Consider the following 72089-nt stretch of genomic DNA (forward strand, 5'->3'; position numbering starts at 1 on the left):
CAAAATAACTGATAATGGTCGAAGTATTGATTTAAGTGTCAGGAAGTTGTTTCTGAAAGTATTTGTATGGAGTGTAGCCATGTATGGAAGTGAAATATTGACGATAAATAGTTTGGACAAAAAGAGAATAGAAGCTTTCGAAATGTGGTGCTACAGAAGAATGCTGAAGATTAGATGGGTAGATCACATAAATAATAAGGAGGTATTGAATAGAATTGGGTAGAAGGGAAGTTTGTGGCACAACTTGACAAGAAGAAGGGACCTGTTGGTAGGACATGTTATGAGGCATCAAAGGATCACAAATTTAGCATTGGAGGGCAGCGTGGAGGGTAAAAATCGTAGAGGGAGACCAAGAGATGAATACACTAAGCAGATTCAAAAGGATGTAGGTTTCAGTAAGTACTGGGAGATGTAGAAGCTTGCACAGGATAGGGTATCGTGGAGAGCTGCATCAAACCAGTCTCTGGACTGAAGACCACAACAACAACAATGATGAAGTATTTATAACAAACGACTCACTTTTTACATTAACAGATAAAATAGTCGAGTAACATTCCGACAGATGGTTATAATAATAATAATACCACCCACCCCCTTTCAATCACTGACACCTTTCTACAACTCGCACTGACTAAGCCCTCCACCTGCACATAGACATAAAGATAAAGCAAGTGATCAGACGAAGAAAGACAGAAGGAACTTTCTCACTGCAGTCAAAGGTTGCACACTGATGCACAGAACTCGCAGCACACCTGTAAGGAAAGAGCTAGAGGTTTTCGATTTAGAAAAAAAAAATTGAAAATTATAAAGTCAACTGGTGTAACCCTTTCTAAGGCCTGTAGCTAGATCACCATTAACTACTGTGTGGTTATATGTAAAGGCAGTAGCTCGCGGAGGTCCAGTGTGGGCTCTAATTACCATGTGGCTGCGAAACGTGGTACATATGTTACTGTGTTAATGTGGAACCTACTTACTCTGGAAAACGGTTAGTTTCAATGTTTACCACTCGGTCTAGATCAGGCGCTGTACAGCATCCATCCAAGTCGTGGTTGCTCATATCGAACAAACTGTGTAAGTGGCGGTTAATAATAAAATCAACATTATGCCTTTCTCACTTACTTGACCCTTTCTGCCCACGTCCTGTTTTAATGCTTTACATATGGATATTTCTGTACGTCTTTCTTGCATTCGCAGGGTCCGATTTTCACCCTGTGGCCGAAATTGGAACTTTTTTTTTTTTCCAATGTAAATTGGTTTTACATTAACACATTAGAATATTTACCAGGTTTCGCTGTCAAACGATAATTGCAGCCCATCTGGACATCTGTGAGTTGGTGCATTTCAGTTATAATCACCCAGTACAAACACACTGGACGCGAAGTCTCGGACGCCCGAGGACAAGATGGTTTCCACAACTGGATGTACAGCTTTGTCCACGAACTGAAGACAATGAAGACAACTGAGTGCCAGTTAGACCCAACGGAAGTGAATAAACTTTTGTTGTGGATGTTTCACAGCACAATTTACCACCTTATATGCATCTTTTCCATTCCAGTTTTTTTCCCCAGATGTGACTGCGCGTCCTGTGTAGATATGAACATCGTTAAACATACTAAGTTCTCTTCAGGATCTTTCGAGTTATCTGTAATGATCATCTAGTTCATTTGTGCAGTCCATGTTTATAAATGTGCTCATAGTAAAACGGATTAATGGAAGCTTAAAGTCCTGTAGTATTACGCGAGTGGAGCTATGGGGTTCATGTTCAAGGATCATGGCCCCAGTGCGTGTTGTTGGGTATCACACAATGCGTTTAGTACGAGGAAAAATGAAAAAGATTGACGCCCTCGGGTGTCCAGCGGCGTCCGGCGCAGCGACGAGTAATGCGTCACGGTTGGCATAAGGCCGAATCCACTCGTAAAGCGAGCGTGCCTTAACAAACATTAAACCCTTAACAACTCCGGGTGCAAATGGCCCCGTTATATTTTCCCCTCCCTCTCAAGCGGGCCAGAGCGTACGCACGCGCCGGCGAGCGAGCGAGCTCCCAGACTGAAAACTGATGAGGCTCTTAAACTGCGATTCCATTTGCTGAAATGCCGCTCGCGAACGTCGGGGGATAACGACTGCGGCGGCGGCACGGAAGTGGGTGGATGGAGAATGGGTGGGGGGAAGGACAGATGCGAACGGAGATAGAGAGGGAAACAAGTGGTGTACGGGGCACGGGGAGCTGGGCGCGGAGTACAGGGGGAAAAAAGAGAGAAGGCAGAGCGGGAAAAAATCGGCAGTCCTCCTTTACACGGTCTCCCTCTCATTGCGACAATAATCAAGTTAATGAAGCTGCGCGACATTTGTTTCGGCCGGTCGCTCCTGACAAATGAGCACCTGCTTCTGGGAGCAGCGGCGGTGCAGATTATGCTATCAGCGCGACGTGAGTCAGCTGAGTAATTGTGGGCCCGGCAATTTCTCAAGGCGTGACCGACGCGTCGCTTTAGCAAGTGCGAAGCCCACACACATACACGCTGGCAGGGGTGTGTAGTGGCAGCGGAGGCGGTGGGGGCGGCGGAAGAGGGTCCCCGCACCAGTGAGTCACGGCCATCCCGGAGGCCGCGGGCGGAAACAAAAACATCATCGCCTAATGGAATCCAGCACATTAATCACGTGAGACCAACTGCGCCTCGGTTATAAAACGGAAATTATGTCGCCCCCGGGGACGTCACAATAAGAGCGTACAGCGGTGAGGGAGGGAAAGGCGAGCGCAGGAGAGGGGACAGAAGAAGCAGATGTGGGAGGGGTGAAAGCGGTAGAGGGGGGGGAGGGAGAGGACTTAGTGGCAAGGCTGTCCCGCTAGTGTGCTGGGATCCTCGACTGTGTGTGTGTGAGTACGTGTGTGTGTGTGTGTGTGTGTGTGTGTGTGTGTGTGTGACCAACAGACGAAAAGAGAGATGCGGTATTAGAGTGAATGAGCTGAGGCAAGCTAGCGAGATAAATGAATATAAGGCCGCAGCACAACCCCTTACCGCCACGGACAGCTCGGATACGCCCCCGTGTTCATTAAGCATAGTCCCAGCGGGCGCATGAATAACCTCAATCGGGACACATGCGCTGGTGAAACAAAAAAAAAAGGAAAAAAATAGCAGACGGGCAGATGGAGGGAAAAAGAGGAGGAGAAAGAGAGAAGAGAGTCAGCGCGTTCTGAGGGCAGCTGTCCGCGACGAGGAAGACCGGCCTACTGCGATCTGATCTTGTGGTATCGGCTAGCGCCGTTAACTCCCGCAGAACTTCCATCAGGCCTAATTGCCCGAGCGTAGGCTCCTAGAGACTAGGGGAGAGCCCCCAGAAATTGTCACCTAATTAATACCGGGTGAAATACGCCGCTCCGATGCGGGACCGGAGCCGTACGTCTCTGCCGGATCCCGACTATATCCGGGTGATTTCTTCTTTCCACCTACGCTGGGGAGGGAAGGAACATTACCGGGGCCCTTCATCAAAACGACAGCTTCATTACCATTACGAGGCACTAATAAAATCTATAGGCCAACCCTTCCGCCGCCGCCTCCACCCCCGGCCGTGGAGGAGTTATATACGGGCTGGGCGCCGCTATCTATCACGGTAATTGGAAATAGAATTATCGCCGCCGTTATTCTTAGCTGGGCTCCACGCCTCCACCACTCTCGCTGGAACAGCGGGAGTTTGTCTTACTCCCGTCTTCCGTTGAGAGTCCCCCATTTCTTTTAAACAGTACCACAGTTCTTCTGCGAACGTCAATATACCCATAACAAAGAGATTAATCATATTCTAAGAATGAGCTGAGACCAGGCACGAGTGTCGTTGACCACACTGTGTCATCCCGTGGTTAATCTTCAACCTTGCACATACAATAACTGAGAACGCGCCACAGAGAATTTTCTTGGTGTAACAAATGTGGAATTTCTGATTTTCAGACTCGCAGTGAGCTATGTGTAGGACCATATCAAGCCGATATCATGGCGACTTACAACCCCGAAAGGTCGCTAGCACACACAGGCGCAAAACTAAACCAGAAAGAAAGAAGAATTAAGAATTAACTGGGGCAGGTAAGTGCATTGCCCCATTCCTCGTGGTCCTGTCTTCTGCCTACTAGAAAATGTCTGTCTCTAGTCCCGTGACTAGAAACGGACGCTGTTGTCACAGCACCATTTCGTATTATTTTATTTATGGTATGACAGTGCACATACAAAGATTACACAACTACTACATTTCACCATTTAAACACTGTTGTCCAGCATAAGAAACACAAACAACAACAGTTGTATCAGATATCAAGTTCTTTTGTGTATTTTACTACTCCACTCGTCACTGTCAGTAAATCTTTAAAAGGATCCTTGTGGGCGCGTGCGGGGTGTGTTGACACAACATGAGCAATTGTCTGTCTGCATCAGAGTCACCCGATGATTATGAAGATTTGCCCCATTTGTAGAGAGTGGCGTCTTCATATCTTCCATGGCCATTTCGGATGCGGTTCAGGGTAGTGGAAAGTGCTCGAGGCTGGAAGAATACAGGGGGTTTCTTCCGGGTACAGGTCGGTTTCTGGCATTGTGGAGGACAGTTTTGTTGAGAGTAACGTTTCCATTCGTATATGGTATTGAATTTAATTCCCGTGAGAGTCCTGGTTGTGGTGAGACTAGCATGTCCTGATATTAGTCTTTCTCGGTCCGCTGGGAATACATCGTTCAATACTGGAAGATAGGAATTAACACCAGTCTTCTGGTATTCGCGCAGTAGAGTGCTCTTCCGTCTCATATCATGAAGTGGAATGTAACTCGAAATAGGTTACAGGTGTATGGGAGTAGATCGTATTGACCCACTAACAATTCGCATGGCTTTGTTAAGTTCTACGTCTATATTTTTTACGAGTGCAGTATTAAACCCGACAGGCGCACAGTACTTTGAGTCATGATGCTCGAAGAGTGTCTGCCGACGATTGCCAATGAGTGTAGCAAAGATTAAGGAGAATGTTGTTTCTGATTTTTAGCTTAGCAGATGTTCGCCGTGTCAATTTTTCCTTATAAGACAGTTTTCTATCTAACGTGATCCCATGGTATTTTGTATGTATGTTATGATAAAGTTTGTCTCTCGCAAAATAGACACCAATGGCTCTGTGTGTCAATGTACTTGACAGAATAAAACATGTCACTTCTGTTTTATTTTAATTTGGTTGTAACACCCATTTACGGACATAGTGGCTTAAGATGTCTAGACCAGAAGTTAGGATTTCTTCAGTTGTTTCAAAGGTTGTGTGTTTGGTGCATATTGACCAGTCGTCGACATTGTCAAACGTTTTGGACTTGTTTCGTTTACGTACATCTGACATTCATCCAGGAGCGTTCATTTCTTATAAATATCATGATACAGAAAAGACAACTGCCGAAAAAACGTCTTTTCCTGGCGTCGTTCGCACAGCTGGCACTTAATACATTTCGCTCGTTCTCAGCAGTTGAGCCCTTGCTGCTACTTCGCAGTGATATTGTAGAACCTCAAAGGTTGGCGAGCGTGTGCCGAAGCCAGTATACTATTTGTCGGAAGGTTTCAGATTTTTGCCTATTTTTGCAGACTGAGGCTTCGGGCGAGAGCTGCAAAGTATTTGAAAGAATAATGAATACCGGTAACTTTTATGTTTTTCAAGAACATCACAGCCTCCTTCACCTATTTTACACATAAATCATTGATATCTCGCGAGTAATTTATTTTATTTCCCTATCTTCTATCTGCCCCACATAAGAAAGTAGGTTGTCGTGTTCGACCCACTGCCGGTGTTCTATGTTTTCTATCTTTATTGTTTCTCTGTCTACTTTGTTAAGCATATTTATTCTATTACAGGCTACTGCTTGTCTTTCGTGGACGTCACCTTCTATCAAACTTACAAACCGTCTCCAAGGTTCCTGGTGAGAATCTCTTACCACCTTTATAACAATGTTCCTCTTCTGTTTTTAAATCTGACGATTTTCTTCTTTCAGGTTGTTAAGATAGTCAAGATAAGCGTTATGTTTCAGCTTTTTGGTCACTTCAGCATCTCAAGATTTTGGGCGTGTTTATCGTCGTATCGTTTTATTCTTACCTAGTGCTTCCTCAGCAGCCTTCGTCACTGCTTTTCTTATGTTGTATCATTCTTGCGGAGCATCTTGCACTGTTTTCGTCTGTTGCCGATGCCTGTTGAGCCATTTTTATACAGATCTCTAGCATTTTCTTCTTTAAGCAATTAGTCTTTATAAACTTCACCGTTTGTTCGTTCTTTAAGTTGCTTCCTATTTTTCTTCCATTTTTTGAACATGCGTATTTTGGATATTACTATAAAATTATCTGATCCCACATCGTATCCTTTAAAGCCTCTGGTGTCTCTTGCTATTTCCTCTAGTTTATCGTCGATGTTACGGAATATGTGATTGACCTATATTCCCTTACATACTCTATAAAGTTGTGGAAATCCTTTTTCCTGAGAATATGTCTGCTATTTTTAACCTTTTAAACTAGAGAAATCTCTCAGCAACTTCCCGTTTTTGTTTAAAATCTTCTCTTGCATTATTCTCACAACTCGTAAGATGGAGTATCTCCCACTCTGGAAGTTAGGTCCCCAGAGGAATTATTTTGTTTATTCGGTGAACAGTCTCCAATCACTGCTATATTTCTTCTTACCTCTTACATAGCAAGCATTATGATTCTATCATTAAAAAAGTTATATTTTCTTATTTTCTCTTTTAGAGATGTAAATTTGCGACATTCGTATAGGCTCACTTTTCTGGAACTGGTCCGTTGAAGATGATACGGTAGTCACTTAGATATTTATCCCCTTGTAATTTCTTCTTTGTTTCAGCTACAGAAGAAATGTCGTTGCTTATCCTTTGCCATTTCATGTGATCATTGTGTTATTTCTTATATGTAATTTATGAATTATTAAATATTTATGAGGAACAAATTGAGTCTTTTCTTTATCATATACCACATTAAAAGCAAATACTGTTGCTACCATAAATTTAATAGGAACTCAAACAGGAGAAGGAAAACAGTAGAAGAGACGGGTAGCTTTGAGAGATGAAATAAGAGATGTGACAGCGTATCACGTAGACAGCAGAAATTTCTGGATAACACAGGAGATACTGAATTTAATTTACGAAAGGAGAAAATATAAACAGACAGCGAATGAAGCAGATAAAAGAAAATACAGACTGCTAAAACGAGACTGACATAAAGAGTAAAATGCTAAGCTGGAATGGCTAGAGGAGATATAGGAGGCTGTAGAACCCTGCTTAACTAGGGCGAAGATAGACGCAGCATATAGGAAAATTAAAGGGATCTTTCGAGAAAAGAGAAACATCTGTACGAATATAAAGATCTTGCATAGGACGCCAGTACTACACAAAGAAGGGAAACCTGAAAGATGGAAGAAATAATCTGAGGGTTTATGTAAGTGAAACAAAGTTGATGGTGATGTTATAGAAAGGAAAGAGGAATTAGATGGAGATCGAATGGGACACACATACTGCGGGAAGTGTATGACAGAGCACTCAAAGACCTAACAAGGGAACCTCCCCATCATACCCCCCTCACATTTAGTTATCAGTTGGCAGAGTGGGTAGGCCTGGAAAAACTGAACACAGATCAGTCGAGAAAACAGGAAGAAGTTGTGTGGAACTATGAAAAAAAGTAAGCAAAATATACAAACTGAGTAGTCCATGTGCAAGATAGGCAACATCAGGGATAATGTGAGTTCAGGAGCGTCGTGGTCCCGTGGTTAGCGTGAGCAGCTGCAGAACCAGAGATCCTTGGTTCAAGTTTTCCCTTGAGAGAAACGTTTAATTTTTTATTTTCAGACAATTATTTGTCCGTCCGTCCGACCGATGCGAGGTAACTGCACCGTAGTATGGGGACGCTACACCTAAATAAACATCGAAACAAAACATATGTTTTGACAGAGCACAGGGAAAACTGTGCGACTGTGAAACTGTTGCATTTGTTTGTTGCAGTTTATGTGACAAAATCTTATGTTTTCATCACTTTTTTGGGGGGTGATTATCACATCCTCAAGAAAACCTAAATCGAACAAGGTAGAAGAATCTCTTTACCCATTCGCCAAGTGTACAAGTTAGGTGGGTCGACAACATATTCTTGTCATGTGACGCACATGCCGTCACCAGTGTCGTATAGAATATATGAGACGTGTTTTCCTGTGGAGGAATCGGTTGACCTATGACCTTGCAATCAAATGTTTTCGGTTCCCATTGGAGAGGCACGTCCTTTCGTCTACTAATCGCACGGTTTAGCACTGCGGTCGCAAAACACAGACACTAAATTTATTTCAGTGAACAGGGAAGCCAATAGAACGAACGGACAGATCATAACTTCGCAAAAATAAAGAAGGTAAACTTTTCACTCGATGGAAGACTTCAACAAATGATCTACGTTCCGCAGCTGCTGACGCTAACCACGTGACCACGGCGCTCCTCAGCTCACAATATCCTTCATGTTGCCTATCTTGCGCATGAACTACTCAGTTTGTATATTTTACTTATTTTTTTCATAGTTAAACACAACTTCTTCCTGTTTTCTCGATTGATCTGTGTTCGGTTTTTCAAGGCCTATCCACTGTGCCAACTTATAACTAAATCTGAGGGGGGTGCGATGGGGAGGTTCCCTTGTAAGTGCAAAGAAGTCACCTGGAGTCGAGGACATTGCCTCAGAATTATCGAGATCCTCGTGAGTGCCACGCATGGCAAAACTATACATATTTGATGTGCAAGACGTATGAGATAGGCGAAATATCCTCAGCCTTCATGAAGATCGTAATAGCTCCACTTACAAGGAAGACAAATTCTGACAAGAGCGAATACTACCGATCCATAAATTTAATAATTCGTGGTTGCAAAATATTAACACGAATTATTAACAGAAGAATGGAAAACTGATAAAAGTCGACCTGCGGGAGGATCGTGTTGGGCTTATGGGAAACGTAGGAACACGAAAGACAATGTTGACACTACGATAGGTTGAAGAACGGCAAACCTGTTTTTAAAACGTTTCTTGTTTATAGGAAGCTCTTGACAATGTTGACCAGACCACATTCTTTGAAATTTTGAAAGTAGCTAGTGTAAAATACTAGGAGAGAAAGGTCTTCTATAGCTTGTACAGAAACCAGACTGCGGTTATAAGAATCGAAGGGCATGAAAGGGAAGCAGTGGCTGAGTAGGAAATGAGACAGGATTGTAGCCTACCTCCCAAGTTATGCAGCCTAGCATTGAGCGAGCAGTAAAGGAAACCATAAAAAAATTTGGGAAGAGGATTAAAGTTGAGGGGGAAGAAAGATTTTATTAGCATCTAATGTAAATTTGAGTGTTAAGAATTCTTTTCTGAAGGCATTTGTTTTCAGTGTAACTTGTATGGAAGTGAAAGATGTGCGATAAGCAGGTGAGACAATAAGAGAATAGAAGTCTTTGAAAAGTGGGGCTATGAAAGAATGATTAAGGTTAGGTGGATAGATCTATTAACAGATGATGACGTGCTGAACAGAACTGTGGAGAAAGGAAATTTATTGCAGAGCTTGACTAAAAGAAGGCATCGTTTGACAGCACACATTTAAAAGCATGAAAGAAATTGTCAGTTTGGTAAGGAAGGAAAGATGGGGGTGGGGGAGGGGGATAAAAGGTGGAGAGGGACATCAAGGGATGAATACAGTAAGCAGATTCAAATCTATGTAATTTGTGTAAGGTATGCTGAAATGATAAGGCTTGAACACAATACTCGAGTATAAAGAGATGGATGAAACTATTCTTCAGACTGAAGACCACATCAGCAACAACAACTACTACAACTACAACAAGTAAAATTTTAAATAATGCTCAATTTTTTATACTCACTTACAAATTTACAAGATTTGCTTCGTCTCCATGAAAAGAATTTCAGAAAAGTAATTTTATGGGGAATGTGGGAGGGTGTAGCAGCTTTGACAGTTCTGCTAGGCGTGGGACGGATCCAGCTGTGAACCTGATTGTTGAATCTACCTTAAAATTAACATGCTCTCGTACGAAAAGGATTAGCCATTAAGTTTTAAGTATCTCATTTAAAAAATAAGTTACATGATTAATTTATTTTGTTTTCGAATAAACGACTGCAGTCCTGATATTCATTTAAATCCCAGTGCCACAGTTTCAATAAGGATGCATTCTATATGTAACCTTAAAGTTTATCTTTCGCAATATTTTACATAAGCAGTACGGTCACCAGTGTTTTAGTGCAATAGGCTCAAAGCAACGGAACGCCTTTGGATGTTCCATCATTTTTGCCAACAGTGGACTCAGGATTTTGTTCCTGAAACGTGTAGTGTATTTAGTGCAGTCCTCTAGGAACTGGAGCAGGTAAGCAGTCGCATACAACATGTCGTTCATCGAAAAACCCGTACCTAAAGAGTGAAATGTTGCACAAGTCTCACCAATATCCAAGATACGAAACAAGAGTAATCTGATGAATCACACATCCATATCATTAACGTCGATTTGCAGTAGGGGTTTGAAACATTTACTGTGTTCGAACATTATGAATTAACACGAAGAAAACGATTTAATTACAAATAGATAGCACGGATTCTTTTGAAACACAACTAACTGTTTATTCTCTCGAAGTAATGAGGGCAATCAACATGGCAAGTCAAATTCATTCCCATTTTTTGTATTCCCAGAAGGCTTTTCCGAAGAAAAGAAATTTGTTAACATTGACTGTAGACTAGTGTTAAGACGACTTTACTGAAAGTATTTTTCTGAAGTGTAGACTTGTGTGGAAGTGAAACATCGACTATAAACAGTGTAGCCAAAGAAAGAATAGAAGCATTTGAAATGTAGGGCTACAAAAGAATGCAAGACTGGATGAGAAAATCACGTAACCAATGAGGAGGTACTGAACAGAATTGAGGAGACAAGAAATTTGTGGAACAACTTGAATAAAAGAAGGAATTGATTGACAGAACACAATCTGAGAAATAGGGGAATCACCAATCTAATATTGGAGGGAAGTGTGGAGGATAAATATCATAGAGGGAGACCAGGAGATGGCTACAATAAGAAGACGCAGAAGGATGTACGTTGCAGCAGTTATTCGGAGATGAAGAGGCTTGCACAGGACAGAGTAGCGTGGAGAGCTGCATGAATCCATCCTTTGGACTGAAGACTATAACAGCAACATGATCCTATCTGGCGTTTGAGGACATAATCCATAGCTGTTTTAGGACTCACCTCAAAACATTTGCGCAAGGGTATTTCGCAAAACGGTTGTCGCTCTCTTTCACTTACACAGAATGAAACATAGCTCGAATGACAACATCAGTTTGGGCGTGAACCATGTCTGTATGCTATGATACACCCTCAGTTGCTGCCTGCGCGTCCGCTATGATGCTCATGGTGCATGTGAGAAGAAAATTAAAACGACGTCACCTCGCCGTTGCCAATACAGGAACCAGTTTAAGAGATAAATTGCAGGACTTCAACTGCAAGACTGCAGAAAATGTTAAATATGATGTATCATCGAGCGATACGAAAATTAAAAGATAAATGGATATGAAGCTGAAGGAATCTGTAATGGTTCGTTAAACGCTGACTGTGAAAGAGTAACTCCCTGGGATAGGTGATTAACTCAGATGATTGACTGTTGAAATATCACGCTTTTTCCTGCAATTCAACGTCCCTTCTTGCCTAACTGCGGTAGGCATTTTATTTTGGATCTTACAAAAGCGAATATTTCTTGAAGATTTCGGTTCATTAAACGTAACAAGTAACAAAGTTCATACTTCCCAAAAAAAAAAGGAAAAGTGAAACTCTGATTCATATATGCACGAATACCCCGAAACCTAGTATACACTCCGTACCATTTGCCTATTTACACAACCTAATCTATATCTAATTTACGTGATTGCTACTTGATTTATATGAACAAATGCAGAATTTATTTTGGGACTTTATGTAATAGAAAGATTCGTGACGTATCCCTGTATTTTCACGAAGTTTCAAAAGGTGGCATTGCCTTCAAAATGGCACCTGCAACGTAGGTGCTCACCAAGCAGAGAATTGTTACCGAGTTACTTTTGACGGAAAACCAGAGTATCCCACATATTCATGGGCTCTTGCAGTATGACTACGGAGACTTGGCAGTAAACAAAAGCAACGTGAGTCGGTGGGCGAGGTGTCTGTCATCATGGCAGCTATGTGTCGCAGACCTGTCCAATATCCCGCGTGCTGGCCGGCATTACACAGCTGTGACAAATGCAATTCCAAGATGCTACTCCTGGCGGGTGTAAAAATTACTGTGCGCAACGGAAAATAAAGATTTGGCCCTGTCTGACTACCCACTGAAGCAGATCTTAGGATCTCTTAATGGTGGTATTATTTCCTCCTTCTTGCTCTTTAACATGTACATTAGAACATAAACATCAATGAATGATTAAGGGAAATAGTGACTACTAAATGATAAATGTTGTTCCTGCTTATACATTTACTGTAAATTAAAACCCCTTTATATATGAAAAATGTTTATATATCAATTTCCAATGGACATAAAGAGATCGAAATGAATTTCCTGACTAATAAGATTGATCAATTGCCCAAAACTACCCCTTTTTATGGCTACACGATCTAATATAAATAACGCGAAAAAGATGACCTACAGTGGTGTGCAAGCCCAGTGGAAACAAAATTTACGTGATCACAGCTGTTTAGCTTTATAGCCCTAATATGCCAAAGCAATTAGCAATATCACCATATGTACTGCGTCAGACGTGTCGGAGTGATGGTTCTCGTACACGTCTGTGACGATGGAAGAAATCCAGCCACAAAATAAAATTCTTTCGAACACTAGGACGGCCGAAGGCGGTCCTCTGACTAGTATAATCTAATACTGTCTTCCCCTCTTTGTGTTCTACAGACAAGAAACGTAAACTCCCAGCCACAAGGACGGAATTCATATAACGTCTCTACGTGAATATAGGCAGAAGAAGTGCTCTCAATCACTGAATACTCAACGACGACTCTCTACCCAGAGGCAAAGTCCAGAACCGTATAAGTTCGCAACAGTACAGTGCCTAACCGCTCTAACTATAAAATCTCCTGAGAGCAAAGATAGAAAATCCGTCTATAAAAATAAAAGATGATACTGATCGACCTTCAAACACGGGAGCTCAAAACGGAAGACCTCTTTCTCTCCACCGCTGGATTCCCAGCACAGCTCGACTCCCCTCCCTCGTAACTGCAGAAGGTCAATCATATTCTCTAAACCATTGAATATTCTCCCTCTCTACAGATTCTTCCGAACTCCGACCAACCGTATTTTAGTCTTTTGTCGTCCAGCGCGGAAACTTTGGGAGGAAATACCTATGCCAATTAACTAGGAATTCATACAATGGTACGCTTCTTAGAGTAAAAACCCTCGGAAATAACCCAACCTGGGAGATATCCGAGATAACGCTTCCTTGTTCCTCTCTGCTGCGTCCAAGACTTTGAGAGTTTTCAAAGTATTACCAAGTTAACCCTACGTCTTCACTATAATACTGGCAGGCCTCGGCTGTATTGTGCTTCAGCGCTCGGGAGCACAGACTGCCCGTCTCGAGCTACTCCCTACGTTAAACAAGACCAACACACCTATGTGGGCTTTTCCACCCAGGGTCTGAGTCACGCCTGCCGTTTCATTTCCACTGGCGTTCCAACCTCTGCTAGTATAGGCAATCATCCATTACACCGCTTCGATAATAAAAACAGTCCATCATCTTTCATGCAATAAACGTTAACAACTATTTGTAAGGTGTTCGTGACAATGACAGTCTTCTTTAAATATTCATGTATACAATGTACAACCTGTCAAATTATACCTAATTCCGGTTGTAAATCACGGCAAAGTATGTAGATGAGTGCTTGTAAGGCGCGAAATTATAGCCACTTTACACAATGTTGTAACGTGCGGACACTCTTATTCGTGGTGATTGATGAATCACCGTCAAACTGCTCGCTGCTCAACTGGATGTCTCTGCTGGTAGTGTAGACACTCTCGTCCAACAGTTGGGATATTCAAACATGTACGGCCAGGGTCTTGCACCTTCCGTCTTTTCATCTCTTGAGCCCAATGGAGGATTCGGCACTCCACGAGTCGCAGTGGGAGGATGAGAGGGAGGTTATTGGGGCAGAAAACGTCCAGAAAAAATATGTTGTGTTACTTACTGCATGCCCCTCGTATGAAGCTGGCAGCATAACAATTGTAGTGCAGTCTTGCATGAATGCAGGTGCTTTAAATTCATCCGAGGGTTTTCCCCGAGCAATACGTCATGTTCTTCCACACGTTTTGATTTGAGTTTCCCCAGCATCCCTGTTTTGCCTTGTATCGACTTGTTCCCATCCTTTCAGGATGTCCTTGCCACGCGTACGTGCTTATAAATCGTAACGCTAGATCGAAACTCTAGACTGAGTCGCTGCAGCATCTTGTGTGCGATTTCCTGTACAGATTCACTGTACTGTCTCATAAATCTTCTTACAGTTTCATGTCTTCCATTCGCCTTCTCTAAAACTGATTTTACTTCTTCGTCCTATTCGTACCGTTTCTTAGTACTACCACTAAATACTTACACGATATGACGTACTCAAGATCTTCACCACTAATCTTGTAATATCGGATAACGTCGGGTCTTTGTCTTTGCTATAAACATCATCTCAATGCGCGCCCGAATAGCAACTGGATTCTGCTTCACCACGAAACGGCAAGTACAACACCTTTTTTAGTGGGACCACGTTTTACACTAACCGTATGCTGGACTTGCCTCGCTCCATTGTTGCACGAGTCTGTTTTACGTAGCCGTAATTGCACCATAAAATTCTTGTGAAGCCTGCTGGATTGATTCATTTGACAGAATATAAGCTTTTCACGCTCATTCCGTATCTGTTGGTTAAAACATCAGATTTGCAGGCGGTTGCAGAATGCAGAAGTCGTCTATGCCATAAGACTTTATTTGCAACATCTAGTACTGAACTGTGATACATTTAACGCCCTTTCCGCAATAAAAGGCGTCAATCTCATCACCAATTACATATTCCCGTGGAGGGAAGATCTTAATGGGTTAGACTTCCTGGCTTACTAACTCAATAAATCTGAAACATACCTAGAGAAAAATGATTTTGGAAGTTGCATTTCCATGTAGTTTGTCATCTATTATACAATGAAATTAGGTGTCTTTGAGAAGGATGTCATGTAAAGAGAATGTGCAAAATAACACGTTCCGCACTAATTTCAAGTTTCGATAGTAAAATTGTGAAAAATGTGTGAGAGACTTTTTCATTGCGAACACTAGGCGTGAAAGTTATTCCCAATTCAAACCAACATTGTTGTTATTCACGATGTTGACTGGACAGTGATCACACTCTAAAAGAATCAGAGTTACGAGGTAATTTTTGAAAGGTCAATATTTAGGTGCTCCAGCTGTTACGGATATTCGTTAAAAAGTTGAAACAACTGTTTTCGGTGACAAATTTTGACACTCTAAAATGTACAATCCACTGGAAATCCCATGAATCACTTATCGGATAGTACTGATTCAACGGTAAATACGTTGAGTAACTTTTGAGTAAGCTAAGGTACAGCAGCTGTGCAATCATGTTAGAAGAAAATTTGAAATGGAGTACCTAAATTGATGGTAATAATGCTCACGGCATTTTAAATAAGAAAACCACAATTATGTGCAGTACTATGCTGCACAAGAATACCTCATCCCACACAAGCCTGTATATTCACATGTAAAGGGTGAATTTCCTGGACACACAACGTTATCAGATAGGCAAACGTGTAACTTGAGGCAAAGGGATGTTGCGTGCTAGCCGAAACTTTATATGTCAGACGTTATTATTAGTCATGTAACGTTAGTCACTTTGGAAAGTCTTTGAATATTATATTTTGTGAAATTTCACGACAGGTTAATACTCTGTGTTGGGTTTAGACTCACACTCAGGCACTAGCCTTTCACGGGAAATCATCCTCTCATCTGAGTTTTCCAGTCCAACTCAAAACCTGACCGACAGCTTTCATCTCTCATTACCTCTCTCCCATTTGCAAAGGCAATGGTTTGGGTTGAAATCCATCTACATCTTCACCTGTACTCCACAAGTGTCGTACGGTACTTTGTGTACCGTACCAGCATCACTTCTGCCCTTCCCCCTTCCAGTCGCAAGTGGTTCGCGGAGGACGATAGTGCTGGTAAGACTCGACTTCGGCTTAAATCTCTGATTTTATCTTCATCGTCTTATCGCGAGATATACGTAGGAGGAAGCAAAATATTGGCCTACTCTTCAAGGAACATACTCTCTCGGAAGTCTGACGGTAAACCACACCGCAATGTAGAAGGCCTCTTCTGCACCATCAGCCACTTGAGTTTGCTAATCATTTCCCATTACCCTTCCCTGCTTTTTAAATGTACCTGTAGTAAAAAATGTGGTTCTTCATCGAATCTTTTCTATTTCCTCTACCAATCCTACATGGTACGGATCCCAGACTGGCGAACAGTATTCAAGTACCGGTCGGAAAAGTGTTTCGCAAGCTACTTCGATTGTTGACGGACTACACTTCTTAAGGATTTATCCAATAAACCTCAGACTGGAATCAGCCTTACCCGCATTCATACTGCTAGATATTTCATGGAAGTCGTAAGATGGCAAGAACTATGCCCCGTACATGAAGTCGTTAAAGATCACCTAACTAACGTTGAGCGAACACTAGGGCTGAACAAAAATGACTAACTAGGCACAATGCATCTTGTTGAGAGTATAGTATGGACGTATTGGAATAATTAATGTCGGGTAATGGTTTTAAAGTAATTCGCATGACATGAAAACTTTGTGGAAACGCGTCGATCTATTGGAAGCTAGTTTATCCCAGGGAAGTATTCGAGTGACTGTGGCCGGCTGGGAGCGGCGAAGGGAAGCGACAGTAAGCAGCTTCTAGCGGCTCAAGCTCCGAGAAAGCGGTAACGGGGCGCGCCTTCCAGCTGCCTTAAGATGAGTGACAGTGAGTGGGTGGTTGACCCCATGCTGGTGACGGAGAATTTGTACGCCTGTTGATAAATGCCCGTCCCGTTTTCAGTGAAACATGCGAGAAAGCCGCGCAAAGCTACGGTGGAGTGGTCAACAGAGGCCAAAATATGCGTCTTCATGACTGTAGCGACTTCACGCTAAATTCACGGTCTGCAGAGTCTGAAGCAAATCATGTGAAGAACGACAGAATGAAATACGCCGGCCTCCGATGGGAACGTAGGACCAAGGAATCTGAAGTACTCTCCTGGGAGTCGAAATTATGTTAAAATTAGTGTTTTGTGCAGACGCTAACCTTGATGGATGGCCTGGGAGGAGCTAAATAGCGGAAGTTGAGAGGAAGGGAAATTTTCTGGGAATTTATTCACTTTCCAGAGCAGGCATTGGTTGGAGCTGGGAAGCGACGCATAATTAACGTAACTTGCGCTGCAATTGGCGTAAGTGATTTTGCTGGAGGGGAAACCAAAGCAAAGAACGGACTGGAAAAAATCTCCATAGTCGTCTTCCATTCCCAGCTTGCCTAGAGTGCGGACATGGCGTTCTTTATGCAACTTGCCTGAGAGAGAGTGAGCATCTCTGCTGTTTAGGACTTAGCAAACGGAACGATTGAGCTTGGAGACAGAAAGTTTTCGTTCAGCTATGTACAGAGAAAGATAGCTAGAACTGAGTAGACGAGCGCAGCCCTTCAGCACCACAAGGTCGGCAAAGGTCCGCATAACGACGCCACCCTGAATTCGGTGATATTGTGCCCGCTCCGGCCACTGATTAATTTGTTGGATCACGTCGGCAAAATTTCAACGAGGATTTCATGTGCCTTGTATTGTAGAATTCTTCTCGCACTTCGCATTGTGCCTGGCTCAGTCGATAGGAATTACTTTTGATTTACCGCGCTTTGCTCCACGCGAACGCAATTTATTACCACTGCCTGTTAGGAGAGTCATGTAATGTAATGATTGAAGGTAGTGAGTTAAAATAAATCTGTGCTAATCGACTGCATCTGTTTTCAATCAAGTAGTGGAAATCCCAAGTCACTTTCTTAATTAATTTTATGTTCAACGTTTGCATCTGGTGTTCAATAGCTGAATATTACATCAATGTGCAGCCCTTTTTAATTAAAAGGGATCAATTCTGAATAAATTAATGTCAACACTGCCACTGCAGTTCAACCTGGAGTCACGGTGCCTTATTACTTTCTTTGCGTTATCCGACACTGCGGCAGTTTTTCACTCTCTGTTGATCTGTTAGTCAATTACCTGGTGTGAACACACACCAAAACCAGATAAGTGATGGGTGGGGTGTTACAAAGTAACTGCTTCCAGTGATTGTTCTACAATCGTGCAATCAAACAGTGAAGCGTCTTTCTGTCTATGTATCCGCAATACGTCACATTTTCTTATGCTTAGGGTCGATTGTGTCTCCATGCACGAAGCCTCGATACTTTGCAGGTCCGCCTTCATTTCCTTACAAATTTCAGCTTTTCAAATTGTCTGCATACAATGATATCATCTGCGAAAAGCCTCATGGAACTTCCGACGGTCTTCAACACTCTCTCGAAGCACATCCAAAGTTACTTTGTCTTCTGAAGACTTCTCTCCGCCGATAATGACAAATTACGTACTGTTAGCTGGAAACTCATTCATGCAATCAAACAGATGGTCTAATATTCGGTAGGCTCGAATTTGTGCATTAGGTGTTGCAGTGCAGAACTATATGTAACATCTTCCGAAAGTGGAGGAGCTCTATATCTGGCTGGGCACCAGTGTCTGGTGTTTTATGGGTCTCGTGGACGAGAAGAGCGACCTGGGTTTCACACAATCATAGTTTTTGGAATCCATGTTGATTCCAACCGAGGAAATTTTCGGCCTGGAACAGAGTTTTTGTCGTCTGTATGAGTCATAGTAGGCTATACGCAGCTGCAGAATAAAAGAATGATTAAAATCAGTGTAGGCTGCACTTACTAATTCGGAATCCCTTCCATCCTCCAAGATTTCTTCATAGTACTGAATATTTTCTCCCCACAGAGAACAATTCCAAAAATTATGCGCAATTATTCGTTGTCTGATGGACGTCTCTTTACCTTTCTGATGTTAACCACCTGCGTTAAAAACAAATATGCATCTATATGATTTATTTTGTAAGAAGGCAAGAACTATGCCCCTTACATGAAGTCATTAAAGATCACCTAACTCATGTTGAGCGAACAGTAGGACTGAACAAAAAATGACTGACAAGGCACAATGCATCTTGTAGAGGGTATAGTACGGACGTATCGGAATAATTAATGTCGGGTGATGGTTTTAAAGTAATTCACAAGACGTGAAAACTTTGTGGAAATGAGTCAATCTACTGGACGCTAGTTTACCCCAGGGAAACATTTAGAGTTGACTGTGGCCGGCTGGGGAACGGCGAAGGGAAGCGATAATAGGCAGCTTACGGCGGCTCAAGCTCTGAGAAAGCGGTAATGTGGCGCGGCCTCCAGCCGCCTTGAGATGAGTGACAGTGAGTGGGGTGGTTGACCCCGACTCGATGCTGGTGTACTGGGAAACAGACGGAGTACTTGTACGCCTGTTGATAAATGTCTGTCGTCCCGTTTTCTGTGAAACATGCGACAAAGCCACGCAAAGCTACGGTGGAGCGGTCAACAGAGGTCAAAATATGCGTTTTCATGACTATAGCAACTTCACGCTGAATTCACGGTCCACAGAGCCTGAAGTAAATCAGGTCAAGAGCGACAGAATGAAATACGCTGGCCTCCCATGGAAACGCAGGACCAAGGAATTTGAAGTACTCTCCTGCGAGTCAGAATTTCAGAAAACTTGGTGTTTGTGCAGAAGCTAACCTTGATGGGTGGCCTGGGAGGAGCTAAATAGAAGAAGTTGCGAGGAAGGGAAATTTTGTGGGAATTTGTTCACTTCCCAGAGCAGGCATTGGTCGGCGCTGGGAAGCGTCGCACAATTAAAGCGACTTGCGCTGGAGGGGAAGCTGAGGTGAAGAGTGGACTGGCAGAAGTCTCAGTAGAGTGCGGATGTGGCGTTCTTGGCTCACCTTGCCTGAGAAAGAGTGAGCATCTCTGCAGTTTAGGACTTAGCAAAGGGAACGATTGAGCATGGAGATAGGAAGTTTTGGTTCAGCTATGTACTGAGCAAGATAGCTAGGAGTGAATAGACGAGCACAGCCTTGCACCACCACGAGGTCGGCCGACGTCCACGCAACGATGCCACTCCGCCACGCTGAATTTGGTGATATTGCTCCGGCCACTGATTAATTTGCTGGATCACGTCGGCAAAGGTTCCACGAGGGTTTCATGGGCCGTGTATTGTAGAATTCTCCTCGCACTTGGGTCAGTCGATAGGAATTACTTTTGATTTATAACGCTTTACTCCACGCAAACGCAATTTATTACCACTGCCTGTTAGGAGAGTCATGTAATGTGATGATTGAAGGTCGTGAGTAAAAATAAATCTGTGCTAATCGGCTGCATCTGTTTTCAATCAAGTAGTTGAAATCCCAAGTCACTTTCTTAATTAATTTTATGTTCAACATTTGCATCTGGCGTTCAATAGCTGAATATAACATCAATGTGCACCCCTTTTTAATTGAAAGGGATCAATTCTGAATCAATTAATGTCAACACTGCCACCGCAGTTCAATCAGGAGTCACAGAATCTTATTACTTTCTTTGCGTTATCCAATATTGCGGCAGTTTGTACTCTCTGTTGATCTGTTACCTGGGGTGAACACACACCAAAACCAGATAAGTGACACGTGGGGTGTTACAATTTAAATTGTTGTTTACTTGAAAATGTCACGTACTGGTCACGTACAAATGTAATTTCGTTTATCTTACCTGCTGTCACAGGAGTAGTGTACGCGACTAGTAAGCATATAATTAAGTAAGTGCACACAATCGACAAAGCAGTAACACGCTGTCCAGACAACTATCTTATCTCCGCTTTGTGGCTCGCCTTGAAGTAATAGGGGCTATCATTTGCGTAGTGAAACGTTTTTCTGTCATTATAGGATCTAAAACTGACAACACGTGGACGTTAGTAAGTGATAAACAGTCGAAAACTTGAAACGCTCATTAACTTCGCAGTACGTGTAAAGTGATCCGCGAGTGTAGGTAATACGGCTAAGAGGCGCAGGAAGATACCGGAGCCATTCGTGTTGTCACTATATTCAGGCCAGTAAATGACGGTTTAAGGACACCAGAAATAATATTCCGATAACATACATAGGATGTAGTCGTGCCACTCATTGAACCACCTGCATCATTCGAAAGAAGGTTGAATGAAGGGTACTTCTGGCTTGGTTATTCTCTATAATTCAGTGCCAGCGAGACCCCCTCCCCCACCCAATCTGACGAAAGTAACCCCATCAACACTGTCACATGCCCTCACTCCATGAGACACTGCAGAGAGATTTGGAACACTGGGGAAAAGTACAGTGATAAAGAATTTTGCGTGACTGTCTCATCTCTCTATCCTGTCTAGTTATTGGCGATGAACATCTATACTACAACAAACATTCAAACCTGTTGTCTTCTGATTTGTTATCATGTCACCAGCAAGCATGACTTCGAAGTAACACAAAAATAACATTATAAGGCCTCAGTCACAAAGGCTTACACCAGGGCGTCAGCTACACAAATAAATGAATACATAACGCTCATTACTATTAACTAATTTCTAATATGGTGTAATAATACCTGATTTCACACATCATGCCAAGATGAAATGGCATCAACTTTCTCCAGTTGCACGTTTTTTAAAGCGCTTCCTCTATAATTTTTTTGCTGACCGTCGTGGCCTCTTGATAGAGCCGAGAAGATCGTGAGTTCGAGCAGTTGTGGCTCTTCATCAAGAATGAATGGTTTGAGAAATAGCCGTACTAGGAAATTAGGTTCTTAATATTTTAAAGTTTAGTTTCTAGAATTTGTCGGACTGAATCCTTACGATCGTCATTGGTTGGACAGAGGCTGATACACTCGTATTCAGGAGGAGGGGGGTTTAAGCCCCATTTCGACTCTTCTTATCTAAGTTTTCCTTGACGCAGCTAAATGACTTCAGAAGATGCTGGAATAGATATTTTAAAAGGCGACTTAGAGTTTCCGTTGCAATCTTGTCCAATCCAACCTTACAATCTACTTCTTATAAGCCAGTTATATACAATATTTTAAACTCCCATCTTCTCCGTTTCATTCTCGAATGCCAATTTTTAAAATAATAAAAAAGTAACCGTTTTCAATTTCTTCACAAACATTAAACTATCGAATACTACTGGACCAAGTTTCCAGCAGTAAACTGGAATCAACTTCCAGATGCCTGACACTATCACTACAGAATATGCACACTGATCAGGCAGAAGAAACATGACCATGGACTTACTGTCGATATAAACCTTTCATGGCGATAACAGTATCACATGAAGATGAATGACGGGCAGGGAGACACACGCACGACGCATGTAGTATCAGTGAAAATGCTGTCCTTGTGAAGAATGGTGAAGGCGAGCGACCGATCTGAGTCTTGGTTCAAATGGCTCTGAACACCATGGGACTTAACATCTGAGGTCATCAGTCCCCTAGAGCTTACAGCTACTTAAACCTAACTAACCTAAAGACATCACACACATCCATGAACGAGGCAGGATTCGAACCTGCGACCGCAGCCGTCGCGCAGTTTCAGACTGAAGCGCATAGAACCGCTCGATCACCGCGGTCGGAGATCTGAGTCCGAGGGCAGATTGTGATGGCCAGGACGCTCAGCACGAGCATTACGGAAACTGCACGAATTGTCGGGTGTCCCAGGAGTGCTGAGGTGAGTATATCCAACACACAGCAAAGCTAAGGTGAAACCACATCCCGACGTCGTGGGTTTGGGTGACTACCTCTCATTACATATGTCGGACGCTGTAGGCTGGTCAGACTTGTAAAACCGGATGGTCGGTGAACTGTGGCGAAACTATCATCAGACTCCAATGCTGAGCAGATACTAGTGTGTCTAAACACACAGTTCACCAAACACTGCTAACGATGGGTTTCTGCAGTCAATGATGCATGCTGTGCCAATTTTAACACCACGACTGAAATGGACATTTACTATCGGCACTGGACGTTGGTGCAGTGGCAGATCGCTGCATGATCTGATGAATCCCTATACTTTCTTCATCATGCCGATGGGAGGGTGTGAATCCGTTGTCTTCCAGGAGAGCAGCTCCTTGACACCTGTACTGCGGGACCGAGACATGCTGGCGGTGGCCTTATTATGCTCTGGGGAAGATTCACGTGGACATCCATGGTTCGATCGGAAATCATTCAAGGTACCATGACAGCCAAGGGTATCGTACTCTGGTAGCCGACCACGTATACCCCTTGATGTCGATCCTGTTTCCCGACAGTAGTGGCATTTTTCAACAAGATAATTTTCCATATCACAGGGCCAGGAGTGTGATGGAGTGGTTCGAGGAACTCAGTGGCGAGTTCCAATTAATGTTCTGGTCCACCAGTTCGCCAGATCTGAACCCAATCGAACACATTTGCGATGCGACTGAACTTGGCGTCAGAACACGTCGGCCTCTCCCCTGGATTTACGGATGTAGGTGACTCGTGTGTGCAGATGTGGTGCCAGCTCACTCCAGCGACCTACCAAGGCCTCACTGCTTTCATGCACAACGTTTCGCCGCTGTTATCCGTGTCAGAGGTGAACTTACCGTCTATGGTCATAACGCGCCGGCTGGTCAGTGTACATGTCTAGCTGATAGCCCCATCCACACTGTTTTGGTATGGTGGGACTTTACATAAACGTTAGCTGTAGAATTCTGCTGTAGAGTAGCTGATAGGGACTGGAGGATTTCTCACATTTTATAGGAGAGCTTCCCTTGTAGTTGCCGTCAGATTGTCGACATCTTTAGTCGTGGGAGCCGATTTCAGTTTTATGCTCGTTAAAAACTAGGTGCGTTCCACTGCAAAACCTAGCTGCTTTGGAGCTGCACAGCGTACCAAAGCTTTGTTCAGAAAGTTGCACATCTGTCATATCTGATAGGGTGGACTGCGTGTCATTGGCCTGTGTTCTGTCATGACGTTGCTACAAAAGTATTGTACCTTATAACGTCTGAATACTTCACGCATGTTAGCTAAATTATTGTGAAACAACACTCAGCAACGTTATAATCCTAGGGAAAATCGACACAACTCTCAATAAACATATCAATAATCACGTAAGACCAGAGAGTTCAATGTTCGTTACCTTCACTGAAAGGTAAGTAACTGATCTTTGAATTTGCCCACTGTTCACAATTAAAACGCTGTCACAGTGAGAACATTAAAGCTAATATCAAAACAGATTACATTTGTAATTAGAGAGTGACTTAACCATGGAACAGATGTAGGACAGTAACAGGATCTTGAAATTTAAGCCAAGTCTGGTTATAACAGGTAGTTATTGCCTCTACGTGTTGGACACAGTTCACAAGAAGTTTAAAAAGAGCGAAGTTCTCTAAAATTTCGATTCAGATTACACAAAATGGCGGTATCACTGCAGGGAGGAATCAAATTACATGGGAGACTGAATGGAGGAAACGTAACAAGGTATCCATAACTAGGAAGTTCAAAAAACCAAACTTAATAATATAAGACCGCAAATTAAAAAGTCAAATCAGCAACGGAAAAATAAAGGAACAAAAATAACCTAGTAAACAGCAAGCGACTCAGAATAAGGGTCACACTACTGCAGAGTGCATCACTTACATTCTCCAAAAACGTCAAAGTGTTCAGCCATCAGCACCAGACAGAGGTTGGGAGATGAAAAACCACCAGTCTTAGTTTTCCCTCCTCAAATCTCTACCGTCTAAAAACTTTGATATGGACGGGATGACTGAATGCTGTTGCCAATGAGACGGACAAGAACATATCTTACTTCACGAAAATGGCAGGAACGTCACACTATTGGCCCTTACCCGGCCGCCTGTGTTGGGTGATGAATTTGATGTTGGGTCTATGATATAGGTGTGTCAGTTCCACCACAAAGCCTCTATCTACTTCTCCAGCTGCTGCTTGCCAGCCTGCACTCCGTCAGTACATGTAGGAAGGGTCTGCCAAGCGCTCCCCAGAGTCCACAAACAAGTGGATGGGGCAAGTGAGTCGGCTGACCGATCGGATTGTGAATGAGCGTCTTAGCAATAAAATTTTTATAGCAGCCGGGAGCAGTGTGTCCTCGACTGGGTGTCTTCTTCTGCGGAGCACAATGACAGGGGCAACACATCCGATTCGATACTCTAAAATGTTTGCAGCGAAACCAACCGAGTTTCTCACGCTGGCCAGGTGGCGTTTCAAGTTCAAGCAGAAAAGGCAGCAATGCCATCCTCATTTATTTTGCTTGCATGACAGTGGCAGCACGGCATCCTCTGCTCTCACTGAGGACAAGTGTCAGCTGTACCCAAAAAAGCTCCTACGAGACGGCAGACCCACTTGCACAAAAAATGCCCGTCTTTCTGGGAAGACATACCTCTCCTAATGAGATTTTCACTGATTGCTTTTTGCCAACAAACAGAGATTGAGACCACATCAGTAATGCCCCTTCCTTGTGAGAAAAACACAAAGGTTTCCTCACTAGGAAATATGTCCAATACTCAAAACAAAATAACCACAAAACCCTCGGAGAAAAAAATGGAACAACAGTATCGGTTACTGATATGTGACGGTAATGTCGCAATTCATACAGGAGAAGTTTAACCTCCTTTTGACTCCACGGTCTTAGATGAAAATATGTTAACATTTTCAGTGGGTTTAGTTCGAGTTGATTCCTAACATTCACTGCTGAAAATTAAAATTGCAACACCACGAAGGTACCGTGCAACAAGCATCAAATTGATATGCTGCGTACTACATGCTTGAATATGCAAATGACTAGTATTTCAGCGGTGTCGAGATATCTGCACTGTCATGTGCTTACGGAATAAGGATCATACTCAATACCCTGTAGGATCTCATCAGCCCCCAGTAATTAACTCCCGGTAGAACATACATATTGTTTGCTTGGTCGTGAAAGCCTCTCCAGCCGCCTCTGTGTCCACACGAACAGAGTGACGGCAGGATCTGGAACACCACTGACTATCATCGTAGCGACTACTCACAAAGCTGTGAGACATAGTCCGACAGGGTGCATCCTCCCCCGCCTCCCTCCCCTTAAACCCATCCGTGACATAATGTCGTCTCTCCAGACGGAATTCAGTTTTGTTTACAGCATCGCAATGGACGTATCCGTGAGCAGATGCTCCAGAGGGAACGACCGTTATCAGATAGCACTCCCCATTCTCACACTGGCCCAGTACCTGCTGTGATGACAGCCATGCAACCATTTGCCACTTGTCAGCTACTAGACTGATAAACGAACCTGTCATCTAAGTTCAGTTCGACTAGATGCCCGCTCATGTTGGAGTCATTGTTGCTGCCGGAGGTGACAGTTTTTTGTACTAAATATAGGCCATAAATATTCCCAGAATACACTAAGTGATGAAAAATATCTCGACACCTGGTTGAAAATGACTTACAAGTTCGTGGTGCCCTCCATCGTCAATGATGGAATCCAGTATGGTTTTGGCCCACACTTAGCCTTGATGACAGCTTCCACTCTCGCAGGGATATGTCCAGTCATGTGCTGGAAGGGTTTTTGACGAATGGCCCATTCTTCAAGGAGTGCTGCACTGAGGAGAGGTATTGATGTCGATCGGTGAGTCCTGGCACGAAGCTGGCGTTCCAAAACATTGCAAAGGTGTTCTGTATGATTCAGGTCAGGACTCTATGCAGGCCAGTCCTTTATAGAGACGTTATTGTCTTGTAACCACTCCGCCATAGGCAGTGCATTATGAACAGGTGTTCGATCGTGTTGAAAGATGCAGGTGCTATCCCCGAATTGCTCTTCAACAGTGGGAAGCAAGAAGGTGCTTAAACATCAGTGTATGCCTGTGCTGTGATAGAGCTACGCAAAAGAGCAAGAGTGCAAACTCCCTCCATGAAAACACCACAGCCTCCGAATTTTACTGTTGACACTACACACGCTAGCAGATGACGTTCACCAGGCATTCGCCATACCCATACCCTTGTCATCAGATTGCCACATTGTGTACCGTGATTCTTCACTGCTCACAACGTTTTCCGCTGTTCAGTCGTCCAATGTTTACGCTCCTTACACGAAGAAAGTCATCGTTTGGGATTTACCGGCGTGATGTGTTGCTCATAAGCAGCTGCTCGACCATGAAATCCAAGTTTTCTCACCTACCTCCTAACTCTCATAGTACTTGCAGTAGATCGTTATGGACCTCGGAATTCGTGTGTGATGGTCTGTATAGATGCCTGCCTATTACACATTACGTCCCTCTTCAACTGTCGACGGTCTCTGTCAGTCAACAGACGAGGTCGGCCTGTACGGTGTTGTGCTGTACATGTCTCTTCACGTTTCCACTTCACTATCACATAGGAAACAGTGGACCTTGGGATGTTTAGGAGTGTGCGTACAGACGTATGTCACAAGTGATGCCCAATCACCTGACCACGTTCGAAGTTCGTGAGTTCCTCAGAGTGCTCTATTCTGCTCTCTCATTATGTCTAATGACTACTGAGGTCGCTGATATGGGGTACCTGGCAGTAGATGGCAGCCACAGGCGCCGACTCCATAGGGTTCAGGGGTCCCGAGCCCACTCAAAAATTTAAGAAAATTGTTAGTTATAGTATGCTTTGTAAGATAACAAAATCATGTTGGAATTTTATATTTCCCTTGATTGACGGTAGTTAACTTTTAAAATACATTCAGCAATGAGTTAAATCACATAGTTATTACGGTAGTAAGCAGGTTAACTGAAAACGAGTGGTGTGAATAATGATAGCGTTACGGTGCTTCGGGCACACTCAGAATTTGTGTCAGTGCGCGAAGCTTCGTGTAAAGTCTGGCGCCGGCGGGCCAGCGCTGCGGCCGCGGCGACATCAAATGGACTGGAGCAGAAGCGCCTGGAACCCTTCGCCTCCCGTCGCCTTGACGCTTCGAGACATTACTACGCCGCGGCTATATAAAGCTCACGCTGATGTCACAGTCATTCAGTGTGGATAGTCTCATTCAGCGCATGCTGCAGATGTGTTTAGTGCTCCGACTGCAGTGTCTGGTGGACTATTTTATATGACTATATTTTATTCGTTTACTTTAGTCTCTTAGTGTATTGTGATTTAAGTTTGCAATGGATAAATTTGTTACGAAAAAGGAGTGCTTGGGAGTTGACGACACTGCAAGTCAACCTCCAACAATTATTGCGTCGTCAATTGCTTCGTCGTCTTCAGGCAAGAACTGTTCACAGCCAAAACCTGGACATCCGGTAAGAGCAGATCATTTCAGAAGTCTTGCTTGATAAAATATTGGCTGCATGGCTCGAATATGAAGCATCTACCGAAAAAGCTTTTGCAAAACCTGCAAGAGGCAGATGCTAATAATCTATTAAAATATTCTTAAAAAAAAGAAGATGCATTTACTTCTGTAGGGTTTTATAAACGGAAAAAGGCTTTGAAAAATTCCGTCTTCATGAAAATAAGTTTACGCTTGAAGAAGGTGTTCTGAAACTAAATTCTATCACTAACCGAAGTGTGTGCCCTCCCAATTGAATGAACTGGTTAGATACTGATATGAGGAAAGGCCGTTTAGCTCTTGAGACAGTTTTTACTACCATGCAGTTTCCATGTCGACAAGGACTAGCAATTAGAGGGCACGAAGATGTAAACTCAAATTTTTTTTGTTATTGGAACTCCGAAAGAATTTAGAATTTAGAGACTGGTTAGGGCGTTCCGGGTATAAGTGGACGTCCCACGATATTCAAAACTAGGAAAGTCTGTGTTGAGAAAGGTATTGGCTTCAATCAAGAAGACTAAACCTTTTTCTTTTACGATTGACGAAACAAGTGATTCTTAGATTCACGAACAAGTTCAAATTGTTCAAATGTGTGTGAAATCTTAAGGGACTGAACTGCTAAGGTCATCAGTCCCTACTCTTACACACTACTTAATCTAAATTATCCTAAGGGCAAACACACACACCCATGCCCGAGGGAAGACTCGAACGTCTGCCGGGATCAGCAGCACAGTCAATGACTGCAGCACTGACTCGGCTAATCCTTCGCGGCCACGAACAAGTGTCATTTTGTTTTGGTACTGTCGATGATTCATTAATCATCAACGAAGATTGTATTGGCTTATACGAGACCCCCAACACTGATCACAACCTCTGTTTAGTATTTTAAAAGTCGTTTTTGCTCGTCTTGATTTGTCAATGGATAGCTTCAGAGGACGGTGCTATGATGAGTATGAGAGGTAAGTTCAATGGACTAAAAAAAAGTTAGTTTCTTATACACAACCAAAAGCATGTTATGTGCACTGCACTCCTCACATTTTAGACTTGGCAGCTGTAGGCCGTCTCCGCCATATTACAAATCTATGAGGGATATTATGGCTTTAGGCAAGGACTTAATAAACCCAATAAGCAAATCCGACAAAAGTATGGGACTTTTCAGAAGCATACGCTGTGAGAGCGGAAACGACCAAGTTAGTCTACGACTCCTTTGCCCGTCTCGATGGACTATGCGAGCTTCTAGTATCTTGAGAATACAGAAAAACTTTGAAGAAATTCTCGAGATTTTTGTAACATTTTCTATAGAGGACAAAACGGAGGCAGGTTAGAAATGTGCAACCTACCTTGAGTCAATGTTACAATTCAAGACATTTCTTTTTACGTCTTTACTGCCATGCAGTGAACCCAGTAGAGGATGTCAATGAAAATATTCAATGCCCTGATGTAAGTGTTGCTGTCTTGGAAAAAATATATCACGGCTTGATTTATATACTGAATGAAAGGGGTGGTAGTTTCGAACACTTTTGGGAATGTGTTTAAAAGAAAAACCTTCACAAGTTGATGATCCTTCGCGTCCTCGGAATCGAAGTATACCAAAGAAGTATGAAAGCAACGAATCCAGCTCACTGCACGCTTTCAAACCCCAAAGGAATACTACAAAGCTATTTACATTGAAGTTTGTGAAACGGTGCAATCTTGCATTACTGAGCGGTTTGCTTCAACTGGACACACACAGGTCATTGCAGTTGAACAACAGTGCTTGCTTTTAGTAAACATAGGTGAAACAAATTTTGAAAAATCAACTGAGTTTTTCAGAAATGATCCAGACATTGAGAGACTGCGCTTACACTTGCTTACGTTATCCGATTTCGCTAATAAAAAACAACAAGTCTTAAAAAACATTACACAAGTGCCTGCAGTTGGAGAAGTGTTATGTGAAGTAGTGAAGTGCATTAAGCTTCTCCAAGTAGTTCCAAACACGACAGCAACAGCAGAACGGTCATTTAGCGCCCTTAGACGTCTGAAGTCAACAATGGGAAAGAAGCGATTGGACAATTTGGCTGGTCTTCATACCCACCGAAATGTTTTGGCTGAATTGGATATCCGACCAGTCATCAACGACTTCATATTCAGTAATCCAGTCAGACGGTCGACATTTGCACTTTTCTAAAGACACTCTGGCCATAATAATGGCATTTATAGCAGTATAAAAATCTTTATAAAATAGAGAATTAAATACGGACATAATGTTTAATTCTCAGTTTCGAAATATTAGTACTAGTTTAGTACTGTATTACTATATTCCTATAGTACTGTAATAGTTATTTTCAAATACTTGAATATTTTTAGGGCGTAAGACCCAATTAAAACCCGCTATTTACATATTTTTTGAATGAATGTATTAGGCATACTGTATTGACTTTATTAACTGTATTAAAGCATTAACTTTGAGATATTGTTTTTATTTAATGAATCCTGAGCCTTATTCAAAGTAAGCTTAAATTAGCTATTTCACTTATTAATCAAAGTGCTATTATTGTGTGACAGCAATATTTTATATTTTATTGTTTTAATGATAGTTTAGGATTTATTTAAAAATAATTTCAGTCTTTTCAGAGCTGTATATTCACTGCTCTGTAATAGTCTATAAGCATGATTATTACTGTAAATTAAATTAGCTTTTGACGAAAATACCATGCGTGTTTATGTTATGTTTCTTTTTTGAAAGTCAAACAATGTGTCAGGCTAGTCGAGTTTCCCGGGGTGTCGAGTTATCGAGAGTCCAGTTTCGGGGTTCTAATGTTGATCATATGGCTCTAAAATGCTTAAAAAGCTTTAAAACTCACTATTTTTCATTTAGAATTTAGAAAACTCCTGGTATGGGACCCCCAAAGTCGGCACCCAAGGTGACAGCACAATGCACCTAATATGAAAAACGCATGTTTTTGTGGATGTCCGGATACTTTTGATCATGTGATTATGTGTTTTTTTACTATATTGCACATGCACAATAAATAAAATTTCGTAATTTGATCTGTTTCCTGTTATTACACTTTTAACGACCTACATAATTTTTTAACTTTAATGTTTAAAATTCTCTAACCAGGATGAAATGTCTCGATGAAAACTGGGGCGGTCATGATTTGCACAAGACAGTAATGAGTAGCTGCTCCTAGTAAATGCAAATGTGTGGTTGAGTAGGCATATGAGATGTGGAGTAATAGGGGTAGCAGAATGTTGGTGAAATGTTTTTTGGGTGGACTGGAAGGAGGTTTTCGTGTAGGTGTTGGATGTGGAGTGGGAAACTGGAGGTGTAGGATATGAGTGGGAGTGGTAGGTTAGAGTGTTTTGATCTACAAAGGGGAGCAGAAAAGGAGGACTATAGCAGGCAGGGCTGATAGATTTGTGCTCGGTTTTCTGAATCAGGAAGCAGAAGTTTTTTAAAACTATACTGCGAAAGGGTGTGGTGGGCATGTGGGGCGAAGAGGAGGTATATGCTGGTGGAGGCGTGACAGTGGTACTGGTTGGATGATGAGTGGGAATACTATATATGTTTTTTTCTGATTTATTTTACAGGATGTATAAGGTACTTCAGAGTGTTTTAGAAGTTTTAAGGGGAGAGGTAACTTAACCAACTGGTACAGGATATTGGTAGGGAAAAGGGGGTGGATGTGGAATGTGAGTCAGAGAGAGTGACACCTGTAGACTTGAAAGGAATGGTAAAATGTGGGGTGGACATGCGAGCAACTTTGGAAAAGGTAAGAATGTCTAGGACGACACTTTTTAGGGCTATATGAGGGCAGAAGAGTGTACTTCTCACGTTCGACCAGTTAGTGGGTTCCTAATGAGAGAAGTATTGTATAATGAGCAAATTCTGATAGTGTTCTCCATTTATGAGACAGTTTTAGGAGACTCATAGATGGCAGTTCTTTTAGGACCGCCTTCCTTTCGTTTTATTTATTCAGTCATTTGGGTATATACCATTAGGGCACTTACGTCAAGTTAGGAAGGCACTGTGATCAATATGATGTCTGTTAAAGAGGGTTAACTATGGCTGGGTACTGAATTTATTGGTAGCTAGTTGTATGGAGTAATTTGAGGTGATAGGACTGAGCTTATGTGTTGTTGGGAAGTTGCAGCTGCTGCTGAGTAAAGAGCAGCTCACCGGGCATAGATGGGAAAGAAAAGTGGCATTATTGGTGCCTGCTCAGGGAAGAAGGAGGGACGTGGAAGGAGGTATATTGGCTAGGCCTGGAGATCCTTTGGTCGCTGCTTTCACGCAGAGTAGAACATGGTGGCGGACAAATCCTGGGCCGCAGGATGTTCTCTAGCCACAGACAGAGAAGAGCTCGAAGTGGGCCACAGTACAATGTATCAGGGGCCTTGCAACGGAACTTTCACAACATTTAGCTGAAGCGCGACATACCGGGTCCGTGCGTGATAATTCTTCTCTGTTGAGGAGAGTGCATTCCTCCGATTCTGCAGGTGTCTGCCTGATGATTCTTGTGCATATTAAAATGCCCTCTCAGTCCTCACAAAACTGAGTTCGTTTCTCCACAGTTGGAGTTCAACGATGCTACAGCTAATATCTAGCTGAATGTCAGCTACAGCGAATACAGTGTTTACACATATTTCTCCTCCACATCGTACAGAGCATTATGCGCCCTGTTCTGCACTTTATGCCAGTTCATAGAAGAGTCCCCAAAAATTTCACTTTTGTCTTTCTCGTAGCCGAACTGTCTCCCCACCTGGGCTCTTTTGTTCTCCATATCACAGCTTTTTTTGACCAATAGGAGCGTTTCTCTTATTTTGTGGAAACTCTCTCCGTCAATCACAAAGGCCCTACCATTAAACTACTTCAAAACCTCAGCACTTTACTCCTTCCTAGTTCGTTTCCGCCAATCGGATTTTTTGTGCCTGCTCCAGATGCCTAAAAGTTACATAAGTACATCACATGTGTACTACTCACTGTTGAGGTGATCAAGTACATGACTGGTTTTGTTCATTTCGAACTCTGAACCACAGTTTTCTAAAGCTTCTTTCTGTCCTATTTCTGGTGGCCCGCTACTTGCTCTCCAGTATGCGTCACCTGTGCGTTTACTGACTCCCGCCACGGGTCGCCACCTTAGAGCTTTTCGTGGTGCCTCCCATGCTGCGGCCTCTGCTTCCGCCCACGTCTGCTTCCACATAAAACGTTTCCTCTCACTGCTTGTTTCACCTTCTGCTCATTCACAAACATTATGTAGGAGCGGGGTGTTAATTCCGTCGATTGAGTGTCGTCCCTTTTGCATTACATACTTATAGGCAAATCAGCCCATTACCACTGAAGTAGTGTAGGTGTCATATTCACCTTCCCGTTACAATGTATAAAACTCTTATGTAAGGTGCGAAATTCACCTTCATTTACTCTGCCACCTTACAAGGTTGTTCATAATAAAATAAAAGTATTTTTCGTCCGTTTTGATTTGGGTGGCCATCTCCTTAAGACATGTCTTTCTCAGTGACCAAGAATGATTTCCTCAACTCTAGGTATTCACTGTAAGTTGGTGACGATCTAGCTAAGAGATGCATAATCTGATGGGGAACTGCAACAAATAATTCACAGAACAAAAACGAGAAAACACTGGCAGCATGTGCTTTAGGTTGTATGTATTACCACATGTTTCCCCAGTATAAAAATACATCATCAAAGATTAACCATTGTGAAAAGAAAATGTGATATTTCTCATCATATTTTCCTCTCAAACATTGTACAAACATTGAATTGTTTCCATTTACAAGCAATATGATGTTTCCCTTCGGAATTTCGCGTCTCCATTGCGTCCAAGATTAGTTTAGCACGATATTCGGTTTAGCGCTATGTATTAATAGGAACATAAAACACGCAAAATGACCCAGTATGCCAACAGCGACTGAGTAGCTATGCTGCAAGGCAGTAGCAGACAGCATGATATAGGGCTATGCACGAGATAGATTAGCCGGCCGGAGTGGTCGAGCGGTTCTAGTCGCTACAGTCTGGAACTGCGCGAGCGCTACAGTCGCAGGTTCGAATCCTGCCACGGGCATTGATGTGTGTGATGTCCTTAGGTTAGTTAGGTTTAAGTAGTTCCAAGTTATATGGGACTAATGACCTCAGCAGTTAAGTCGTATAGTGCTTAGAGACATTTTGAACGAGATAGATTAGGTTGGCAATGGAGGTGTGGTGAACGAAGATTTTACTGTGTGTTTACTGTTCCTTTTGTTAAATATAGCAAACTGAATATCGCACTACACTAATTTGGGACTATTCTATCCAATGGACACTTAAAAACACGCTTTATAAATTATTTTGTTTGTAACAAACTGACGCTTTCTGTTGACACTGGGCGGTGAATGGAAGACTCTATGAGCAGTATCTGTTTGCACTGACAGTAGATACAAATCGTAAGAATACAATGGCAAATATCTGGCGAAACACCAGAGAAAACGCCTCGACAACTCTGAGGAGAGGCACCCGATATTTTTAGGGTGTTGCAGGTAGAAGCGTAGATGTTTTTAATAGTGGCTGAAGAAAGTGTCTTGAACAACATTACATCAGGATCTAATTTATCTGCAGACTAATAATTATAGCTATTAGGAGTAGTATGTTTTTAGCTTGGTTAGTAGCTCCAAGTCATTAATTCTTATTATCTCCTGGCCAACAGATCAGGTGTAGAAGTGTGTACAAGTGGTTTAGTTTACATTTAGCCTATGCTGAGAGGTGGAGTCCACCTAAAGGATCAGTTGCGACCATGCACTATACATCAGGTACTAAATTGTGCGATGTGTTGGCAGGAGGACTGTTGGAAGCAAAAATAAAAATAAAAAAACCTAGAGGATTTAAGTGGATACATATTCAGTTACCAAAGATCATAATAACTGCACTTATACCCCTAACTCTCTAGGTATACATACATAAGGCGGATCACCTAAGAGTTGCACTGAAATATTGCGAAAATGGCAAGTTCTATTTATGCACGGTTTTAACAGAATGGATTTTTAGTCGGGGGCTCGTACTGTTAGCCAATAAATAGATTGTAATAATACTAATATTTTTGTGCAAATGCACACTTTTTTAAAAATGGAACAATGCCTATTGACATTAACAAACTAAAAGTGGAGTAAATTAGAACATCTCTGGTGTTTTTAGCAGGATTCTACTGCGAGTCGCTTACGGGATATCATATTATGAAAAGTTTCTGCACCACCACTTTCTTGTGTCATTCAACCTGCACAGTTGTTACGTAGGATGTTGTTATGTTCCCTTACAGTAGGCTTGTGTATTCCTTGAGTCCACTGCAACTTGCTGGTCAGTTCGTGTGTCAGTTCACACGGTAGGTCGCGAGTAGACAACGGGACTTACCAATGCAGAAGAGGACGACATGCTCCTGGTATGGACGGCATAGGAAGAATGCAGTTCGTTCTTCTAGGGTGTATGCGGCAAGATATCCGAATGGAAGTCAACCATCTCGGCAGTCATTTGTCAACCACTTCAATCGATTACGTGAAAGTGGTAGCGTATACCCAGACAACGTAACAAAGGGGAAGAAATGACGATAGGAGTGTGGGGAAAATTAATGTTTTTATGCTGTTGCAATTGATCAGTTCGTTAGCTCCCGCGCAGTGGCACGAGGAAGTGTCATGAACCAGGAAAGTGTCTTACGCTTTCTCCATCGACACAGGTTCCAGCCCTATCCTAACTCTCGCCATCAAGAGCTGCTTGGAAACAATTATGAGACTCAACTTCTGTACATGAGCTTTAAGAGAGTATGCGCCAGATTTGAGAAGTAGCTTCTTTATTGATGAAGCTACATTTACCAGTCATGGCCAGGTAAACCGCCGAAACATGCAGTGTTGGGCTGTTGACAATCCCTGTAGGTTTCGTCAGGTGGAACGTCAGCATCCATGGAGAGTAAACTTGTGGTGTGGGGTAGTGAACCATCAGCTCATGGCCCCCTTGTTCATAGACCGAAAACTGAACGCGTACAAGTGTTGTAGCCATCTAATAGAACATCTTCCTCAGATGCTAGAAGACGTTCCTCTGTAGACTAGAAGGTGCCTGTCGTACAACATGATAGCTGTCCAGCCCGCAGTACACGAAGTACTTCAGGATGTTTTCACATCGGCCTGTTTCCTGGATTTGACGCCTGTAGACTTTTTTCTGTGGGGAAAACTGCAGGACGCTGTCTACGACGACATACCAACTACAGCCCATAACATGCAACGACGTATTACTGCAACCTGCTCGGACATCTCCGCTGAAATGCTAGCATGTGTGCGGCAGTTATTCCATACCAAACTGGAAGCGTGTATTGCCGCTGTTGGTGGTCATTTTGAACACAACCTGTCATGGTCAGTTGTCTTGTTACGGGTGAGAATCCACATAACTAGTGTGTGGCCGTGTGTTGTTCTTTAGTGCGTTCTACCAGATGAATTGTACAAGTGTCGGCGTGGGAACCTTTCAAAATATGATACTTCGTAAATGACTCGCACTAGAATCCTGTAACAAACATCACTGACATTCTAACTTACCCTACTTTTAGTTTGTTAATGTCAACAGGCATTGTTCCACATAAAAAAGGACATATTTTCACAAAAAGCACGCCTTCTAAGCATAATTACACTCTGTTGATTGGCTAACAATACGAATCCTGACTGCCAATCCATTCCGTGAAAACCACACATCAATAGTTCTTTCTATTTCCCCAATATTTGCGGTGTAAGTTGTTGATGATTTACCCTATATACTATTATAATTATTACACATTTTTATCTCCAGGATAATGGTAAAATTGAATACTGTGTGATTATTCATTTTTTCTTGTTTCATTCTTCCATTTCTCTCCCCAAAATCTCTTCATTCTTTGTCTGTGTTCCTGTACGACAACTTGTGTTCACGAATTGTTTTCACATTGTTTCTAAATATTTCGTCTGTTTCCTTCCTGTATTTTATCCCAAATTTCGTGCTCATAATTTGGTTTCTGAATTAGTCTCTTTCATTTATAATTTAAATACTGATCCCTGCTTGTTTTAGGTCTTCTTCGGCTTCTACGAAACAATTTTTTTAAATGAACTGTTTACTGCATCAGACATCCGCTCTGTCAATCTGCTGTAGTTCATTCTATGTCTGTGTCCACATAATGTTAGTCGGTGTTTTCAGATCGTATCTGAGAGGTTGTTTGAGCATTCGTATAATTCTTTGGTTGGTTTCTTGATCCATGTACCATCTCTGTTTATGGCTCCAAAAATTTTTCTGAGGATTTTGCTTCCTACTTTCTCTGTTTATGTCAAGACCCTGATGTGGTTGTTTCTGATGCGTAGGGAGCTTCTGGTAGTACAGTTGTATTTGTAGTGCTCGACTTTGACCAGTAATGAAACATTTATTTTGTGCGTCCATGTCAGTTCGTACGTTTCCTGAAGTTTTTCCATTCTTTCTACATTGGATGCCTTGTCTGAAACTTCTATTTGTATATATCACCTAAGATATTTGAATTTTTACACTCTGCTAACTTTTCTGCATGACTTAGTTATTGTTCTTACTTTCGATGTATTGCATTTTCTCATATATCTGTAGACCTCTTTTGGCCGAGACTTCATGAAAGAGTTCCATTGGTTCTTGTGTTTCTTGTCTATTGTTGCTGAGAATCGCCAGGTCATCTGAAATGACAGGCATTTTATGATTGTCTTGTTTGTACACGTTCTTCCTAATTGAATTCCTTTTAATTTTTCTTCCCATTGTTTGATAATTTTGTCCGAGATTGTGATAGATAAAAGTGGTGAGAGACCATCCCTTCTTTTCTGACCCCTGTATATATCTCGAATTGGTCTGAGATTTTAACATAAATTTTATTTTGGATGTGGTTTCTGTAATTGTCTGTTGTATGGGTGTTCTAGTTTTTCTGCCTATTTCATATTCTTCTAGTGTGTCAAAGAGAGTCTGCCTGTCTATTGAGACGTAGGCCTTCTTAAAGTCTGTGAATGTAGCTACAGGGTTGTTCATCTGTCTGACCTTCAGGAGCGTTCACAGGTTCCAAATTTCTTCAGTACAGGACCTTCCTTTTCTGAAGCCTGCTTGGTATTCACTTATCTTTGTATCAGCTTGTGGTTCTAGTCTGCTGACGAATGGCTTAAAGACAATTTTGTAGGTGACCAGCATTAATGAGATACTTTTGTAGTTATTAGGGTCTGTCTCGTCGCCTTTCTTGTGGAGCAGGTGAATCAACGCACATTTCCATTCCTATGGAATTTTCTCCGTATTCCTTTTGTTTTTAAGAATTTTGTGTTTTTTTTGTAATGTTTTGGTCTTTGAGTTTGAGTTTCCGTATTTCGGAGATAATGCCGTCTTCTCCTGGGATTCTGTTGTCTTTTAATTGTTATAATTTCCTATGTGCTACAGAAGAATACTGAAGATAAGGTGGATAGATCACGTAACTAATGAGGAGGTATTGAATAGGATTGGGGAGAAGAGAAGTTTGTGGCACAACTTGACTAGAAGAAGGGATCGGTTGGTAGGACATGTTTTGAGGCATCAAGGGATCACAAATTTAGCATTGGAGAGCAGCGTGGAGGGTAAAAATCGTAGAGGGAGACCGAGAGATGAGTACACTAAGCAGATTCAGAAGGATGTAGGTTGCAGTAGGTACTGGGAGATGAAGCAGCTTGCACAGGATAGAGTAGCATGGAGAGCTGCATCAAACCAGTCTCAGGACTGAAGACAACAACAACAACAATTTCCTATGCCTCTGTTATTGTAGGCACTTTCGAATCTGGGTTTGTTTTTGCTTTCGTGAAGTGTAATTTTTATTTAGACATCTCGCAAAAAAACAAATTGTTACAATAGTTTTTAAGAATTTTGTGGATTTCTTTACTAATTGTTTCCAGAAAGCCATCTGTTCTTTTGAAGCCGATATTTGGAGGCTAATAAACTTTTATACCTCCTCTGAATATTTATATATATAGACAGGATGTTAGGAGTATAGTCCACCTTCAGAGCTGATTGTGCAGCGTAGATGGCTACTTTGCGAAGGACCCTGATTCGATTCCTGGTACTGCCGAAGATGTTTCCTTGGTGGGGAGTCTTGTATGGATTGCACTCACTCTCATGATGCCAACTGAGGAGATATCTGACCGAATGTTAGCGGCTCCATAGCCTGGAAAGTCTCCTAAACGGCCGGGAGAATAGTTTGCTTAGTTAATTTTTCTCTATGTCTAACAATCTTCCTGCAAATGCATCAACTACCTGATGTTTCCTGCATGGTCGTAACTGCACTGTGGAGTGGACTATGCCCATCAGCATAGACTATCAGCTTCGCATCCATGCAACCACACATTAATAGCCGGCCGGATTGGGCGAGCGGCTCTAGGCGCTGCAGTCTGGAACCGCGTGACCGCAACGGTCGCAGGTTCGAATCCTGCCTCGGGCATGGATGTGTGTGCTGTCCTTGGGTTAGTTAGGTTTAAGTAGTTCTAAGTTCTAGGGGACTGATGACCTCAGAAGTTAAGTCCCATACTACTCAGAGCCATTTGAACCATTTTTGAACACATTAATACCTGACCTGCTGCCTAGGAAAAATAGACATTAATGGCTCGCTTGCGCCACGTGTACTTGGAGGTACTAACCAACCTAACAACATACTACTTATGACAGCTATAATATTTATTCTGCAAAACGAGTAAATACTGATGTCATGTTGTAGAGTACACTGTCCTCAGTAGTCAGCAGAACAATAGAAATATCTGTACTTGTACTGCAAACTTCGTATATGTATATGTTGGAAAATGTGAGAAACAATTATGACACACAGTTAACTGAAGATCTATAAAAGCAACAAGCCCAATATACAAACGCAATCCGTACGAAATCCTAAATCGAGAAATCGAAGTGGGCTCTCATCATTATAAATATTTTTCGAAGCACTACAGCCGCGAACACCGATTTGCATACTGTGGCTATATGAGGCGGTCATTTTCATCTACACTGGGAAAGCCAGATTTCCTGTTTCTTACTTTTGTTTTTAGTCATCTTAGTGAAGGATCCGTTCCTTTGTGTATTCTATGGTTTGCCGATTCTGTAAGTGGATTCGAGAACTGTGTCACTTTGTTGTCGACAGCAGGTACGGTGAGCAAGTGACTGGGCGCATTTAACTGGCTAGAATCTTACCGGCCACGTTGTAAGCTCATCCAAGTGGACTGTCCCTCACACGAGGAAATGAAAACTGTTCTAAGTCAATTGTAGCTTCAAAGCCGTAGAACTTCTGGTGATTTTCGAGGCTCTTTGTTTGAATGCTACTTTTTTCTCAGAAATTCAGCTCTGATATTTGAAAATACTGATACACTTCACAACAGAATTGAAGAATCATTTTTTCGAATTTATGTCTCACCTATAGCGTAGCATAAGTTTTAAATTCATCTACATCTACATGACTACTCGCAATTCACATTTAAGTGCTTGGCAGAGGGTTCATCGAACCACAATCATACTATATCTCTACTATTCCACTCCCGAACAGCGAGCGGGAAAAACGAACACCTAAACCTTTCTGTTCGAGCTCTGATTTCTCTTATTTTATTTTGATGATCATTCCTACCTATGTAGGTTGGGCTCAACAAAATATTTTCGCATTCGGAAGAGAAAGTTGGTTGACTGAATTTTCGTAAAAAGGTCTCGTCGCGACGAAAAACGTCTATGCTGTAATGACTTCCATCCCAACTTGTGTATCATATCTGCCACACTCTCTCCCCTTTTTTTGCACCCTTTCTATGTCCTCCGTCAATCCCGCCTGGTAAGGATCCCACACCGCGCAGCAATATTCTAACAGAGGACGAACGAGTGTAGTGTAAGCTGTCTCTTTAGTGGACTTGTTGCATCTTCTAAGTGTCCTGCCAATGAAACGCAACCTTTGGCTCGCCTTCCCGACAATATTATCTATGTGGTCCTTGCAACTGAAGTTGTTCGTAATTTTAACACCCAGGTACTTAGTTGAATTGACAGCCTTGAGAATTGTACTATTTATCGAGTAATCGAATTCCAACGGATTTCTTTTGGAACTCATGTGGATCATCTCACACTTTTCGTTATTTAGCGTCAACTGCCACCTGACACCTCATACAGCAATCTTTTCTAAATCGCTTTGCAACTGATACTGGTCTTCGGATGACCTTACTAGACGGTAAATTACAGCATCATCTGCGAACAATCTAAGAGAACTGCTCAGATTGTCGCCCATGTCATTTATATAGATCAGGAACAGCAGAGGTCCCAGGACGCTTCCCTGGGGAACACCTGATATCACTTCAGTTTTACTCGATGATTTGCCGTCTATTACTACGAACTGCGAACTTCCTGATAGGAAATCACGAATCCAGTCGCACAACTGAGACGATACCCCATAGCTCCGCAGCTTGATTAGAAGTCGCTTATGAGGAACGGTGTCAAAAGCTTTCCGGAAATCTAGAAATACGGAATCAACTTGAGATCCCCTGTCGATAGCGGCCATTACTTCGTGCGAATAAAGAGCTATCTGCGTTGCACAAGAGCGATGTTTTCTGAAGCCATGCTGATTACGTGTCAATAGATCGTTCCCTTCGAGGTGATTCATAATGTTTGAATACAGTATATGCTCCAAAACCCTACTGCAAACCGACGTCAATGATATAGGTCTGTGGTTAAAGGATTACTCCTACTACCCTTCTTGAACACTGGTGCGACCTGCGCAATTTTCCAATCTGTAGGTACAGATCTATCGGTGAGCGAGCGGTTGTATATGAGTGCTAAGTAGGGAGCTATAGTATCAGCGTAATCTGAAAGGAACCTAATCGGTATACAATCTGGACCTGAAGACTTGCCCGTATCAAGCGATTTGAGTTGCTACGCAACCCCTAAGGTATCTACTTCTAAGAAACTCATGGTAGCAGATTTCGTGTTTCAAATTCTGGAATATTCCATTCGTCTTCCCTGGTGAAGGAAGTTCGGAAAACTGCGTTCAATAACTCCGCTTTAGCGGCACAGTCGTCGGTAACAGTACCATCGGCAGTGCGCAGCGAAGGTATTGACTGCGTCTTGCCGCTTGTGTACTTTACATACGACCAGAATTTCTTCGGATTTTCTACCAAATTTCGAACAATGTTTCGTTGTGGAACCTATTAAAGGCATCTCGCATCGAAGTACGTGCCAAATTTCGCGCGTCTGTAAATTTTAGCCCATCATCGGGATTTCGCGTTCTTCTGAACTTCGCATGCATTCAACTCAAAGGTGCCCACAACGTCCCTGTGTAATGATGGAAAAGCGTGGCGCTCTACTAGGTCACGACGCTTAAAACAGGAAGGTGTCGTCACATGTGAAAAACAAAGAAGTTTATGTGAGGTCATAAGGTCGGTTACTTATGTTACACTGACACTGTGCGTCGGAGGTCAGAACTGCGAAGTCCAGTGTTGAAATTATGCGGTATTATTATGGATGGCCGAGGAAAACATTTCAGACACACAGCCGGTAAGAATCGATAAGAAGAGGCCTCAGAGACAGGCATAAAGGGCGTGAAAGCACCATTTCAGTTGGGGCTTTCATTCCTACAAACTTCTCACCGGCCGCGGTGGCCGAGCGGTTCTAGGCGCGCAGTCTGGAACCGTGCTGCTGCTACGGTCGCAGGTTCGAATCATGCCTCGGGCGTGGATGTGTGTGACGTCCTTAGGTTAGTTAGGCTTAAGTAGTTCTAAGTCTGGGGGACTGATGATCTCAGATGTTGAGTCCCATAGTGCTCAGAGCCATTTGAACAAATTTCGCGATCGAATACGTCAGTTCGCAGTGCAGTGAGTAAGAGGGAGACGTTCTTGACAACCTTTCACACTGCTCACGCTCTCACACGTTTCAATCCTTCTCTAGGGACACGGTGGGGCTGCATCCCAACTGCAACTGAACGTGATCGACCCCTTGGGTGTGCAGCTTCATTTCATTGCGTTAGTTACTTTTTCTCTGTGTGTAACAGTCTTCCTGCAAACACATCACTTAATTAACTAATTGATGTCTTCTGTGCGGTCGTTTCTGCACGGCGAAGTGGACTAGGCCTGTCAAAGACTATCACTTTGGTCTCTTGTACCGATTGGAACCACTAGAGACCGTCAAAACTATCCGACGAAATATGTACGTGATCCAAAGCTTCGAAGGGTACTTACGCTTTCTGATCCCTCTTTTTCCGGTCTCCTGTGGCGTTATCAAGCGGGAGTCCAACGTTAACATGTGCGTGAGTAATACGGCGAAAGGTCCTCGTAAGTGTCCCGATATCGGCAGCACACTCGGTGCCACACACGCAACTTTGTTTAGCGAGTTACAAATGAATCGTGAATTTGCAAAACGGTTTAAGTCCCTAGAGATACATTTTCAGACACAACAAAAGACTATTATCTTACTGAAACGAATATTGAACTAAATTATTGCATTCTATGTTACATATATCGAAACTACATAAGACTGTCATTACAAAAGCATGATCTTGTATTCCTTAATGTTCAAATTTTGGTTTAAAAAAGGACATAAGTCGTTTTTCAAATTAACTTCAGTTTCGCTTCTTGTGTGATAAAATTCTAGCATATAAACACATAATAATGTATTTTGTTTATTGAAAATCACATTCAGAATACATGGAAAAGTAAATCACCCAGGGAAATAAACATACAGGAAAAAATTTCCAAAACGAAAGTGCATTTTTTTTCATTTGCCCTTGTTTCCCAAGTTGCAATTTTCTCATGAAATGCTTTGGATTCATTATAGCCGGGAATGTAATTGAGAATTTTGTGTATATCTTTAACTTTATTTTCATTAACTGGACACACACCATTTGGATAAACATGTCTGTGTGCTAGTTCTGGGACGTGTGGATATGTTAGCCCAAGAATGAAAGAATGTTGATTTATTCCTCTTATTTTGTCACAACTATTCCGATCTGTTCTGCAGCAAAGCAGAATTCCATGAAAGTTGAAACATTAAATGAGACCTTTTTACCAAATGGTTCAAATGACTCTGGGTACTATGGGACTTAACATATGTGGTCATCAGTCCCCTAGAACTTAGAACTACTTAAACCTAACTAACCTAAGGACATCACACACATCCAAGCCCGAGGCAGGATTCGAACCTGCGACCGTAGCAGTCACGCGGTTCCGGACTGAGCGCCGCAACCGCGAGACCACCGCGGCCGGCGATACCTTTTTATCCCTAGGAACGTCCTTAACAGACGTCTCAATGGAAATGGCATTTCTTTTGTAATAATGTAGCCACCATTTGTTGTAGCATTCTCACTTTCAACGGCTGTAACTGTAAAATTTCCTTTAGCGTTCACTATATGTTCACACACGTCCTTCAATGTGTAGAGTCTGTACACGAGCCACAGTAGTCTTTTTACTACTGCGAAGTCCGTAACATTTGGCAGGAAGGTGTGTCCTCTCATGGGGAAAAGAAGTCTGATGTTCAAAAAATGCCACTGAGCACTTATAGCCATCAAAAACCTGATGAGAGAGTTGTTTTTATTCTGGTCTGGACAGCCGTCACAAAACAACCAGAGTTCTTTAGCACTGGATGAGACACAGGAATTAAAATAATGATATTTCACTGTAAAAATACAGCAACCAGCCACTTTTTAATGCATTTTATTTATGCCAATATGCATTTCGGGTTTGCACCCATCTTCAGCTGGCAAATTACATGGATCTTCAGTTACTACAGTAGTACAATCTCGACAGTAGTTTGGATGCTGCAGCAGGCATTCTCCTCTCCTTGTTTTTTCTTGGCTTTTCTTCTTTTTTGCAACAACACACACACTTTTTATCACGTATTTTACACAGGCTCTCTTCGTTATCCGCCATGTTGTCGACTGACTAGAAATAATGGAGGAGAAAACTGCTTACCTCATTTGGACTGCTCTTAGCTTGCCCCTCATGGTAGATGTAGAAGGACGCTGAATTAGTTTTCATGTTGTGCACAGAGAAAATTGGAATTGTCAGTTGACGATAATAATACATGTCCTGAACTGGTATCTTAGGCAAGCATACATTTCGCATTTAGTCAAACGTTAAAGCAAGAAAAACCTCTCTCTCAGTGAGCAAATTGGTTGCATCTTCTAGTGTTTTGTAGAACTTTTTGCTGCGACGTTTGTGAACTCTTTCAGCTGCAGCTACACTTTTAGCGCAATCATTAACGTCCAGTTCTTCACACGTCATGCATGTTTCTACACTGGGTCTATCAAATCTCAAACGGAAATCGTTATTGAAATATCTGTGATAATAGTGGTCAGACACATTACTATCAGAATATTTGACAAGAAACATTTCATGCATAGTTTTCACAGTTATTTCACTTTTTAAGTAGAAAACATCTGTGTTTCCATAGTGGGTTTTTTACTTGGAAATGACGCAATATGGACATGAATAGAAGCAAGTATATCAGCCTCTTTTGCGTTCCGTGGTTTGTGTTTTCCACGTTGGTCTTTAGTAGACTTGCCACGAAGCAGCAGCTTACACAATCTCTTCGTCCTGGATTCGGTAACACAATAAACACTTAGGAACGCTTTCTTACTTACCTCTATCTGCTTGTCTAAATCTTTAACGTAATGCTTGGACATAACGCCCCTAGTACCAGGCTCTTCTTTCCTTCCTCTTCGTCTTTTTATGGTAATACTTTCAGTTTGTATCTCTAATAACACATCTTGTTCGTTCCTAGTGTCAAAATCATTCATATAATTAACTGCATTTTCGGAAATCAAGTTGAGACATTGTTTCCTGCATCTGAAATATATGACAATCTTAGCTGAGACATTGTTTCCTGCATCTGAAATATATGACAATCTTTATGAACAAGAGTCTGCATTACTAGTAATTACCAGTCTCAGTAAGCTACAACGATCTGTACAAGAATATTGTGAAACAAAATTAAATCCTGATCGTTTACCAGCAATCAAGTCCCGTTTGTCTAGCTGAAACTAACTTCCCCACATCATTTAAGTGCTCGAAACTTTTAACCTTAGCTCGCTTTATTGTAGCTCTCTTGCATTCGGCAGCCCTTTCCATTCCTTTCCTTCTTTTTTTCTCATTAATTTCTTCATTTTCAACAACACCAATACATAAAGAACTGCTGTTAGACGCCATTTTTGTTTTTAACTAGCGTATCGCAGGTCTACCACATGAAAAGTAATATAGTAGTTTTACCAACTTAAAGCTGTACATGAATCTGTTAACAATTATCATTACTTGACAAGCAAAACAACTTAATTCCTGGACTAAGGCTGTTTTGACAGTAAACACGAATGTACAGTTACTAGAAATAATGTACATAATTTAGGGATTAAAGTCTCTTTGGTATTAAGTGATTCGTGCTGGGTGTTGAAACATTGCTGTGCTCATAACTCAGAACCATGAAAATGTGGACTTAAGTCGCTTTACAAATTCACGATTCAAATATACGTCTCAAGAACGTCGACATCAACTCATCTGGCGGTGCTCTAGCGCCTGAAGGTTGACAAACCGCACCAAACGGATTTCGAAGGGTTTCCCTGACCCCATGGGCTAGAGCTGCCGCCAGGCTTATTTCGTTGTAGATAGCTTTGAGCCAAATTTAAAAGTTATGCACCGCTATGACAGACAATTATGGAGTTTCAAAAAAGTGATCCTTAACTTTTGTTGCCAGTATATGAATTTTTTGCTTGTTCTAGGGTTCATGGCTGATGTGACCCAACTGCCCCTTCCTCTCTAGCCACGATCCACGTCCGCTCATAGAGTAAAATTCTTCATACTATGTGTCGCGTGGATACAGTCACACTCATACTACTTGAAATCTCAGAGCTATTGTGGAAACAAATGACTTGCACAGTTAATATTTTTGAGATCCTCAGAGTCTCAGGGAGTGTCAGCAGGTGGAATGCAGGGATACTTTCCACCTGCCCGTTAGTGGAATCTGAGAATTTTATGTGATGGGCTAGTGTATCGGCGGTTTGGCGCACGAAATGACCAGAGTGCCTTCGTTTACTGCCAGATGCACAGCGCACAGGCACATTCACGGAACGCGAAATCCTCTCCTAGTACAGAACGCTGGACGAGGCTCCGCAAATTTGGCGATCGTTCCGCTCGCTCCAGGGACACGGCGGCGCCGCCGAGCCACTGCTGTAGCAGTCTCTCTCTGGCCGCAATTCACGCTTTATGTTTTTGGCCGTTTCGAGCGCCAGGCCCCGCGGCGGACATAACCCGTACTGGTATTTGTGTTAGCGTGATCGCGAGTGTCCCTCGGTCAGATACGAAAACGTTTTATCGCGGCCCGAAACAGCGTTTGATATTGGTCGGCGACGGCTACGGCTCTGTAAACTCGGCTGTGGTCGTTACATTTCGATGGCTACGTGTGTGTTTCTCTGAAGGTCTGCCACATCGTCAGTCGCCAAAGAGAGAAGTCGCGTCAGAATTGGACGTTAACGGCGAGTAAATTCAAGAGAAATCGCGATGCCGAAAAACGCTGTGACTTGCTCGCTAATCTAACTTACAGTATTATCCGAAAGAAAAACAAAACCGATGATGCTGAGATGGCGAGCAGAGCTGCTATATTTCCTGCACTGAAAACTCTGACATGCATTGATTGTTTCCAGTGTCCCAATGCGTACTTCAGACCAACTTTTGGTATCATTCTGAACAGGAACTAGGCTCGGCAGCAAACCGTTTCCACGCTATGTCCCGACCTCCCTTATCTGCTGGATAAAGAAGTGGCAATTCTCAGCTTTGTACTATCAGATTTCTATTTGTATTTCACGAATTCAATGCCCCCCCGAGGATTGTTTCAGTGCTGCAGAAGCTTTAAATATAGGGCAGCGTTACAGCATTACCTGCTAACAGGCGTAACACAGGATGTTTCGCGAACGATGCAGTCGCTGTGCGCACGTTGTGTGCGAGAGAACAAACACCCCTGTGGCTGCATCCGATCCCATCATACGTTGCGGTCCGTCGTTCGGACAATGTGGCAGCCGGAGTGTCGGTTTTATCCGGGAAGAGACTAGACGCGTCTGCAGCAGCCTTGTAATGAATTCTGAGAAATTTGTTGCGACATTTAGCTCCTCAGGCCAACTTCATGTCCTTGGGATGTTAAACTGCCCCCAAAAAGGCAGAAAAATCAGTAATGATCAATTGCACAAGGATGCGGAAGCCAACAGGAACCATTGCATTAACGATACATGTAAGGTGTACATGTCATTTTGATTTTTGGAAGTTACCGATGTACACGTCAGCGACAGAGAGAGCAAGTGACGCTACTGTTAAATACTCTTTGTCTCTGCGGAGTCTGATTCATTTTTAGTTGAAGGGTGGCAGGTAATGGACGTATTCAGCAGTGCTGTGTTGACTTGTGATTGTATCTGTTAGATGAAGAAAGATTTATTGTAAAGCACAGTAAGGGTGAATCCACTACTGGCCATTAAAATAGCTACACCAAGAAGAAGTGCAGATTATAAAAAAGTATTCATTGGACAAATATATTATACTACAACTGACATGAGGTTACATTTTCAAGCAATTTGGGTGCATAGATCCTCAGAAATCAGTACCCAGAACAACCATCTCTGGCCCTAATAGCGGCCTTGATACACATGGGCATTGAGTCAAACAGAGCTTGGATGGCGTGTACAGGTACAGCTGCCCATGCAGCTTCAACACGATACCACAGTTCATTAAGAGTAGTGACTGGCGTATTCTGACGAAACAGTTGCTCGGCCACCATTGACCAGATGTTTTCAGTTGGTGAGAGATCTGGAGAATGTGCTGGCCAGGGCAGCAGTCGAACATTTTCTGTATCCAGAAAGGCCCGTACAGGACCTGCAATATGCGGCCGTGAATTATCCTGCTGAAATGTAGGGTTTTGCAGGGATCGAATGAAGGGTAGAGCCACGGGTCGTAACACATCAGAAATGTAACGTCCACTGTTCAAAGTCCCGTCAATGCGAACAAGAGGTGACCGAGACGTGTAACCAATGGCACCCCATACCATCACGCCGGGTGATACGCCAGTATGGCGATGACGAATACACGCTTCCAGTTTGCGGTCAACGCGATGTCGCCAAACACGGATGCGACCATCATGGTGCTGTAAACAGAACTTGGATTCATCCGAAGAAACGAAGTTCTGCCATCCGTGCACCCAGGTTCGTCACTGAGTACACCATCGCAGGTGCTCCTGTCTGTGATGCAGCGTCAAGGGTAACCGCAGCCATGATCTTCGAGCTGATAGTCCATGCTGCCGCAAACGTCGTCGAACTGTTCGTGCAGATGGTTGTTGTCTTGCAAACGTCCCCATCTGTTGACTCAGAGATCGAGACGTGGCTGCACGATCCGTTACAGCCATGCTGATGAAATGCCTGTCATCTCGACTGCTAGTGAGCTAGTGATACGAGACCGTTGGGATCCAGCACGGCGTTCCGTATTACCCTTCTGAACCCGCCGATGCCATATTCTGCTACCAGTCATCGCATGTCGACCAACGTGAGCAGCACTGTCGCGATATGATAAACTGCAATCGCGATAGGCTACAATCCGACCTTTATCAAAGTCGGAAATGTGATGGTACGCATTTCTCCTCCTTACACGAGGCATCACAACAACGGTTCACCAGGCAACGCCGGTCAACTGCTTTTTGTGTATGAGAAATCGGTTGGAAACTTTCCTCATGTCAGCACGTTGTAGGTGTCGCCAGCGGCGCCAACCTTGTGTGAATACTCTGAAAAGCTAATCATTTGCCTATCACAGCATCTTCTTCCTGTCGGTTAAATTCCGCGTCTGTAGCACGTCATCATCGTGGTGTAGCAATTTTAATTGCCAATAGTGTATGATGTTCAAAGGGTACTAGGAAAGTTTTATAGTACACCTTTAATTTTTTTTGAAGTAGTTTCCGACACATTTAATACATTTCCTCATCCTCCTAAACCGATCTCTAAACCAGTTCTTCCCGGTTTCTGTAGGGAGTAAGGCACACTCGTTATCCCAAGCTCTCAAGAGGCACTCATCAATTGAAAACGGCACTCCTTTCAGCTTCATTTTCACATGTGAGATCAGCGCAAAGTATCAAGAAGCAAGGTCTCGTCTGTAAAGAGGGGGCTCAAGAAGTTCCAGTCCTGTACTCTACAGATATTCGGTGCACGCTTTGGCGCGGTGAGCTGGAGCGTTGTCGTGATGGAGTAACCATGTGCCCATTCTTGACTTCGGTGCCAGGTTCTTCAAAGATTGGATGACTTTGGGCAGGCACTGCACAGTGTACCACTTAGCTGTGACTGTCTTCTGTGTGTCCAAAACAACACGTTCCACAATTCCATTCGATTTGAAAAACACAGCTATCATTTTCTTCTTTAATCATCGGGATTTTCTGATAGCTACGGGTGCGTCGTTATCTTCAAACACCCTAACTTTGTTTTGAGTGTCAGTCGGCACGTTATAATAGTACAGTCAAGTCTCGTCACCTGTCACGATGTTATTTACAAACTGACACTGATTGTTACAAATCTTTAACATCTCCCGGCACCAAGTCACACGTCGTGCCATCTGCTCATCCGTCAGACTATGCGGCACTCAAAGACTACGAAGTTTCTATACTTGGAAATGATCACGCAGCATGGAACGAAATGCTGGTGCATTTAGCCCTAAGATATCCTCTATCTGCTTACAGGTCACACACCTGTCTTCGTCTAGCATTTGCCTCGCGGTATCAATGTTTTCGTCCATAACTGACGATAGTGGCCTTCTGTCCTCTTTGGAAATCTTTGTACCATCTGAATATAGTTGCGATGTGGACACACATCACCGAGTGCAAGAGTCATTTGTTCATCGTACTGGTCTATGTTTAAACGATGCGTGAAGTTGTATCGCAAAACTGCCCGAAACTCACTTCGTGATTACAATGCCATAGCAAGCGCTTCGAACTAACCCCGCTATAAAAAGAAAAAAAAAACAGCGAACGACTACATCCACAGACTTAACATAGCGGGTACAATGGAAGTACCGTATGAAGTATTCTCAGAACCCACCAACAATCAATCTCCTGCTACTTACTGTTGCGTTGTATTGTAAAACTTTCCTAGTACCCTTTGTATATATTGGAAGGTAAAAAGAATATAGAATTTTAATAACCTTATTACTTTCTGAAGAGAAGAAGTTTGAGGTAATACTGCAGCACTACGCAGCTAGTCGGAAAGATAGTCAAATAGTTAACTTGATCAGAGCTGAGAGAGGGACCACCCCACTTCACTGTGTCCACTGATTAAGCTGTTTGGTTTATACAGAAATTCTCCCTTAAAACTGCACTCTTTTGAAATCACTGTTCACTTCTCGAAGCATAGTATTGTTCAGACCAATGTTATGTGTGAAGGTCATGCGAAATTTTACTCTGTCCTTTTGAATATACTGTATACTTCATTCTAAAATCGTTACCCTGGAATATCATTTCATAGGAATAGTTATTCTCCTCATCCCACTGCTAAAAGAAGGTTTATCGTTACGCATTGCACCGTCTGGTATGCATCAGTTTCAATGTAGTTTGGAAGTTTTATTTAAAAATAGAAATGTAGCTTAGTCGCTGCCTGCTTGCTGTTGTACTTCCGAGAAATCTGTAACAGTGTTGTTAAGACACGAGATTAGTGGATATTTTGATTAGGGCCAGATAGTTGTTTTCATTCAGTTCCGCATTTAATGTAAAGGCAAGTTGTACTGAGAATAGTTACCATTCAGTTCAAAGTAGGTTCTGTTCAGTCAAAAGTTACCGTACGAGTCTAAGTTGGATAACAGTTTGTCAGTACATAATTTTAGTAATATATAGACTTTTTAACGTGTGGAAGGCAAAGTTGGGCTAAATTTAATAGAAACATGTAGCAGGGAGATTACAAACAATGTGTAGGCATAGGCCATCCTGTCTGTATTTGAAAAACTCTTATGTTGATCTCTCCACTGGCAAAAGATTCTCGTTTGGTGCCTCATTCGGCTCTCCGGGAAGGTTTTGCGAAGGGGGAGCTAACCACGAGAAAAATATTGACTAAGCAGCGTAAGGGTAACAGAGTGCGAGTCGCAGCGTGGAATGAAAAGAGGTCTGAACTCGGTAGGGAAGCTAGGATATCTTAAAGAGAAATGCAAAGGTTCAGTCTAGGTATAATGCGGGTCAGTGAAGTAAAGTGGTAAGAAGGTAAGACTTTCAGGTCAGATGAGTGTAAGGTAATATCAGTAGCAGGGGAAGATGGTATCAAGGGATAAGGTCTTTTTATAAAGAGGGAAATAAGGCAGAGAGTGAGTTACTGAGAACAGTTCTATGATAAGGTTGCTCCGGTCGAATCGACAGAAAACCAACTGCAGTAATAGTAATTCAAGTATATATGTCGACGTCACAAGGAAATATAAGTAACTTAAGAACGAAATAAATACAAGTTCAGGGAAACCACGAAATCGCTGCAGCGAAAAATGTGAAGAAACCCAGAAACAAATGGTCATCTGAAGCACTGATTCGGCACATAAGAAGTTCAAAAACAGTCTTCGGCTGTTTTAAAAGCAACGGCGGCAACATTGAGAGTGCAATGCGGTTTGCATTGTTACTCCCAGATGAGAGAGCTGGTAGGGGGAAAGAGTACACTAAACGCGTCTGCGAGGGTTGGACTTGTCTGACAACATTATTATGGAAGAAATGAGAGTCGACATGGAAGACATAAGGAATACACTGCTAGAGCTAGAAGCTAATCGAGCTTTTAATTTTTTTGATCAAATACGTCAGGCGATAGATAACGTACCCACGGAATTCCTGAAATGATTGAGAGAAGTGATAATCAAGTAATTATTCTAGTTGATATGTAGAATCTATGCGTTTGGGGACGTATCCTCTGAATTTCATAAAAATATCATCCTCAGAGCCCCGAAGGTACAAAATTAGGTAAGTGTCAGAACTATTGCACTACCAGCTTAACGGCTCATGAATTCAAGTTACTGATAAGAACACTATACGGAAGAACGGAAAAGAAAACTGAGGATCTGTTAGATAACGATCAGTTTGGCTTTCATAAAGTTAAAGGCAGCAGGGAGAGAGTAATGACGTTGCGACTGATAAATGAAGCAAGTCTTAAGAAATATCTTAGAATCTGTAGATGTGGAAAAAACCTTCGACAGTGTAAACTGACGCACGATATCCAAAATCAGAGAAAAACGGAAATTAGTTGTAGGAAAAGACGGATAATATAAAATTTGTACAGGTACCAAGAGAGAAATATGGCAATGAAAAACCAACAACGAAGTAGTTTTTCGCTGCTACTACTCAGTCTATACATCGAAGAAGCAACGACGGAAAAAAAGAAAGATTCGAAAGTGGAATTAAAATCCAGGGTGAAAGGATATCATTGCTAAAATAAACTGACGACAATGCTGTCCTCAGTGAAAGTGCATAAAAAATTACAGGATGTTTTAAATGGAATGAATATAGAATGTATACTGAGAGTAAACCGAGGAAATATTAAAGCAATGAGGAGTATTAGAAATGAGATTAGCGATAAACATAACATTAAAATTTTTGGCCGTGAAGTAGATGAATTCAAGGAAATTCTGTTACCGTGAAAGCAAAACAACACATGACGGGTGAAGCAAGGAGAACAGGAAAGCGTATGACACAGGTAAAGAGGTCATTCCTGGTCACCAGAAGTCTACTATTATCAAACATCGCCCTAAATCGGCTTGATAAATTTCTGATAGTGTACGTTTGGTGCATATCATTGGTGGTAGTAAATCATGGACTGTGGGAAAAACGAAACAGAGGAGGATCGAAGCGTTTCAGATGTGGTGCGACAAAAGAATGTTGAAAATTAGGAGGATTGATACCATGGAAAATGAGGAGGTTCTCGGTAGAATATAAGAAGCAGAATGCGCATTGAAAACACAGACAAAAAGAAGCAGCAAGGTGACAGGACACGAGTTGAAACATGAGTGAATAACTTCCAAGATATCAGAGGGAGATATAGAGGGTAAAACTGCAAGGGGAATACAGAAACTGGAATAGTTGAGAACATAAGGTCGAAGTGCTACTCTGAGATGAAAGGGATGGACAAAGGGAGGAATTCTCGGAAAGCAGCATCAAAACAGTCAGAAGATTACTCACAAAAAAAAGAAATAGAGGACAACTAAAAACCAGTCGTAGGCTGATAATTAAAAAAAATGATATTTGGTTCAGTGTGTTCCTAGTTTGTCACTATCGTATTTTTAATCATCTTATGTATGATGTTCAACGATACTCGACTTTTTACCCTTAACCATCCAAGTCAATGCATTGGTTCAAGTATTCATATTTTTGCTGCCTTGTTCACCATCCTGCCTTAGAATCTGCCACAAATGGTGTACATGTGGTGGATATGTGGGTGGTAGTGAAGAAACATCACACTGGAGGTACTGATTAATATTTGGAAGCTTTTGTCAAAATCTTCGCTAGGGAAGACTTCTTTCAGTAACCATTAGCTGGCCCTGGACGCTGAACTCTTCAGTTTACGGTGATACCGCACAGTCTTCTACGATCTACATCTACATGACTACTCTGCAATTCACATTTAAGTGCTTGGCAGAGGGTTCATCGAACCACAATCATACTATCCTTCATACTAAACCTTTCTGTTCTAGCTCTGATTTCTCTTATTTTATTTTGATGATCATTCCTACCTATGTAGGTTGGGCTCAACAAAATATTTTCGCATTCGGAAGAGAAAGTTGGTGACTGAAATTTCGTAAAAAGGTCTCGCCGCGACGAAAAACGTCTATGCTGTAATGACTTCCATCCCAACTCGTGTATCATATCTGCCACACTCTCTCCCCTATAACGCGATAATACAAAACGAGCTGCCCTTCTTTGCACCCTCTCGATGTCCTCCGTCAATCCCACCTGGTAAGGATCCCACACCGCGCAGCAATATTCTAACAGAGGACGAACGAGTGTAGTGTAAGCTGTCTCTTTAGTGGACTTGTTGCATCTTCTAAGTGTCCTGCCAATGAAACGCAACCTTTGGCTCGCCTTCCCGACAATATTATCTATGTGGTCCTTCCAACTGAAGTTGTTTGTAATTTTAACACCCAGGTACTTAGTTGAATTGACAGCCTTGAGAATTGTACTATTTATCGAGTAATCGAATTCCAACGGATTTCTTTTGGAACTCATGTGGATCATCTCACACTTTTCGTTATTTAGCGTCAACTGCCACCTGACACACCATACAGCAATCTTTTCTAAATCGCTTTGCAGCTGATACTGGTCTTCGGATGACCTTACTAGACGGTAAATTACAGCATCATCTGCGAACAACCTAAGAGAACTGCTCAGATTGTCACCCAGGTCATTTATATAGATCAGAAACAGTAGAGGTCCCAGGACGCTTCCCTGGGGAACACCTGATATCACTTCAGTTTTACTCGATGATTTGCCGTCTATTACTACGAACTGCGACCTTCCTGACAGGAAATCACGAATCCAGTCGCACAACTGAGACGATACCCCATAGCTCCGCAGCTTGATTAGAAGTCGCTTGTGAGGAACGGTGTCAAAAGCTTTCCGGAAATCTAGAAATACGGAATCAACTTGAGATCCCCTGTCGATAGCGGCCATTACTTCGTGCGAATAAAGAGCTAGCTGCGTTGCACAAGAGCGATGTTATCTGAAGCCATGCTGATTACGTGTCAATAGATCGTTCCCTTCGAGGTGATTCATAATGTTTGAATACAGTATATGCTCCAAAACCCTACTGCAAACCGACGTCAATGATATAGGTCTGTAGTTAAATGGATTACTCCTACTACCCTTCTTGAACACTGGTGCGACCTGCGCAATTTTCCAATCTGTAGGTACAGATCTATCGGTGAGCGAGAGGTTGTATATGAGTGCTAAGTAGGGAGCTATAGTATCAGCGTAATCTGAAAGGAACCTAATCGGTATACAATCTGGACCTGAAGACTTGCCCGTATCAAGCGATTTGAGTTTGCTTCGCAACCCCTAAGGTATCTACTTCTAAGAAACTCATGCTAGCAGATGTTCGTGTTTCAAATTCTGGAATATTCCATTCGTCTTCCCTGGTGAAGGAATTTCGGAAAACTGCGTTCAATAACTCCGCTTTAGCGGCGCAGTCGTCGATAACAGTACCATCGGCACTGCGCAGCGAAGGTATTGACTGCGTCTTGCCGCTTGTGTACTTTACATACGACCAGAATTTCTTCGGATTTTCTACCAAATTTCGAGACAATGTTTCGTTGTGGAACCTATTAAAGGCATCTCGCATCGAAGTACGTGCCAAATTTCGCGCGTCTGTAAATTTTAGCCCATCTTCAAGATTTCGCGTTCTTCTGAACTTCGCATGCTTTTTCCGTTGCCTCTGCAACAGCGTTCGGACCCTTTTTGTGTACCACGGGGGATCCGTTCCATCTCTTACCAATTTATGAGGTATGAATATCTCAATTGCTGTTGCTACTATATCTTTGAATTTGAGCCACATCTCGTCTACATTCGCATAGTCAGTTCGGAAGGAATGGAAATTGTCTTTTAGGAAGGCTTCTAGTGGCACTTTATCCGCTTTTTTAAATAAAATTATTTTGCGTTTGTTTCTGATGGATTTGGAAGAAATGGTATTGAGCCTAGCTACAATGACTTCAGTGACTTAACGCTTAACTAAGGAGAATGTGAGTTTTATTACCCGTAGTCGCATTACTTCTTAATAATGACCGATCCCTTTTGAAACCCTTTCAAAGAATTTTCTGACAGATCGAATGATTACGTCAAATTTAAGTATCAAATTTAAGTAAGTTCTGTGCTTCCAACCCTGCCTTCCACATCAATTTCGTCTTTTGAATGGAGCGAAGGAACTGAAATACTCTATTTGTATGCGCTAATCCGTACATATATATCTCGGCAACACATACAGTCAGTGCTTTCCAACCGTTCTGCAGCTATCTCAAGGAGCAAGTGCCACGGTTGTGGTACCTTTAGCCTCGTATGTAACGAACCATTAATTTTTAACGCAGTGTGGCTTTCTCGATCAGGTACATAAAATGTTCTAGAAAGAGTTAATTCGGACGATTGTCTTAGGGGACATACAGTTCTCTCCAAGAACATCCTTATGATTGATTTCATTGTTTGAAACCGGTTCATCAGGTAAGAGGTAGTATGTACGTTTACATATTCGTATTAAATGCTAATACGTGACGGAAATAAGGCTGTCTTAACACAAAATTGGAAAGGTGAGAGTAATTAAACGCGCCATGGAATTTTTCAGTATGTTTCAAAGCCTTTCGCGATGTTTCATAAAACTCTACTGTTACAGAAATACTTGTTACCTGATTTCCGAACACCGTCCGTTTGTTTCGCAGTATTTGATGCATAGTCCACCTGAACTTACAAGATTGTAAATCAAAAATAAAATCAAAACTTAAAGGCTGGTCAATAATACTCTTCACGTTACGCTTGTTATCTCGCCAACGTCTGCAACCATTTGGGCGGGAAAAGTTTTTTCTGAGTGCCAACAAGTGAAAAGTTCATGAGGCCAACTTCGATTTATGTAGTGGATTGCTTAAAACTACACTTGGCAATGGCCAAGGAGTGCTTGGCCGAAAGCTCGTGTATGTGTAGTTTTAAGCAACTGACGCGGTTGGAAACCCGAGAACATTTTATTCAATGTTATCGCCGCGAGACTCTGCATTCATACATTATGTAGTGGATGTTTCGACATACAAAATTTCATGTGGTGCATGAGAAATATGCACTTCTGAATGATGCCGTATGTTGTAATGCAGCAAGAGCACTCATTACACGAAAGGTCCTCATTATGTTGATAGTATGGCATGTATCATCTGCCTTAAAGCATGTCACTATTTCAAGCCTCGTTGCTCATGTAAGCTCACCCATATAGTGCCCTCGCAGTCCCTGATGTGCCCTAATCTCTCAGTATGTATCCTATCAACCGATCCCTTTTTTTGATCAGATTGTGCCACAAACTTTTTGTCTGTCACATTCTTTTCAGTACTTCTTCACGAGTTACGCAATCAACCCATCTGATCTTCACCATTCTTCTGTAGCAACATATTTCGAAAGCTTCAATTCTTTATCGAAACTGTTTTTCTGGTTCTTAATTGGGTATGAGTGGGTCATTTCCATTCAAAATTCGATCACGGTTCCGAGACAATGACAGTCGCACATGCTTCGATACCCAACATGACAATCAAGTATGATACTGCATCACTGAGCGATGCTGAATTCCGGGGCGCAATCTCATCAACAACGATGCGCCTGTTGGCATTGATAGAGAATCAGTCTATTAGTTTTGCTGATTTATATGGCGTGCATGCGACACACACACACACACACACACACACACACACACACACAAGCAACGAGAATATTCTAGAGAATATTTTAAGTTCACCACTTTTCTAATGACACTACGGTACTTATTGATAATTATTCAGACGAGGTTGAAGCGTTATCCAGTAAGATTTTTAGAGATACATTGTATACTGGTTTAATACACATAGCATTTTCGTTGATTACAATAATACAAATTTTTTTCAGTTCCACATAGCGTCTAAAGGTGAAGATATTTCAGAAAAACTAGGTGACCAGCGGACAGCAAGGATAGATACTTCAAATATCTGGGCTTACATGCTGATATCAAACGAAACTGGTCGAACCACATCCTGGAACCGTGGAAAAGACTAAATCCTGCAACTTAACCTTTACGCATTATTTGCTCCCACAGAAATACGGAAACAATTAAATCAATTTGGTATTTTCATTCAAATGCCTGGGTCAACATATGTAAAACTCTAATTCCTCTCTCTCAAACCCCACCCTATGTGGAGAGAGGGAGAGTTTTAGTTTTAGCGGATCAAAATTTTCGAAGTAAATAAGTATTTTTTTATTTATCCGTAACCATTTTCCACGCAAAAAATGAGAACATGGCTTTCCTTGAATTACAGCGCCAACTACCAAGAAACAAAACAAATTTTTAAGACAAAATATACGTAGCTTTTTATGTAACATCCGATTCTGCAGTAAAAAATAGGGGGGGCGGGGTCCGATCTGAAATTTTAAAGTGGCCTCCCGCCCCACCCCCAGGAGGCTGGTTTGGCGGGCTAATTTTAGCACCTGCAGATGCCCCCCTCGAAAATAATCAACTCTGGATTCTACACATTTCTTCTTGTGAAGTTTACTTCTCGAGTTATTCTGGTTTGCCAACTTAAAATTTACACCCTGTATATCACAGTCGTAATGCTAGAAGAAAAGCATACAAGCTAGAGTTTTGTATTTATGGGGTCGATTTCAGTGGCTGTAAAATTTTTAATGCCTTCCGTTCTCGATGTAAGTGTTTGGTGGACGATGCGCTCTTGTTTAAAAGCAATTTAAGACCGTTCCTGTTTCAGGGTCATTTTACACTACAGAAGAGTTCCTGAACTACAGCGTTTGTATCCGTGTATCTGTAACACTCAGATACGTTCTCAGATCCTTCTTCCTCTGCACGTCTATTTGTTATTGTAAACATATTTATTTTTCTGTAATAGAGAAATTTTTGTAATATTTATTTTGTTGAAATATTTATTTTCTGTAATTTTAATTTTTCTGTACTAGAAGCTAAGTTGTCAATACTTTCTTATGAAATTAATTTGTTTGTTGCTGTGGTCTTCAGTCCGAAGATTGGTTTGATGCTCTCACATGCTACTCTAGCCTGAATACATCTTTTTGAATCTGCTTATTTTATCCATCTCTTAGTCTCCCTCTATGATTTTAACCCCGCAACACTTTCCTCAAATTCTAAACTGATGTGCCCTAATCTCTCATAATGTATCCTATCAGCCGATCCCTTCTTTTGATCAGATTGTGCCCCAAACTTTTTGTCTGTCACATTCTTTTCAGTACTTCCTCACGAGTTACGCAATCAACCCATCTGATCTTCAGCATTCTTCTGTAGCAACATATTTCGAATGCTTCAATTTTTTTTAATCTAAACTGTTTATCGTCGATATTTCACTGCCATACATGGGTACACTCCAGACAAATACCATCAGAAAACCCGCGCGAGGTAGCCGCGTAGTCAAGGGCGTCCATCAATGTCCGCGCGGTTCCCACCGTCGGAGGTTCGAGTCCTCCCTGGGGCATGGGTGTGTGTGTTGACCATAGCGTAAGTTAGTTTAAGTTAGATTAAGTAGTGTGTAAGCTTAGGGGCAGATGACGTATTCAGTTTGGTCCCATAAGATCTTACGAGAAATTTTTTTATTTTTGTACCTTCATAAAAGACTTCCTGACACTTAAATCTGTATTCGAAGTTAACAGATTCGTCTTCTTCAGAGATGATTAACCATAGAATCTAACCACAACAAATTTGTCGAACTGAGACATTTCTTAGGTATGGTGATACAACCATCAGATTACCTGACTAATGCTTTATAGTATCGTTGAAAGGTCTCTGTTGGATTCCTTTCATGTTAATTTCTTAAATCTGTTGTCATTTACGGCATAAATTCCTCTTCTAAATTTACTGTGGTGTTTCTGACTATCTAACACATAAACAAGAACGATCTGTCACACTACTACACTTTAAAACACAGTTTATATGTAATTCATGTCACACAGTCTCATACGGAACCTACATCAGTTTTCTTTTATATACTGTATATGACAAGATACTGTCATCCCCCTTCCCTTCTGTGTGAGAGGATGAATGAGCAAATGTATTTCTAGTTGCATGCTGGATGGTAGCAGACAAGCCTGACTGCTAGAGAACAGTAGGACCAACGTCGGAACAGGTAGCTTTCTAAAAGCAAAGAGGTTTCTGTCCTTAGTATGGTCCTGTCCGTCCCTTGTCATGTTGGTATCGGAAGCTGCCTGTCTGGTCACTTCCGTTTTGTATACGGAAGCACCCTTGGTAGGAGCGTCTGAAGTGGTAAGATCTCCGGCTAAGCGCGTGTCTGCTAAGAACGTAGGACAATGGATTTCTTAAGTTCAGCCTAACTGAAAATTTAATCACCTTTATTTCGGGTTTAGATCTAAAATATCTAATGTTATCTTAAATTGCAACGCAGTGTAATACGAGTGTGAAGTTCCGGTAGTTGCTTTGTCACTACTTTGTGAGTAAAGTGGAACCACGTGTTGATCAGTAACTCTAAGATCATCAATCTTAAATGCGAATGTGCGTGAGATTATAACGTCTCGTCTTGACAATATTTTTCAATATAGCAACTGTTCTTTATGTTCAACCAACGTGGGGTGTCCTTTGTGAGACCAGCACCACGTGATTGTTTGACTCATCAGGTTAATAGTAAGACGATAGTAACCAGTTCGAGGTTTTTCTTTTGTAAATTGCTTTTCGATCTAATTTATTTTAATTATCAAAATTATTGTCGAGTTAAACTCTTTGTGTAAACCAAGTTGACGACGTGAAGCATGTGGTGTAATCATCAAAATAGCCCTCAGCTATTCTTTTCGGGAAGATTTCACAGAGAGGTTGTGTGAATTTAGTACACCAGTGTGTGGTAATTACATGACGGACAAGATTGCGCTACGAACGTAACTTCTTTGGGTGAAAATTGAATCGGTTGGTTTTGGTTAATTTCCTCTTGCATATGATTCAACGTTCTTCGTGTGTTATTTTATGAAAAAAGATTATAATTAATGTTAGTCTGGTTGGGAATTTGGTATACGAGACTGCATACCTGGTGAAACAGTTGCGCAGTAATGCAAGGTTAACTTCCTCACATACCTCACAGCTTTTAAGCCGCTTTTATTGTCTATCAGCAACGCTATTACAACAAATTAAAGCAAAAACATTACATCGTACCAAGAAACGCATGAGGTAAGAATCGTATAGACAGAATTCAAAATTCTGGAACTTTTAGCCAGCTATACGAACATAACAACGAGGATAAACCCTTGTGAGAAGAAGCAATCAGTGTCAGGGGTTGGACGGGAGGAAGGGGGGGGAGGGCTGTATGGGGGTGTAGTTTGTCGCAAAGCAAAACCGGATTACGTTCCTTTGGTATTTCTTCGCCTTAGTCGAAGAACGTCAGATGTTTTTTCAAAGTATTCGTACGGAATCGGTATAGTGAGTAGAAAAATCGTACAGTTCGATATAGTGAGTAGAAAAATCTCCGAGGCCGGGCTTGAGTAATTTTTGACTGAATAAGGAACAACTGGATCTGCAGTGAAGAGGAGATCGTAATGTGTCCTCATATTCAAGAGCACAGCAGCTAACCCTTTCAAGAAACCTTGCTCCGTTGCCCAACTTTTTTTATGACATGGGAAATTAAGACGCGGCCTCTCATAAAAGTGCGTATATCAGTGACATATCTCATTTCCAGCCGTGATTTATGCTATTTGCCACGCAAACAGGAGTCGTTAACCCCAGAGGCCAGAGAGTGGGCGAGTAAAGTAAAACCCTAACGACGAGATGTGAGCGAGCTGTAATTAGCGTCGTCACGGCCGTCTTATCCCTGTCTGCACGCTTTCTCTGAAATAACCACGACATATTGTCGTGGTTATATAAGACAGGAGAAGGGCAATGCAAGGACTACCATGAACCACTTGTAATTTAATTCCATGCAAACGATATTGAAACTTCAGCGTTTTGTACTTTTGTAGTTTTGAAAAGCATTCGATGGGAAAGACAGCTAGCTAATGATCTCCAACATTCCCTTAACCTGTAGATACTGACGCCACATTAGTGACAAATGAAGATACTCTAAGGCTAGAGTAATTAGCTGAATCACCCATAAAAACTTTACCTGAACCAATACTTAATACATATGTATAATACTCAATGCAACACTACAAAGCTACTTTTTCTAAAGCCCCACCAACCCTCGGAGAAATGACAACACAGCAAAACATTCACCAGTCTAAACATTTAAAGAATTGTAGTTGTAAATATGGTACTCGGCCTCAAGCAAAACATTTAAAGGACTGTCTCATAATGAGTGTGGTATACTGTGTAAAAAACCTCCCTCAGAAATGCTAGTGTCATAATGCCAAACTGTCTTCGAGCACCATATTAGAACGTCGATATATTCTTTGATTGTTCTGTTCAGAGTGAAATAACCCGTTTGAAACCTGCAGCTGGATTAAAATTCCAGTTGAAGGCTATTATCTAAGTCAAAGAAGACTCTGTGACAGTGTAGATACATTAAAAATCTGAAATCTACGAATGCCACAGTTAAAGACCACTGTGTGTGTTATTAATTAATTCTTTTATTTCGTGTTCCGGTGATCCACGTTGTGAATATATCATCATGGTGATATCACCTTCCCAACATGTTAGAGGGCCCACACGTCTCCAAGGTTGTTTCCACTACGTTGCAGAAGGTTAACTCTACACAGTGCCTATTTCCCCCCAATGCGAATTCAATGTTTTTGGAACACTGAAGAAAGACATTCGAGGCAGTCGATTTGCTTCGCAAGGGGATGTGGACGCCTGGGTAAAAAATATTTTTTCATGAAGCTCATTGACCGTCTTGTTTCACAGTGGCATACATGTATTAACAATTATGGCAATTATTCTGCAAACAACTTACTTTTTTCCATATTTCATGTTTTCATTTGACTGTCCCTTACGTTGCGCGTGCGTAGTATTTACTGAAGACGCATTTTTAATTTGCATCACAAGTAACTTCTTCTTCTTCTGATGCTTCATTTCTTGAATTTCTCTAGAAGCATATTTTGTACCGATCTCTCCTTAAATCTACATCCATCTGTTCTCATTGGAAATTTATAAGCGATTAATAACGTGGCAAGTATGTTGTTCATATTCTGTAGATCCGCATAGTAGCTATTGTAAATTCTTAATAAAATCGGTTCTATTTGTGTAGCATTGTATTGGTTGATTTGTGCTTGGAACCTCCGAAGTAGTAAACTTTTTAAGATTGTAAGCACTTTATCAGTTGTGACTGTTTTGAAATTCAGACAAAACACCTTTTTATTTTATCACTCATTATACACAGTCATTATGCACCAATTAGTGGTTTTTCTACGTTTTTGGTCACGGCTCCCTAGACCTGAACATAAACATCCACTGCTCCTTTCGAACACAAAATTCGACTCGATGTATGGGATAAATAAACTTAAGTTTAGAAAAAAAGAAAAAGAACAGTTGAAACTTCCTGGTAAATTAAAACTGTGTGCCCGACCGAGACTCGAACTCGGGACCTTTGCCTTTCGCGGGCAAGTGCTCTACCAACTGAGCTACCGAAGCTCAGTCGGTAGAGTACTTGCCCGCGAAAGGCAATGGTCCCGAGTTGGAGTCTCGGTCGGGAACACAGTTTTAATCTGCCAGGAAGTTTCATATCAGCGTACACTCCGCTGAAGAGTGAAAATCTGATTCCAAAAGGAACAGTTATTTCTTAAATAACTGTTGACACAACAAAATTTAATCAATTTTTCATGTTATGACACCTTTCTCTTGCAACGAAATCAATGGGAAGGATGAGCTTGCTTTTTCCTTATCACCAGTTATCTCAGGACAAAATTGGAAACTGCGACTCACATTTCCTTCTCCACATACATTTGTGATTTATATTTCAATGGGAACGTTGAAGAACACCTCACGTCTAAAAAAGTAAACTTTGCATGAGATACACAAAAGGCTCCATGTTTTCAAATTACGCTCAAATACCTGTTTTCTTCTCATTTTTCGTTGAAATAAATGTAGAGGCGAGAAAGCCAGTGTACTGTAGATAATCATGATTCGTTTTCTTGACTTTAAGTTAAAAATTATTTAGTGAACATGTGAGTTTTTTCAATATTTTGTAATAGGTTAGCATTAATCATTACTTAACTCAAACGTTATTGTTAATGAGGACAAAAATCAAAGACATTATGTCTGCTTTCCATTCTCTTCTGAATTATAACCCACGCATAGTTCATTGTTTGACGCATGTTGGGCCAATTGTATATGACAGTGTAGAAGTTCTGAACGATTTCTTTGATATAGACAGTCTTAGGTCAACCATTTCTTTTTCATTACAGACACGTATCGATTATTCTATCTGTTTAAAACAACGCTGACAATATAAAATTTTGAGAAACTCATATCTTTTGTATATGTCGGGGTTTCTCTTCGGTTTTGGTGATCCTGTGGCTGCATAACAACAAAGAAAATGTCAGATCTTATGGTGTTTCTGTACCTGTTTCCTCATCACAGGTAACTCAGTTTGATCAACAAACGCACATGTATGGTTTCATAGTATTCCCATCCATTTCGTGTTGCTCACTGCTGATGCAGAAAAACTAGATCACACAAATAGGATGTTACGAAAGATATTAAAACTCACAGGACATTGTTACCTACTTGCGGATTCTCTTGCCTCACCAGTATCCAAAACTCAAGCAGTGCTGAAACGAACATCGAATTCAGTGTGGTCTTATTCTTGTTTAGAAAATGTCGGGGGAATTTGTGTTGATCAACTACTTCTGGAATGTGCTTCATAAAGTAATCAGTGAGTTCGGTTAAATGATCCACAAACACAGATTTCAATTCTTCACTCAGCTGAAAGTCACAGTCGCCTAAGACCGTGTGAAGAGCACCAAAAACCTAATGTATTTCTTAATCATCCAAGTTTTTCTTCCACAATACTAAATTCTTTCTGAAGGCTGAAATTTTGTCTGGCCGTTGCGGAACGTGGGTCTTATTATCTGGAAGCGATAAATTCAATGAATTGAGATTTTCAAAAATGTCGCAAGGACATGCCAGTTTCAAAAGAAAGCCACTGTATACGATCTTCTCGGAACTCAAATGTTTTTCTTGAACAAGGTTAAAGTTGATTTCCGAGTTCATATATCCATTTCGATACATTCCAACGCGAAGGTCAGCGAGAGTTACTTATAAAAGATTGTAGTGTTTCAAAGCCGTCTGCTACTTTTGTTCCAAGAGCCCTTTTCCTGCAGAAAAGAATATCTTCATTAAATCGTCTTCTTGTTTAAACAGGACGTAACAAATCAGATGCTTATCATTGTCGTTGTCTGTAGCTTCATCCAACTGAATTGCGAAAATCACCGTTGTCCTTAAGTTTTTCAACTAAATGATTATTAATGTCGTCAGCAATATCGAGTATATGAGGAGTATTAGTGTTGTTTGACGAAGGCACACTTGCCAGTTACTTGGCAGTTGATTCGCATTTCATAATAAATACTACGTCCAGAGAAGCTGGTAAAATAAGGTCCGCTTTTGTGTGAGGTTGCTTGCTCTTTGCTGCTTTGTGATGGACAACTCTGTAAGATATAAGAAGACTCTTCGTAGGAATCGTAGATGGTTCAGTGAAATTAATTTTTGTTCCATCATTTCTTTTAACTTGTAGAAAAAGTATTATCGTCGTTTGATTATCGAACTATAGTGATTTGACTCCAAATATCGTTTCATTTTATCAGGAAGCGCGCTTACTGCGAAACAAACGACTCACTGTGGCTGTCCTTCAGGTCTAACCGCAGTACAGTATAACCCAAAATCGAAACTGTCCGGTTGGTCCCGGCGGAGGTTTGAGTCCTCCCTCGGGCATGGGTGTGTGTGTTTCTCCTTAGGGGAATTTAGGTTAAGTAGTGTGCAAGCTTAGGGACTGACGACCTTAGCAGTTAAGTCGCATAAGATTTGACACACAATTGAACATTTCGAAACTGTCGTCGTACGTCTTGGATTTTGGACACTTCATGTCTTTAGAACTGTATGATTTATTTGAAATTATACAGTATATTCTGTATCTGCAACACACACAGACACACACACACACACACACACACACACACACACACACACACAACCTGATGAAAAATATAAACGCGCTCACACACACACACACACACACACACACACACACACACACACACACAAACACACATACACACACAGTCACGCACACGGAGCAATAGCACATGCTCCCACACTGTCAAACAAACAAAAGAAGAATGAATACCACAACCGCTAAATAAAACACACGATATGGTTAGATGACAGTGGCTCTTCACAACACAAGAACATGAATATGTTTAGCCCTAGTGAAGGTGCTGTGTGTTAAAATGTAACACATTTACGTGGAAGAACAGGAATAGCGGTGTAAGTAATGAAGAAAACCTAAAATACCAATAAGAATTAACACTGTTTGTAGTAGTAAATTAAAGCATGCAATCTGCTCATAATGCTAGCAAAGAATACTACACGAGAAAAAAAACGGTATTTTTACAGTGAACACTGAAGACGCATTAGAATAAAGCAAAACGTGTTTAGTCTTAATAAGACTTTCATTAGAGTCGCAAATGACGGTATTTAAGCTATTCAAGTACCAAATACTTACTTTTGAATACATTATGGGAGTGACAGTGATCGATGTGTTACAAATATTTGCTATAAAAACAGTCTTGGTCACGAATTTATTTATTAAGGTGACCAGTTTCGACCACTACTGTGGTCATCTTCAGAAAATCTCTACTTTCTCCAGTAGAAAGAGGTTACTACTCAATGGTCTGACCATCTCTACTTTCTCCAGCAGAAAGAGGTTCCTTCTCAATGGTCTGAAGATGACCCCAGTAGTGGCCGAAACCGGTCCCCTTAATAAATAAATCGTGATCGAGACTGTTTTTATAGTAAATACCACACACTTAATTTTACGAAACCACAGCGGCGCCCCTAGGAGGCGCGGCGCACAGTTTGAGACCCCTGCCTTGTACACTAACTCGTATTCCACAGAGGCTCAATTCCACTTTTTCAAAGAAATGCAGCTTTTTGACTTCCGCCACGTGACTTAGATGTTGTTTTCGAACTTTATCACTGCAGAAATAGGGATGTTTGCGGTCTGTATGTACGTATGTCCTAAGAAACAAATAGTGTGTGACAGTGTACACGTGTCGCAGTTCCTCGCCACGGTAGCCGGCTGCGCTGACTGGCTCGGCGGGGCAGGAGGCGTGCACGTGCCGCAGAGGAAAGCGGCGGCGCGGAGCGATGACGCAGGAAGCGGCCACTTGTCGGGCGGCGGCAGGATTTATTGCGGGGGGCGCCGTCATCAGCGGCGGCGCCTTTCAAGTGCGGCGGGGCCGGGTCGGGGGCGGGGCGAAGCGGCGGTGGGCAGGACCAGCCCACAACATGGCTGGCCGGCGCGGCCGCGGCAGGTGGCGCGCCCACCAGGCGGCGCTGTCTGCGGGCTGCGCGCACCTCCCGACACTGTGCGTAGGGCCGGCCGCTGCGGCGGCAATCGTTGTGCACACGAGCGAAATTTTCTTCCTTTGTTTATACAGGTCATGTCTATCTTCACTGGAGTAGCGTCCACAGCGGGGACAAATTGTTTTTATGAAATAGGTTAAGTGGGGAGAAAAAGAAAGGGGCTGGAGGGAAATCATGACTCCCAGCCACCCAGAGCATTATTATGTGCCAGACCGAGCCCAGAACCCAGATGCTCCGTAACTTTCCCGGCCACATGGAGACGGTTTCTGTGCGACCCAAATCGTGAATTTATCTCGCGGTGCACTGCTGCATCTCCCGTCCACTTACACCTCCTACTCGCAGGTTCATGGCTCCCGGAGGAATTGAACGATATTTGTGTATCCGCACTAAAATATACGTCACATAGCCGTCGCGCTTAATTATATTACTGTAACAGTGTAGTATGTTCCGCCAGACATGCCACCCGACATAACACGCAACACTTTGGTACATTAACAAATTATTTGAATGGTTTCATGCCTCCTGCAGCTGTCATTTTTACTTCATTCGTACTCTACTGTACACTATTGGTCTTGAACCGTTTTCAAGCTTCCTGGTAAATGGAAGTAACAGAAATTCAGTCCATTAATAATTGTTTAAAACTAAGACACAGTAACAAATCAGATGACAAAATGTAACTTACCAGGATTAATATAACCTTCTTATTGTTAATGTCGCTGTTCTTCTGGCCGGCCGCGCTGGCGAGCGGTTCTAGGCCCTTCACTCCGGAACCGTTCGACTGCTACGGTCGCAGGTTCGAATCCTGCCTCGAGCATGGATGTGTGTGATATCCTTAACTTAGTTAGGTTTAAGTAGTTCTAAGATATAGGCTTCTAACATATAGGGGACAGATGACATTAGATATTAAGTCCCATAGTGCTCAGAACCATTTGAACCATTTGTTCTTGTGGTCTTCTGTCCTTAGACTCGTTTGACGCAGCTCTCCATCCTATTCTATCCTGTGGAAGCCCCTTCATTTCCGAGTAACTACTGCAACCTACATCCCTCCGAACTGCTTACTGTATTGATCTCTTGGTCTCTCTCTCACCGATTTTTATCCCCCACACTTCCCTATAGTACAAAATTTTTGATCTCTTGATATCTCAGAATGTGTCCTATCAACCGATCCCTTCTTCTATTCAGGTCGTGCCACAAATTTCTTTTCTCCCCAGTTCTATTTTGTAACTCCTCATTAGTTACGTGATCTACCTACCTAATCTGCAGCATTCTTCTGCAACGCCACATTTCAAAAGCTTCTATTCTCTTCGTGTGTAAACTGTTTATCATCCGTGTTTCACTTCCGTACATGGCTACCCTCCATACAAATACTTTGAGAAAAGACTTCCTGACGCTTAAAGCTACATTCAATGTTAACTTCTCTTCTTTAGAAAATATTTTCTTACCATTGCCGGTCTACATTTTATATCCTCTCTACTTCGGCCATCATCTGTTATTTTGCTCCTCAAATAGCAAAACTTACATAGTACTTTAAGTGTCTCGTTTCCTAATCTAATTTCTGATATAATTCTACTACATGCCATTATCCTCCTTTTGCTTTTGTTGATGTTCATCTTTATCCCTCTTTCAATATAGTGTCTATTCCGTTCTTCTGCTCTTCCAAGTCCTTTGTTGTCTCTGACACTATTAGAATGCCATCGACAAACCTCAAAGTTTCTGCTTGAACGGGAAATAGCACACAGTTGCACTAAATTATGTTTATTTCAAACCCTGACCATCGTTTCTGCTATAATAATATATCCTTCTTCAGAAGTCCTAAAAAATTCTCATAATAGCATCTAGACCAGTGATACAATCTACACATAAACTTCAAAATTAGGTAAGTGATAACATAGAACACTAACAATTTCATATAACAAAGTTTCTCGTATCACTCTTTGATGCATGATTCAGACAAGAGACTATCATATGCAAATATAACTTCAGCTTACATTACACGCTCTAATAGCTTATAAGGCTAATTCTACCAGCCGACCATAGTCGTTGTACATAGCCACACTACAAGTGATTGACATTATTTCTACGACTAGCACCCTAGTGCATGAGTGCCGTAACATGGTACAAGATGACAAAGGGCACATTAACATATCTGTCTCAACATAAACCACTGTTAATATAACAGCAGCTCATGACTCTTTATGAAAAATTCCTGCTGGAGCATTGTCTTAAAACATTAGTTTATCTAAAAAGTTAATCATACAATCATATGGCACAATCGAGTAACTACTAGTGCCTATCTGCTACGACCAATACGGGCTGAAAACCTTCAAGAAAGCTGGAACTTTTCAAATGACACTGATCATTCAGTAAAATCCTACTGTAAAACTTTTTGTGCTTGTATATGTGCACCTCCCCCAATAAATCTAATCTCATACCCTTTGCTTCTTTACACAATAGTTTTTATTTTTTTCTCCTTGGACTTTGATTCCTATTTCAAATTTTTCTTTTGTTTCCTTTACCGCTTGCTCAGTGTACAGTTTGAATACCACTGAGGATAGACAACATCCTTTTCTCGCTCCCATCTCAACCACTGATTCCCTTTCATGCCCCTGGACTCTTATAACTGCCTTCTGGTTACTGTAAAAGTTGTGAATAGTATTTCGCTCCCTGTATTTTACCCCTGCTACCCTCAGAATCTCAAGGAGAGTATTCCAGTCAACATTGTCAAAAGTTTTCTCTAAATCCACAAATGCTATAAAAGTAGGTTTGCCTTCCCTTAACCTTTCTTCTACGAGAAGTCATAGAGTTAATATTGCCTCGCGTGCTTCTGCATTTCTCCGGATTCCAAACTGGTGTTCCTCGAGGTCGGCTTCTAAAACGTCGACTGTTTCAAAATTTAGTGGTAGCAGATAAACTTTGGATACTTCCACCCTATTATTCGTAGGTTGTTCACTCTACCACTAGACAAGGAAGCACATGAAGAGGAACTAAACATCCTTTGGAGCGTGGCTAAGCAAGTATAATTCACCGATGTGCAAAACGTTTGCGTGATGTGTCACTCCGAAGTAAAGCCGGGTTTCCACTGACATGTATTTCTTACGTATAAATACCCCCACGACCACCCTCACAAGCAAGTTAGTGTTTCCAACTTTGATGACAGCAAGCGAAATTATTCGTACGGGAGTTGCGCAGCTTTTAGCCGAAGAGCTTACAGTGACGTTGACGAAGACAAACGGCCACAAATATTAGTTACGAAAATGGACATCTCGTAGGAAACGTTTGGCGACATCCAATACAATAATATCTGGCGAGAACGAAGTTTCCTTCGAAAATCATTTTTAATTCAATTCTGAAATTATTTTGAGCCACACTCTTCAAAAATGGTTCAAATGGCTCTAACCACTATGGGACTTAACATCTGAGGTCATCAGTCCCCTAGACTT

The sequence above is a fragment of the Schistocerca gregaria genome, chromosome 4 (assembly GCF_023897955.1).
Source record: "Schistocerca gregaria isolate iqSchGreg1 chromosome 4, iqSchGreg1.2, whole genome shotgun sequence".
In the NCBI taxonomy this organism is placed as follows: domain Eukaryota; kingdom Metazoa; phylum Arthropoda; class Insecta; order Orthoptera; family Acrididae; genus Schistocerca; species Schistocerca gregaria.